The sequence below is a fragment of the Mesoplodon mirus genome (assembly GCF_964341445.2).
Source record: "Mesoplodon mirus genome assembly, chromosome: 9".
NCBI lineage: Eukaryota > Metazoa > Chordata > Mammalia > Artiodactyla > Ziphiidae > Mesoplodon > Mesoplodon mirus.
Genome location: NC_138985.1, coordinates 65,039,154 through 65,111,242, shown reverse-complemented (window position 1 = coordinate 65,111,242; position 72,089 = coordinate 65,039,154).

Below are 72,089 nucleotides of genomic sequence, written 5' to 3'. Positions count from 1 at the left end.
GCACAGCAGATCTCCTCTATCTTGGAAACAGCATAGCTCTTGACCCCACTGCATCTTTAATCCACCATGTGATTTCTCTCCTTCCCATCTCTGCCACTTTCTGGGTGAATCCTCCCCACCTCCACCTCCTTGCCCCCGGCTTTTTCTGCGTCTGGTTCCCGCCTCTCCTGCTACTGAGATTGCCCTTAAGAAAGGCTCCATGACTTTTTAACAACAAACCCAAAGGTGTTTTCTCAGTTCCTCTCCTCTCTGACAAGGGAAAGAATGTATGAAGGGGAACCAAAGACTGAGGCAATGCAAAGAATCAGAGGGGCCCTGAAGAGGACTGCATCAAGAGTGTGGGTTTATTCATGGCCCCGGGTTCCTTTCTCTTCCTCTCTTCCTTGGAGCAGTCATCAACAGTAGCCTCTGTGCATGATCCCAGGTTCTCCATCCTCAGCCCTGGCCTTTCTTTAGTCACTAGAGACCATTAGGGCTCTGGTGTTACAATTCGTAATGTAGTTCATGAATAGCCTGAACAATCTGCATGACTTTCAAATGTTCTGTCTGTCATGTCATCAAAACTTTGGGACTTAATAAAGGCACACCACCCGAGGCTTGTGAGGCTCCTCTTCCCATTAAATCCTATCAAGTGCCTGCCTCCAGAAGGTAAAGAGCTTTACTTAGGAATGGTGGAAAGAAATCAAGCCTGTCTGAATGGAGTAAACGCCCAAAGCATAGGAGCTGTTATGAGTATTAATGAGCCCACGGGTTAGCGGAGAAACGTTCCCCTCATGGCCTTGTCAACTAATCTGCCTGTTCTCTCCATTTTCTACTAAGCAGAAAAAAATTGGCTTTCAGTAATGATTGTCAATAGAATACAATAAAAGAGCAGATTCCTCTCTCTCCTCATATGCTAGAAATGAGAAACACCGTGTCCTTGCCTGACCTCTACAGGGCTACAATGTGGTCCATTTCTTTTTCTCAACCATCATTGGCCTTCCACCCCAACCTTTGCATCGGCCTAAGCCAATGAATCAACCATTTCCTAGATCAACCACTTTACTATCATGGACGTGATCTGAGCCTCAAAATGTGGTCTTTGTAAATTGTGTGGACTGAAACTTCTGTATATAAAGAAACACAGGAAGATTTTAATATTCAGTTTTGATGTTTCCACCATGGGTAAACCATTCAAACTTTGTACATCTCAGTGTAGTTATAAAATACCTCTTTTTAGTTATAAAATGCCTTAGTTTTTCTTTTGATCAATTCAGGATTCCAACTCACTTTCTCTGTCAGCTAGTGAATTCCCTAAGGTCTCAGTACTAGGAATAGGAGTGCTTCTAAACAACATCTTTCTTTTTACCTTTTGATACTAAGAAGCATGGGCTGGCCCATACTTCCCTCTTGCAATGGCCACAAGGAAGCTCAAGCTCAAATTTGCAGACTGATGCTGGTGGCAAAGTGTATGATCTACATACACTAGCAAAATGTAAGGTCTAAATTTTGTATCTAACCTTACCCTTGCTTAATTTTTTCTACCTTTATCCCAATCACCAATCTTTTTCTCACTTATCTGATTTTGTTTTATTCTTTATATCATTTGTAATGATGTAAGCTACCATAAGTCATACTAAAATAAATCCAAACTCTTTAGTATGGCAAAAACCAACCCCTCTCTCGTGTTGCCCCTGCTCACCCCTCTAAATGCATCCTCCATCACCTCTCCCCTTGTCCACACTGGCCACTGCTGTTCCTTACACTCCCCAAGCACTGTTCTATCTCAGAGCTTCTGCACTTGCTGTTCCCTCATCCTGCCATGCTCTTCTCCATCAAGGCTCACCCCTCCCTTCATTCAGGCCTCTGCTCCAGTGCCACCTCTTCAGATAGGCTGCTTCTGTTCACCATGTCTAAAGAAGCATCCCCTATTCCTTTGGCCTCCTACGCGGCTTTTCTTATTTTAGAATCTTTATCATGACCTATATAGAAAATTTTATATCAGGCAGACTGGAGGAGTGGTTATGAGCACAGACTCGGGAAGCAGATTGCGTTCATATTCCAGCTTTTCCACTTACCAGTTGTGTGACCTTGGACAAGTGATTTCACTTCTCTGTGCTTGAATCTCTTCATCTGTAAATGAAAAACATACAAAATAGTCCCTGGCACATAGTAAACGCTAAGTATCTCACTGTAAATAATTAAATTAAATACTGTTTATTGTCTAACCCCCACTTGCTCTGTCTTATGTATGACTATATTCTTAGCTTGAAGAACAGTGCCCAATATATGGTTGGTGCTTAAATGTCTGTTGAATAAATTCTCTTTTGGAGTGAAGTAAGGACATTAAAAGTTAAGTAAATACATTTTAAACCTGAGGTTAAAATGAAAGAACACTGGGCTAAGATTTAGAAGACGGAGATTTCAGTTCTTGCTTTGTCACTTAGGAGCTAGTTGATTTTAGGCAAATTAGTTAAAATTTGCCCAAGTCAACTACAAAGCAGGAATAAGACAAGTCAGCTCTGCTGCAGAGGCATAGGGAAAGTAAATTAAGTCTTTAACAAACCTGCATTTGCTCCATAAATAGAGGTTATATTGTTTCCTGAGGAGAAAGTGAAGCTGTGTTTATTAAGCACTTCTATGCTGTGGGCTCTGAATTAAGCCCTGGGAATATGGAGACTAAAGGCTTGGTTCACCTTGGGAATATGGAGACTAAAGGCTTGGTTCACCTTGGGAATATGAGGACTAAAAACTTTTTTTGTCAGCTCTAAAGGAACTGACAAAATCATAAAGAATACAGAAGAGTCAGCAATTACAATAGAGTGATGAGTGCTCTGGTTGAGGTAAGTTCTGCAAACACAGAGGAGAAGCACTTTTAGGTATGACCTTCACACCGAAACTTGGAGGGTGAAGTAGAGACATCTGGGTGGGTAGAGTTGTTCCAGACAAGAGTGTGTGTGCAGAGCTGTTTTCACAGCATATTTCAGGAACTGAAGGTAATGCAGCCTGCCAGGTGGCAGGTGCCTATGACAGGAAATGTCAAATGATGATGCAGAACAGGTAGGCAGGGGTCAGATCTCACGGGGTGATGCTAAGATTCTCCCCCTCGCCCTCCCACTCTTCCCTAAAAGTGGCCTGAGTATCCTCCGCAGGTCAGAGATCCCTCTTTGCCCCAGGGGACTTTCTGACTCTTGTTTGGCTTCAATGTTGCCTGCTGAGGTATGTGCCCTGTGCCTGGGGGAAGCCAACAGCATTTCTCAGAGAGGAGCTGGATGATAACCCAGGTCATGAGACCTGGTCAAATTTTTCCTAGGCAAGTATGCATTAAACCTTCCAATGCTTGAGGAGATGGCGGAAGAGCCGGCACGGGCAGAGGAGAAAGAAGGGCAGCGGGAGTTCGATGCAATCCCGTTCTTCTAAACACCTTGGAGCTATTTCTCCTTTTCCCCGAATTCTTTCTTTCATTGCCTTCTCCCATCATGGCAAATGAGTTACCCTGACGGCACCAATTCTCCACCTGTCTCTGGAGTCATGCCCTTTGCCATGTGAGCTGTGGCATGAAGAGGCTGGATATAATTCCCCACCCCTTGATATGGCTTGGCCACGTGCCTCTCTTTGACCATTAGAAATCATTGGATGTGCTGGCATGCAGGTTCCAAGCCTAGCCCTCAGTTCCCTTTTGGAACCTTGCCTCTGTCGTGAGGACAAGCCTGGGCTGCAAGAAGAGAAACCAAGTGGGAGATTGCCAAGTCATCCCCTCTGAGGCCATTCTAGAACAGCACCCCACCCCCCCAGCCCCAGCCAGCCCGGCAGTTGACGGCAGAAGCATGACCAAGTCCAGCTGAGGTGTGCCAAGCCCTGACCACCGGCAGAATCACTTACCCAGCCATTAGGCTTGGAAGAGATCATTAACGGTTGTTGGTTAAACTACAACATTTTAGAAGGTTTGTTTTTCAGAATGGCTAGCTAATACTCTTGCCAATATTTATTATATTTCCTTTTTGTCCCTCCTTCCTCTAAAAGGGTTGGGGAGGCATAACCCTGGTAAATAAATTAGGGATAGGGCTTGACTCACCATCTGGGGACCTCTCCTCTCTACTCTTTCATACCAAGGTGTAAAGTTTCTATTTATATGAGTACTAATGGCAACTTTTGTGCTGCAAGATGTGTTTTCCTTTCCGATAAGCGATTTTTCCCTTCACCCATAGCATGACTCCTCTTCATTCCTGAGGCTGAAGGTCAGTGCTAATTGGCATGGTTGCTCAAATCTTCTCTGGGCATCACCTCCCAGAAAATCTTTTCAAAGTGGAGGACTCAGTGGGAAATAGCAGAATTCCGATCACAGCCTGCAGATAATTTTCTCTGGCTCGCCACAGTCCTTGTTTGCTGGTGGTGATAAAATAAAGGCTGGAAGCTCAGCAAGCAAAGTGGCTCCAGACCGATGTGTGGCCAAATTGTCTTGATGAGAAGGCAGGGAGTTGTAAGGCCAGCTAGCCCTTTAATGGGCACTTTGTGCCTGTCTGGCTCCTCATCCCAAGATGGGGGAAAAATCTGTTAGTGAGATCCATGCCGTTCACTTCTCACACTAGAGCCATCTGGGAGAAGTCTTACTCATTTCTTTTCTGATGCCCTAATTGGAACTGCTGACGGACTTGTGTGTACCTGAGTGGCTTAAGATGGGGATGCTGAGAGCTCTGGTAACCAAAGCATTTTAAAGGGCAGCGGGAGATGTCATTCACGTTGTCTGCATATCCGTTTGGATGGATGTGGATGGATGCCAGGAGCAGCCAGCCTGGAAGGTCTCTGTGCAGAGATTGCTGATTTGCAGTGACCTCTGACTGCACTTCAGCTGCTAAATCCTGCAGACCCCAGTGAGCTGAGATTGAATATGTTTGAAGTCAGCTGGCAAAGAGTAGGGGCTCATTTTCTCAGCCTTCTTTCAGCATCTCAGGGTAACACAGACAAGATGCCTTCTGAAAAAGGCCTTCTGGCTATGGTTTTCAATGGCAGGAGGTGGGGCTACCTCCACATTTGACATGAAAAAACAATTCAGACGTGGTCGGTTGGTTCCAATTAATCACCCTCATGGATCTGCAGATGACTGAAGGGGTTATAGATCAACCTTTTGGTTAACGGTTTACAACCTCACAACTTGCTCATTTAGTCAGTCATTCCCTGGGAGGCCAGGCCTGTTGTTGTTTCAGGTAACTAGGTTGCAGCATCTCCAGGGGAACTTGTGAGCGTAAGTGGAGATGAGAAAGGGTCCAGGGGAAGCCAGGATTCCTTCTGCACTGTGTTCCTTTGCATTTCACGGAGTAGGCTCTTCCTGTGTAAGGCATTCAAGTCATTCATCAAATTTTTATTGGGCACCTACTATGTGCCAGGGACTGTTGTGCATGGGAATGCAGCGTGGTTCCTGCTCATGTGTTGCTCCAGAGGTACAAGGCTCTTCTCCGGAATGTGCTGTTCTGATTCTCCTGGCACCCAGCACAGCAGCCCTTCCCTCCCTGCATCCACCAGGCTCTAATGTGTCTAGAAGTACTTGGGAGGTTGAGGTGGAGGCTTTTCCTTTCCCCAGAAACGTGATGAGAGACTCTTCTTATATATCTATGAAAATGAAACTTTTGTGTTTTGTTAATTTTTACCCCATTGCATTCCAAAATTGATGTAAAGATAATAGGATTAAAGTATATGAGGGAAAATATGGGTAGGAAGAGATACACAGAATATGTGCTATAAAGCCTTATAAATTTGATTGAGGTGGGTATGGGGGGCATGAATTTGGCTCTGAGTGGAAAGAGCAAAACTTGACTGGAATGTGTGGACAGAGGAGGCAGCAGAGGCAGGTGTCCCTTACGCTCTTAGCCCCTTGCAGAGAGGTGGGCTGGGTGTACTGGGGGCTACGCTCCAGGAGCAGGACCACCCTCTCTGTTGTTCTTCCTTTTACCAGAGGGAATATGAGAGTTCTTGCCCAGCAAACGTTAGGCTCAGGTGCCAGTCATGCTGGGGTACTAGATTTTAGAGGATGCTGAGCAGTACCAGCTGCCCCATACTTGGAGATCTTGGGTCCTGTCCTTTGAAACTGAAGTTGGGGAGCAGCCTCTCCAGCTAGAGGGAAGGGGACTCACTGTCTCATCTAGTTTGTTGCCATGCAACCCAGAGAATGTCCTGGGGTCACTCTCTGAACAATCTTCTTATTTCCAAAGCTCTGTGTTTGCACTTTAGAGCTTCCTGATATCAAAACCTTCATCTCTAGGCAAAACCAAAATAATGGGACCATCAAGCAACAGGGTATGTCACAGTGGCAAACATGGGGCCAAAGGATCTTGTGCTGACCCTCATTTCACACTGCAGAAATGGCTGCCCATAAGATACCATATGAGGGGCTGCCTGTGGGTCCATCCCCTCCCGCCCTATACAGGAAGCATTCCCATAACATCTATTAGATGGAAGAATCCTGGGAACTTGCTCCTGGAGGTGCCTCATCACTGTGCCCTGAGGGCTCTTACTGCCTTTAATCTCCCTCCCTGCCTATATATGATCTTTATCCCTTCTTATCTCCTCCAGAGAAAGGAAGAATATAACTGAACATACTCCCCCTGGGTTTGTCACGTAGCTGGCTAATGTGTTGGATCAGTCACGCATTCTTTCAGTCCAATCTACTATTGAGTGCTGAGAAAATCAATTTCTTAGGTAATAAAATTAATTTCTTAGCAACTAGATGAGTCTGCGTTATCTATAACACAACTGTGCCAAGGTATTTCAAAAAATCTACAAAGTGATGATAAAGTATCTACTCATTATAGGTTAATAAGCTGACAGTATAAGACATTTATTCATTTTCATATAAATGTAGTGGCTACCCGTTATCATGATTTATTCCCCAAATTTAGTCTTGTGTGCTTAAATTGAGAAGTTACAATGTAAAAGTTTTATCTTTATAGCTGTCATTGGTGTCATATTTATATACATGCTACATTCACCAGCATTTTAACAACTGAGTAGCAATATAAACTGAATAACTTTAAAGACTATATATGTTTCCCTCTAGGACAAGAGTAGATTCATTTATATTACAGCCTCATTTCTGTACCGGCTTGGCTGCAGCAGAATGGAATCCAAATGGATTCAATCATTGCCCCCTTTTATCTACTTGAAACACAAAAAATATCATTTTAGTTTCCTTTCCTATTACTGTAAAAATACCTTTAATATTAAACGGAAAGTAGTGACTGATGAACATATATGCACAATGAATTATTAGTTTGAAGGTAACTTTTTACTTACATTTGCTAGGGTACAGTTCACATTTTCATATTTCTCTACATTTTTTGAAGAGTAAGGCCCTACATCCTATGATATAATCACTGTTAGTGAATGCTCTAAAGTCAGGTGGACTTAGATTTGAAAGAGCTGTGTGGGCCACTGAAAGCCATTTATTCTTCTAAGCCCTAGTTTTTTCATCTAATAATATTATTCTATATTACATATGTGCATTTATATAATAAAAGAGATAATATTATTTCCCTCATACGTATGTTGTCAGAATCAATGGAATAGTGTATGTAAAGCATTAGCATTTAGAGTAGCAGCCAAATTAATAAATGCTAATCTGCATTATAATTATTGCTATTATTTTAAAAGTTGAGCAAAAGGGTTCCAAATCAAGCTCTTTGTACTTTCCCTGTAAGTTCTTTGGGTCAGTTCAACAGTTAGTTTAGTCTTTTTCTAGATATCAGATCAACTGAAGGAAAGAGTTAGAGTTCCTAGCAGTTGCTCCCACATGATAATTTCACTCCACCAGCAGATGTAAACGTTAAAGAAATCAGTGGAGAGGAACCAAGATGGCGGAGTAGAAGGACGTGCTCTCACTCCCTCTTGTGAGAACACCAGAATCACAACTAGTTGCTGGACAATCATCGACAGTAAAACACTGGAACTCACCAAAAAAGATACCCCACATCCAAAGACAAAGGAGAAGCCACAATGAGACGGTAGGAGGGGTTCAATCACAGTAAAATCAAATCCCATAACTGCTGGGTGGGTGACTACACAGACTGGAGAACACTTATACCACAGAAGTCCACCCACTGGAGTGAAGGTTCTCAGCCCCACGTCAGGCTTCCCAACCTGGGGGTTCGGCAACGGGAGGAGGAATGCCTAGAGAATCAGACTTTGAAGCCTAGTGGGATTTGACTGCAGGACTTCGACAGGACTGGGGGAAACAGAGACTCCACTCTTGGAGGGCATACACAAAGTAGTATGCGCATCGGGACCCAGGGGAAGGAGCAGTGACCCCAGGGGAGACTGAACCAGACCTACCTGCTAGTGTTGGAGGGTCTCCTGCAGAGGTGGGGGGTGGCTGTGGCTCACGGTGGGGACAAGGACACTGGCAGCAGTTCTGGGAAGTACTCATTGGCGTGAGCCCTCCCAGAGTCTGTCATTAGCCTCACCAAAGAGTAAAGGTAGGCTCCAGTGTTGGGTTGCCTCAGGCCAAACAACCAACAGGGAGGGAACCCAGCCCCACCCATCAAGAGTCAAGTGGATTAAAGTTTTACTGAGCTCTGTCCACCAGAGCAACAGTCAGCTCTACCCACCACCAGTCCCTCCCATCAGGAAACTTAAACAAAAGCCTCTTAGATAGCCTCATCCTCCAGAGGGCAGACAGCAGAAGCAGGAAGAACTACAATCCTGCAGCCTGTGGAACAAAAACCACATACACAGAAAGAGAGTCAAGATGAAAAGGCAGAGGGCTATGTACCAGATGAAGGAACAAGATAAAACCCCAGAAAAACAACTAAATGAAGTGGAGATAGGCAACCTTCCAGTAAAAGAATTCAGAATAATGATAGTGAAGATGATCCAGGACCTCCGAAAAAGAATGGAGACAAAGATCGAGAAGATGCAAGAAATGTTTAACAAAGACCTAGAAGAATTAAAGAACAAACAGAGATGAACAATACAATAACTGACATGAAAACTACACTATAAGGAATCAATAGCAGAATAACAGAGGCAGAAGAACGGATAAGTGACCTGGAAGACAGAATGGTGGAATTCACTGCTGCGGAATAAAATAAAGAAAAAAGAACAAAAAGAAATGAAGACAGCCTAAGAGACCTCTGGGACAACATTAAACGCAACAACATTCATATTATAGGGGTCTGAGAAGGAGGTGAAAGAGAGAAAGGACCCGAGAAAATATCTTAAGAGATTATAGTCGAAAACTTCCCTAATATGGGAAAGAAAATAGCTACCCAAGTTCAGGAAGCACAGTGAGTCCCTTACAGGATAAACCCAAGGAGAAACATGCCAAGACACATAGTAATCAAACTGGCAAAAATTAAAGACAAAGAAAACTTATTGAAAGCAGCAAGGGAAAAATGACAAATAATATATAAGGGAACTCCCATAAGGTGAACAGCTGATTTCTCAGCAGAAACTCTACAAGCCAGAAGGGAGTGGTATGATATACTTAAAGTGATGAAAGGGAAGAAACTACAACCAAGATTACTGTACCAAGCAAGGATTTCATTCAGATTCGATGGACAAATCAAAAGCTTTACAGACAAGCAAAAGCTAAGAGAATTCAGCACCACAAAACCAGCTCTACAACAAATGATAAAGGAACTTCTCTAAGTGGGAAACACAAGAGAAGAAAAGGACCTACAAAAACAAACCAAAAACAATTAAGAAAATGGTCACAGGAACATACATATCGATAATTACCTTAAACGTGAATGGATTAAATGCTCCAACCAAAAGACACAGGCTTGCTGAATGGATACAAAAACAAGACCCATCTATATGCTGTCTACAAGAGACCCACTTCAGACCTAGGGACACATACAGACTGAAAGTGAGGGGATGGAAAAAGCTATTCCATGCAAATGGAAATCAAAAGAAAGCTGGAGTAGCAGTACTCATATCAGATAAAATAGACTTTAAAATAAGGAATGTTACAAGAGACAAGGAAGGACGCTACATAATGATCAAGGGATCAATCCAAGAAGAAGATATAACAATTATAAATATATATGCACCCAACACAGGAGCACCTCAATACATAAGGCAACTGCTAACAGCTCTAAAACAGGAAATAGACAGTAACACAATAACAGTGGGAGACTTTAACACCTCACTTACACCAATGGACAGATCATCCAAAATGAAAATAAATAAGGAAACAGAAGCTTTAAATGACACAACAGACCAAATAGGTTTAATTGATATTTATAGGACATTCCATCTAAAAACAGCAGATTACACTTTCTTCTCAAGTGCACACGGAACATTCTCCAGGACAGATCACATCTTGGGTCACAAATCAAGCCTCAGTAAATTTAAGAAAATTGAAATCATATCACGCATCTTTTCTGACCAGAACTCTATGAGATTAGAAATGAATTACAAGGAGGGGCCTCCCTGGTGGCGCAGTGGTTGAGAGTCCGCCTGCCGATGCAGGGGACACGGGTTCGTGCCCCGGTCTGGGAAGATCTCACATGCTGTGGAGTGGCTGCACCCATGAGCCATGGCCGCTGAGCCTGCGCGTCTGGAGCCTGTGCTCCGCAACGGGAGAGGCCACAACAGTGAGAGGCCCGCGTACCGCAAAAAAAAAAAAAAAAGAAATGAATTACAAGGAAAAAAATGTAAAAAACACAAACACATGGAGGCTAAACAATATGTTACTAAATAACCAAGAGATTACTGAACAAATCAAAGAGGAAATAAAAAAAAACTGCAGACAAAACTACAGACAACGATCCTAAACCTATGGGATGCAGCAAAAGCAGTCCTAAGAGGGAAGTTTATAGCTATACAAGCCTACCTCAAGAAAAGAGAAAAATCTCAAACAATCTAACATTACACTTCTAGAGAAAGAAGAACAAACAAAACCTGAAGTTAGCAGAAGGAAAGAAATCATAAAGATCAGAGCAGAAATAATTGAAATAGAAACAAAGAAAACAACAGCAAAGATCAATAAAACTAAAAGCTGGTTCTTTGAGAAGATAAACGAAATTGATAAACCATTAGCCAGACTCATCAAAAGAGGGAGAGGACTCAAATCAATAAAATTAGAAATGAAAAAGGAGAAGTTACAACAGACACTGCAGAAATACAAAGCATCCTAAGAGACTACTACAAGCAACTCTATGCCAATAAAATGGACAACCTGGAAGAAATGGACAAATCCTTAGAAAGGTATAACCTTCCAAGAATGAACCAGGAAGAAATAGAAAATATGAACAGACCAATCACAAGTAATGAAATTGAAACTGTGATTAAAAATCTTCCAACAAATAAAAGTCCAGGACCAGATGGCTTCACAAGTGAATTCTATCAAACATTTGGAGAAGAGCTAACACCCATCCTTTTCAAACTCTTCCAAAAAATGCAGAGGAAGGAACACTCCCAAACATATTCTATGAGGCCACCATCACCCTGATACCAAAACCAGACAAAGATACTACAAAAAAAGAAAATTACAGACCAGTTATCACTGATGAATATAGATGCAAAAATCCTCAACAAAATACTACCAAACAGAATCCAACAACACATTAAAAGGATCATACACCATGATTAAGTGGGATTTATCCCAGGGATGCAAAGATTCTTCAATATATGCAAATCAATCAATGTGATACACCATATTAACAAACTGAAGAAGAAAAACAATATGATCATCTCAATAGATGCAGAAAAAGCTTTTGACAAAATCCAACACCCAATTATGATAAAAACTCTCAAGAAAGTGGGCATAGAGGGAACCTACCTCAACATAATAAAGGCCATATATGACAAACCCACAGCCGACATCATTCTCAATGGTGAAAAACTGAAAGCATTTCCTTTAAGATCAGGAACAAGACAAGGATGTCCACTCTCACCACTATCGTTCAACATAGCTTTGGAAGTCCTAGGCACGGCAATCAGAGAAGAAAAAGGGATAAAAGGAATACAAATTGGAAAAGAAGAAGTAAAACTGTCACTGTTTGCACATGACATGATACTATACATAGAGACTCCTAAAAATGCCACCAGAAAACTACTAGAGCTAATCAATGAATTTGGTAAAGTTGCAGGATACAAAATTAATGCACAGAAATCTCTTGCATTCCTATACACTAATGATGAAAAATCTGAAAGAGAAATTAAGGAAATACTCCCATTTACCACTGAAACAAAAAGAATAAAATATCTAGGAATAAACCTACCTAGGGAGACAAAAGACCTGTATGCAGAAAACTATAAGACACTGATTAAAGAAATTAAAGATGATACAAACAGATGGAGAGATATACCATGTTCTTGGAAGAATCAATATTGTGAAAATGACTATACTACCCAAAGCAATCTACAGATTCAATGCAATCTCCATCAAATTACCAATGGCATTTTTTACAGAACTAGAACAAAAAATCTTAAAATTTGTATGGAGACACAAAAGACTCGGAACAGCCAAAGCAGTCTTGAGGGAAAAAAACGGAGCTGGAGGAATCAGACTCCCTGACTTCGGACTATATTACAAAGCTACAGTAATCAAGACAATATGGTACTGGCACAAAAACAGAAACACACATCAATGGAACAGGATAGAAAGCCCAGAGATAAACCCACACACCTATGGTCAACTAATCTATGACAAAGGAGGCAAGGATATACAATGGAGAAAAGACAGTCTCTTCAATAAGTGGTGCTGGGAAAACTGGACAGCTAATGTAAAAGAATGAAATTAGAATAGTCCCTAACACCATACACAAAAATAAACTCCAAATGGATTAGAGACCTAAATGTAAGACCGGACACTATAAAACTCTTAGATGAAAACATAGGAAGAACACTCTTTGACATTTTTTGATCCACCTCCTAGAGTAATGGAAATAAAAACAAAAATAAACAAATGGGACCTAATGAAACTTAAAAGCTTTTGCACAGCAAAGGAAACCATAAACAAGACAAAAAGAGAACCCTCAGAATGGGAGAAAATATTGCAAACAAATCAACGGACAAAGGATTAATCTCCAAAATATATAAGCAGCTCATGCAGCTCAATATTAAAGAAACAAACAACCCAATCCAAAAATGGGCAGAAGACCTAAATAGACATTTCTCCAAAGAAGACATACAGATGGCCAAGAAGCACATAAAAAGCTGCTCAACATCACTAATTATTAGAGAAATGCAAATCAAAACTACAATGAGGTATCACCTCACACCAGTTAGAATGGGCATCATCAGAAAATCTACAAACAACAAATGCTGGAGAGGGTGTGGAGAAAAGGGAACCCTCTTGCACTGTTGGTGGGAATGTAAATTGATACACCCACTGTGGAGAACAACAGTATGGAGGTTCCTTAAAAAACTAAAAATAGAATTACCATATGATCTAGCAATCCCACTACTGGGCACATACCCAGAGAAAACCATAATTCAAAAAGACACATGCGTCCCAGTGTTCATTGCAGCACTATTTACAATAGCCAGGTCATGGAAGCAACCTAAATGCCCATCGACAGGCGAATGGATAAAGAAGATGTGGTACATATACACAATGGAATATTACTTAGCCATAAAAAGGAACGAAATTGAGTCATTTGTTGAGACGTGGATGGATCTACTGACTGTCACACAGAGTGAAGTAAGTCAGAAAGAGAAAAACAAATATCGTATATTAACGCACGTATGTGGAACCTAGAAAAATGGTACAGATGAACTGGTTTGCAGGGCAGAAGTTGAGACACAGATGTAGAGAACAAACGTATGGACACCAAGGGGGGAAAGCTGCGGTGGGGTGGGGATGGTGGTGTGCTGAATTGGGCGATTGGGATTGACATGTATACACTGATGTGTATAAAACTGATGAGTAATAAGAACCTGCTGTATAAGAAAAAAAAAGATGAAAGAAGGATAAATTTAATCTTTGTTTGACTGGCATTTTCTCCTGCTCTCAGACACTGATGCTTTTAGTTCTCTGGCCTTTGGACTCTGACTGGGACTTAACATCATCAGCTGCCCAGTTCTCGGGCCTTCATTTTTGGACAGAAACTGTACCACCAGCTTTCCTGGGCCTCCAGCTTACAGATGGCAGACCATGGAAGTTCTCAGCCTTCATAATTAAATAAGCCAATCCCTCATAATAAATTTTGTTCTGTGTAAAAAAAAGAAAGAAATTAGCGGTGGGAAGGTCTGTCTTAACATTTTTGGTCACCATGTTTTAAAGTGAGAAGATGGAGGCAAAGGAAATTTAGACTTCTTGTCCAAGACCACAGAGTGAGAACCAGAGTAGAGACTAGAATGGAAGCCCTTTGACTCCCAAGTCAATTTTTTTCAGTATCAATTTTAAAATGGTTACTGAATTAAACTCATTTAATATGAAGCTCATCTAATATGAATATGGAGTCCTAATATCAGAACCCATTATTAGGATTCTAATAACAGGAATTGTGTTCATATATGAAGAAAATGCTCTTGAAATTGGAGATGCAGTCCTGCTACACTATGTGTGTTAATATATGTTATGTATCATCAACACCCAACAGCTGCATTTCTGTACTGTACAACATGATATAGCCTTTTTGCACTCCAATAAAATTTAAATATTCTATTTTATGATAATGTTAAGCCCCTCCTACTCTTTACTCCTGCCAAAAGGAGAGAGAGAGAGAGAGAGAGAAGAAATGGACACATTTTGGTTCTTAATTTTCAACAACTGGAATTCAGATAAAAATAGTTGCTAATTCCTAATAAATTAAACTTTGTCCTTTTATTTGAAATAGTTTTTAAACCCCCCAAGTTGACACTGAATTTCCTTTGCAGTGTTATTTATTGCCATCTGTGTAGCTAGGTTACTTGAGAGAATGTAATGGAAAACTTTGTGAAGTGTGCTGAGAGTACCAAGTGACATGTGACCAGTTTTTACAGAGGATGTGTTCTTGAGTTGTCAGTGGTTCTCAGCATTATATGTCCCCTCTTTTCTTTGAAGTTGATATACATGTACTTTAGATGTTATTTACGTTAGACTTGACTTGCTTTTCTATCTCATAGAATTGACAGGATCTTCTTAGAAAAGTGTGAGAAACAAGAAAGAATTCTGAGGAAGAAGGATCTCCTGACCCCTAAGAGTACCTATCTGCTACCTATCTGCAGATCGCAAATTAGGCCCACCACCCCGTGCAGGCAGCAAGCCTCCAGCAGCAGACACGGCACCGTTAAAACCTTCAGAGAGACCTGGGCGAACCATGTCACCTCGCTTGTCTTCTAGTTTCTGCATCTTGAAAATGCAGCCGTTAATACCTACCCTACCTCTCAGGATTGAAATGTGATCATTTCATTATATGACTGAGATCAGTGATCATGTGATCACTGAAATGTGTATATGCAACATACCTGCTGCACAGAAATAATCTATTATCACTCCAATAAAGATGTTAAAAAAAAATCAGTATGTCAGGGAATGTTGCCATCGCAGCAGAAAAAAGTGTGGTCTCAGAGACCATCAAAGTTAAAGGATGGTCTGTGCTCAAAATGTTGAGAGGAGGGGAAAGGAAAGTGTGATTACAGACTAGAATGCTGCTGGCACCATCTTCATCAGCCCAAAGACATTGCTGTCAGGCGAACACTGGAAAACCGTTGTTGAGAGAAACCACTGCATTATGTCTACAAGACTAGACTATGATGAAGAGCATGCCACATGTTTTTCCAACAAAAATGGACACTCACATGCATCCTCAGGCCTCCTCTGCATCCATTCAATCGCAAAGGAGCGATTATGCCCCAATGTCTGCCTATGACTTGAGATCTTTCGGGTCTCCATGTTAATGTGCATTATCTCAGCGTAACCCTAAGGAACACATCTTAAAGGGGCAGGGTTTCCCTCTGCAAGGACATTTGGAGTCCAGATAAACAACTGTGAACCAGAGAAAAAAGTTGGACAAATCCAAAGGAGGGGAGGAGACACTTTTCCTAAATGTTCTAAAAGTGAACACTATTTTTAAAAATAACTTTTATCAGAGTTCTCTCATCACAATACCAATGCTACCAGCAAAGATGTCATATCAACAAATCCTTACAAACAGGAAGAGAACCTGGAGTCAGGTTTATATGTTTAGACCTCAAGCAAAAACTTTAAAAAGCACCCTCCCCGGGCCTCCCTGGTGGCGCAGTGGTTGAGAGTCCGCCTGCCGATGCAGGGGATACGGGTTCGTGCCCCGGTCTGGGAGGATCCCATATGCCGCGGAGCGGCTGGGCCCGTGAGCCATGGCTGCTGAGCCTGCGCATCCGGAGCCTGTGCTCCGCAACGGGAGAGGCCACAACAGTGAGAGGCCCGCGTACCGAAAAAAAAAAAAAAAAGCACCCTCCCCTTGCACACACGGACATTTATTCAACATTTTACAAAATTATGCATACTGCACCTGGCACACTCCTCTTTCCTGGACTTCAAATCTGTCAGGGCTGCTTCAGAGGTAGTTATTTCAACACGACAGGAGCGATGAGAGGAAGAGGTGGTCAAGAGGTGCCTGCCTGTCACAGACCAGGAAGCTCGAGCTGGGTAGAATCAGGACCCTGGCAAGGAGACATGATGTTTCTCGTATGTCTGGTGTTGTTGAGCCAGATCTCCACATAACTGACAATTTACAATATAAGCCCACCCCTCATCTCTCAGAACATCGTGCATCAGTTTGGCACAAAAAGAATTGAAGTCCAACAATAAGAACTTGGTTGCTGAGCGGCAGGGTCCCTCAGAGTTTCAAAGATCTGTAGTTTGGCAAAGCTAAAACTGTCTCAATTTAACTAAAGATACTTCTCCCTTCATTTGTTAAATTGTGGTAAAATATACATAACACAAAATTTACCATCTTAACCATTTTTTAGCTGTACAGTCAGTGGCGTTAAGTACATTCATATTGTTATCCAACCATCACCACCATCCATCTCTAGAACTTTTACTACCTGAAACTGAAACTCTGTACCTATTAGACAATAACTCCCCATCTCCTTTCATTTTAAAATTCATTCATACTGTAAATGAAATTTAATGTTAGATATGGTTTTGATTCCCATTTGTTCCTTTGTCAATATAGTATTCCCCCAAATTATTTTTGATGCCCTTATGCACTGCTACACAAGATGCTGGAGAAGGCCTCTGGAAATTGTTATTTTTCATCACTGAATTGATTTTTCACCAGACACATTAAAGCTCTAGAGTAGGTGACTACTTAAATTCTGCTGTCACTCCTGAGTGACTTCTAAAAGAGACAGAGTGAGAGCAAGCACTACTAGTGACTACTTCAGATACCTCCTGACACACAGCCTCCTGGTCAGCAACAGGGTGGGGACCTCAGAGGCCTGAGCTGGGAAAGGGTACCAATAGCCAGCATCACTGCAGTTAGTCTTATTTCTCCAGCCTTTATTCTTCCAAACTCCAGCATGCAGACAGCCCTACTTTCCCTAAGAACCATTCCCTCACAACTATTCCTTACTAGAATATTTTCAGTTGTAACAGAGTTATTTTCATAAAGTCCCATACTCAGACTGACTGCGTTCTACATTCTCACTGTGCACTGAATTTGCCATGCCTTGATTCCCTTAAAAGGCTTTAAAAATATTATAACAGATTAGATGTACAATTTGGATCAGTACAACTTTAGGAACTATCTGAAAGCAAGGTTTTCTATTTTAGTTTATGTCTAGCTAATCATATCTTTACTTGTTCTTTCATTAATTCCTACAAGCATTTGTTAAACACCATCTAGGTGCCTGTTGCTGTGTCAGGCACAAAAGATCCAGAGATACTTGAATTACAGTCCAGTGGAAAGACAGACAGAAACACCTAGTCAGAGCACAGCAGAGCTTCCTAGGAGATATGTTTTGGGGAAAACAAAATGCAGTGGGAGCCAGCAGAAGTGACAAACTATCCCTGACTTCCCAGAGGAAGTGCCCCCAGAATGATCCTGAACAAGGAGGAGGGAGTTGCTTGAGAGAGAAGGGAAGGAAGGTGTTCCATGCAGAGGAGCAGCATGTTGACAGGTATGGGGTCCTCCTGGTGGTCATGTAGTGCCTGATACGTGCGTGGAGAGGAGAAGCCAGACTCAGGAAATACTGTGAGGCACGACTGGTTGACTAGATATGAGGACTGCTGGGTGGAGAAAGGGAGGAATTAAGAGCAAATGAACCTGCTCGTTTGAGAGACTAGGTAGATGGTGACTATGTTCATTATTACTTTACCACAAATAACATCTTCAGTTTTAATCGCAGTTTAGTCTATCATCCGGAAAAAAGAAATGAGCTGTGGGAGTTTTCAGGTAGACATATCGTCTGTCATTTTTAATAAATCTCAATGAAATATTGCCTTGACAGCAGCTAACAAAGATATACGACTGTAACAACCAATACCTTCACAGAACCACTAATTTATGACTTTTTCTCCAACTTTTTATTTTAAAAAAATTCAAACCTATGGCAACTGTTGAAAGACTATTACAATGAACACCTGTAACCCTTCGCCTAGATTCAATAGCCATCAATATTTTACTACATTCTCTCTGTCTCTCTCTGTCACTAACGAGCCCTTTGAAGTGAGTTGCACTTAGCATACGTCAACCCTAAATGCATCTTCTTAGAACAAGGACTTCTTCCTAGGTAACCACAGAATCATTATTGCTGCATTTTGTTTTTGTTTACTCATGATTATATTCAAGTTAAGCATTTTTGTCAAGTATACTAAATAAGTGATGTTATGTACTTCCCCATCATATCAGGAGGCCCATAATGGAGGTTTGACTTATTACTGAAGATGCCGATTTGGACCACTTGGTTAGATGATATCCTCTAACTAATATTCTCTCTATTGTAATTAACAAGTAATCTGTATGATGATAATTTGAGACCATGCAAGATACTATCCAGCGGTTTATGAAGCTGTTAATGACTTGCCTGAATCAATTATTACACTGGTAGGCATTATTTTTAAATTAGCTGTTGTTTAATAGTGTTTTCTCCATTCCAGCATTTAAGGTCAGATGTAATTTTTTGCTGTTGTTGTTTGTTGTCAAAAAATTTGAGACCAAAGGAGATCATCCAATTCTACAAAAACATTTCTCATGAAATAGAGCACACGTTAGGAAAACAGCCAAAAAAACGTTGTGCAGCTGTATTTTAGAAATCACCATGTAGTTTTTTAAAGGGATAACTCTTGCACAAGATTTAGTATTGTCCATGATGTTCAGCTTTTGTAGTTTGTGAAAGAAGCACTATGTCATTTAACATCATAAAGCAACCTCATGTCTGTCCACTGATAACTCACTGGCAATACACTACAGCTGTTGAGAGGCAGCTCAGGAAGACAGGGAAAAAACAAAACCCGAAACCTACAAGCCAACCATCTGACTTCAATTAGGAAAGAGAATAGTCCCCAAATGTACAAGGATGAGGTTTGTTATAGGTCAAAGTATTATAGTGGAACTTAAAAAGAGGTAATATAATGACCCTATATGTGAAGGTTAGCTCATACTTCAAAAGGATCTTACAGTATGGAGACACAGTCTCCACCCTTTCTTGACAAGTCATCCTGTCCTATAGCTATAGTAAATAATCATCTAGGCACAAAAATCCATGCTCTCTAACTACTGAAGGCCCATCAGATAAAAGGACAGTAACACCATTAGCTGAGAAGGCGAAGGCTACATGGGTGGAGCAAGTTCTGCGGGTGGAGAAGATCAGAATTTCAGCGTGGAGCATGACATATTTGAGATATTCATTAGACATCTGAGTGGCGATATAGAGTTGACACGTAGACATATGAGCTGATGCTCAGGGGAGCGGTCATGACTGGAGACATACATTTGAGAATCATTTGCAGTTAGATGCTACTTAAATGCAGGGAACTGGAAGAGAATCAGCAAGGGGGTGAGTATAGAGAGAGGAGAAGAGATTAAGATATCCATGGACTGAGCCCTGGGGCACTTCAGTGCTATGAGATTAATATGCAAAAGAGGATCCAGCAAAGGAGACTGAGAAGAAACAGCCAGTGGAGTTGAAGAAAAATGAAGTGTGCAGTGTCTTAGAGAACAAGTGAAGAAATCACTGCCATGAGAAGGGAGCAATTTAACTGTGACAACTGATAAGCTGATTTTGATGGGGACAAAGATTTGAATTTAGCAACATGGAGGTCATTGGTGATACTGACAAGCACAAGTTTGGTGGGGTGTCAGGGCCCAAATCCTGACTGGAGCGGGTTTAAGTGAAAAGGGGAGAAAAGATGGAAGCAGTGAGATTGAATCATCTTTCAAGAAGTTTTTCTGTCATGCGCAGGTGGGGGAAGTGGGGGGAGACAAAGAAAAGGGATAGATGGTGTCTGGAGGAGAAGTAAACTCAAGATAATTCTGTGTTTTGCTTTTAAGATGAGCGAGGTAACAGTATGGTTAACATACTGGCAGAAATGAATTGGGAGAAAAGGGAAACGATATAGGAGAAAGTAGGGAGGATTGCTGGAGCCAAGTCTTTGAGTTAGCAACAGAGAGGAAGGAGAGCAGGGGAGCAGTGTGTACGGTCTAGATCCTGGTAGGTAGGAAGCAGTTGGTATCCGAGTTTGTATCTATTGGTATCTTAATCTTCTGAATGCTTCCATTTTGTATTCCAGTGAAGTGGGAAGCAAGGTTATCAGCTAAGAGTAAAGACAGAAAAAGGTATTAGAGATTTGAGGAGCTACTAATTTGTGAACTAGTTATCCACGAGAGATGAAAATATCAGTACATTCCCCCAAATTAGAAAGAGTACAAACAATACTCTCTTGTCACAATGCAATAAAACTGGAATTTATGAATAAAAACAAAAAGTTCCTACTCTGGATATTAATAACTCTTTATCAAATAACTTGGATAAAAGAGAAAAATCAAACTGAAACTGCTAGATATCCTGAAAATAAAGATAAGAAGACTATGAAGTCTCTGCCACAATGACCAAGTGGCATTTTTTTCCAGGAATGTAAGGAGGCTTCAATCTCAGGACATCTATTGATTTATTAACCACATTAATAGATTCCAGCAGGAAAATCATATGACCAATCCCATAGATGTTGAAAAAACATCTGATTTGAAAAAATTAAATATCCATTCAAATTTTATTCTTAATAAATTCAATACAAGGGTTTCAATTTTGCTGCTGTTACATGAGATTGTCTGGAGTGGGAGGGAATGTATGTGCTGGGGTGCCAGGAGCTGGGCCCATTGCTGACTCGTACTGGCTGACTTCAGGCATACTGCCTTTGCATTTCTCATCTGCAAGTGGGGAAAAAGCATAAAGAATAGGAAAACAAATTGTCATGAGTTTCAGTTTTTGCTGTTTGATGAGAATCAAAAAGTCTTTTTTCTGCCCTGTCTTTCTTTTATTCTTGTTTCTGTTTCTCTAACCTTTGTCTCTTTGCCTTTTCAATCTGACTTTATTGTTTCCTACTCAGGGCTTTCTCTTCTCTTTTTCTTAAATCTGGAGGAGAGGAGCTTGCCACTGTTCCATCCGTGAATGATACAGTCCCAAGAGACTATTCCCTGCTAATTTGGTCACCTCTCCTGAAGCAGTTTCAGCGTTGTCTTGAGGCTTTTAATGCGAAAGGGGTTTTGTGCAAGTCCTTTCTGGCTGCCTGAAGCAGGAGATGCAGGTCTCTTGCGCACTGAAGGAAAAAGATGCATGCGTGGCAACAAAGGTCTCGTGCATCATTTCACAATTTAAGAACGGAGGCCCAAATATGCTCTGAATCACTGATGCTTCTCAGTCTTGACAGATTTTTTAAAGTCTTTAAGTTTCACCCTTAATAGAAATAAACTCTACAGCCATGAGACCCACAAGAATAATTTCAAGTCTTTGGAAAATTTTTCTGTACTATTTGATGCGGTAGAAGCAATATTATACCTACCCACTAATTCTAAAACCCAGGTTATAGGAAAGCAATCTATTTCATATTTATGCTTTCTTTTATGGGCCTGATTGAAATAAAATGCTGGCTGGAGGTACATTAGCGTTCTCTGAACAGAGTCTCAACAGAATTGGAAAGAATATAAGCTGGTTGTTCTTAGCAGAGACTTGAAGTATAACCGTTTTATTTGTTCTTCCAGAGATACTTTTTTGTGGTTTGTTTTTGGTTCTCTTCCAATTTGCATGCTTACCAAAATCCCAAGGAAAGAAAAAAAACCATTAAGATTCTTTCCTATAATCCATTTAAGTCAAAACTGAAGAACAGAGAGAAAAATTTGTAGCTTTCAAACACCATTAGTTTGCTAATGATAGCTTTCATCCTATGACAGTTCTCAGACTGATAAGATGCTCTAAACATCCACCACGAAGGAAGAGGGCCATTTATAGGCCCCCGCTCTGTCTCTGCAGCTTGCACATGTTTTCAAACATATTTTCATGCCTGCTTTCTGACAGCTCATTAAACAAAGGCCTCTCGGTGCCTATATTGCCCGTCTCCCCGCTGAGAGTGTAACATATTTACAGCCTCTGCAGATTGCTGGCTGCTGGCGCCTTCTCTTCCCTGTGGCCTGCCTGCCAACTGCTTATCAGTCTCCCCCAAAGGTGACATCCTCCTCGTTTGTTTAGGCAGTGATGGTCCCCTGTTTGACCCTTGGAGGCCAGAAGCAGCATGATTAGGAGCGGCTCCTGCACCAGCTAGATAAAGGCAATCATGCGGGCAAAGACAGCACCGGGCGGCTCAAGGGAGCCTCGCCAGGCTGAGTGCTCCCATTCAGGAACACGCTGGCAGTTCTTTAGCTCGACAGCTGGCAGTGTGCAGACCTTGTGGGATTTCTGCCTCAGAGAAAGCAAACAAGGTTTCTGGAGTGTTGAGGAGCTATCTGGGGCTGTGTATAAGGGGCGATCAGAGCGGATTGCTTCTAATTACCTGTCTCTTGACTGCCATTAAACCATCATTTCACATCCAAAGCCATAAAAGCCCCTATGAATGCAGCACCTTATACTTAATTTTTATCCTTTCCTCCTGTGTTTGCCAAAAGCATTTTGCTGGGGTCCTGGGAGGACAGATGAAGACATCTTGGATGCAGGGAGAGGCTGCAGGCTGCATCCATCTGCCATTTCAGGATCCGACAAAACTGGTAACAGGTTTCTGCCACTGCAGTGTTCTGGGGGTGATGCATCATTTCCACTGAATAGGAACAGAGAGAGCAAGGAGGGGAAGAGGGAAAGGAGGGAAGAAAAAAGAGCAAGACCTCTTTTTTCCCAACCAGGTCTCAGTCGATTCAGCCTTTAACTGTTGTGGGTTAATGGCCAGACTCCAGAGGCAGGGTCTTTGTCAAAGCCTCAAATGACCTTGGCCCCAGAAACGGCTGTGTTGTGCCTCTGGGATCTGATTGGTGCTAAAGCAGACCAAGATTATGGTGTGACTGCATTTGCCTCCTGGGCAGGTGACGGTGATGGCTACCACTTTTCAAGCACCTCCTACGAATGAGGCAGTGCATTAAGCATTTCTTATAAAAGGTCATCTCATTTAACGCAATACCACTCTGAGGTAGGGAGCATTAGACCCATGGCACCAATGATAAAGCTGATGCTTAGAGAGATGGGAAAGCTCTACCAAACTCCTAGCTAGTCAGCCACTGAATTCAGGTCTGTTGGTTCCAAAGTCCTCACTCTTAATCTCCCGGCTTCTGCCCAGTCGATGACTACACTGGAACATCACTGCAGAATTCACTGTTGCTAAGTCTGCTTTCCCTCTGGAAGTTCTCAAACCCCAGCATGCATGCCCACCAACCAGAGAGATAGTGAGTAGTGGAGACTCCCAGACGTTCTGCATTAGGAGAGGCCTCCAGGTAGGGGATGAGAAATCTTCCTTTTTTCATTTTTCAGAAGTACCTTGGGTGATTCTACACAGAGGGTGTTCAGGTCATAGTTTGAGAAACCATTTCCCAACGTGGGAGTTTCCTGGGGAGTGAGCAGTCTCATTTACCTTGGCTCCTTTTGTACTCCATCAAGAGCTCCCAGCACATAGTAAGTGCTCAATAAATGCCAAACAATCAGATGAATGGTTCTGTTCAACTTTTTTCCCTTTGTGTTTTGTTTTAGGTTATACTGAAATTTCCATATCCTTTAATCCTCTTGGAAGAAAGCAGGGAATAAATTTTATCTAAATAAAATTTGTTTCCAATATGCCCAGAGAAATGACCAGGTGAAGTCTTTCATATCTTTCATAGTCACACCACCTCCCCCTTATGTGCAGACAGCTGAGCCTCTGACCTATAGCAGTTCAGCATGGAGATGGCTCTGCTGGACCTTATTGTTTTATTAAATATTTACAATAGAACTAGTGCTGCTAGGAAAGCATCCCCATGTGCACATTTGTTGGTTGATATACATAAGCATTGTAATCTATTACATGTAAAAATTACTTGCCACACTACTTATAAATAATTTGAACTGGGTATGGTCTATAGTTTCATGCATACTACAGTTTCTGCGAATTGATCTGTGTGCACTTTAATTCTTTTGGTTTTTGTTTTTTTGGCTGAGCCATGCAGCACGCAGGATCTTAGTTCCCCGACCAGGGATCAAACCTGTGCCCCCTGCAGTGGAAGCACGGAGTCTTAACCACTGGACCACCAGGGAAGACCATGCACGTACTTTAATTCTTTTTTTTTTTTTTTTTTTTGCGGTACGCGGGCCTCTCACTGTTGTGGCCTCTCCCGTTGTGGAGCACAGGCTCAACGGCCATGGCTCATGGGCCCAGCCGCTCTGCGGCATGTGGGATCTTCCCGGACCGGGGCACGAACCCGTGTACCCTGCATCGGCAGGCGGACTCCCAACCACTGCGCCACCAGGGAAGCCCATACTTTAATTCTTTATGCATGCTATTTCTGATGAATCCTGACTTAGAAAACAGGTATCACTGTCTCCGTTTTATGGATGAGGAAAATGAGGCTCAGAGAAACTAAATAACTTTCCTAAGATGGCATAGCTAGCAAGTGGCAGAGAAAAGATTTAGCAAGCTCTATATGAATCCAAAATAAAATATTATTTCTATTTCACTATATTGTCAAAAGACCAAACCAATGATTTAAAAACTGAATAGAAAAATACTGTAAGGAAGTTAGTAATTATTAATGATGGCTGCCTTTGGGAGATGAGATTTAGTTTTTTATACTTTTTGTATTTTCTAAATGGTATAACTTTTATAATTGTGGCAAAGTTTAAGCACACACATACACACACACATACTACCCTGGAGCACACACACTCTCTGATTAAACTTAATTATTGGTAACTTATTAGGAGGTTCATTTGAATATATGAATTTTTGACAAAAAAAAAGCAGAGCAAATATTAAGGCACAGCAGGACTTGCTCCTAATTTAAAATATTCTCACCACAATTTGGTTTGGTTCTTAGCAATAGAAAACAGAATAGTATTTGCTGTAACTTAAAACCACCGTTTTCACTGGTTATGACTGCCTGATATTTAAGACTGAGCTGAGGATAAGGTTAAGTAAGGTCTTATTTTTTTCACAACTCTGCAAGTTCATAAAGGACTTTCTCTCGTCATTTCCTTATGTTTCAATAATCACTGATTCAGTGCACCCCATGCACAAGGCACGCAGAAGTGATTCCATGAACATTAATTACTAAATATGAACACAATTCCCGTGGCTTCATAAGGTAGCTTGGGTATGTTCTATTATCCTCTTTTATCAAGAAGGAAACTGAGGGGCAGAGATGAAGTGACTTGCTCAAGGGCTCTCAGTTAGTAGGCACTGGCATGGGAACTCCAATTTAACACAAACCTAGTTTCTTTTAACTGTACTACCTGCTGGTGCTTTTTAGGGTCAAATCTGTTTTGGAGCAAGACTGTAGTAAAGGTTATGTTGGATCTTTTGTTATCTTTCTAAATGTTGTATTTCAGAACATATTTTCCACTCTCACATTTACCCAGGGCCCACCACAGCATCCCATGGACCATCCAACCCCCTTACAGAACGATATCTCAGGATTCCAGACTCTTTCTTTCTTCTCTTTTTCCCTCTTCCCTGCCTCTCGGTCAAAATCTGGGGAACTTGTATCTCATTTGCTCAGGAAACAAGTGAGTTAGTCTGTGATAATGCATGATGAAGATTCCTAGGTAACATTCTTGCTTTTTTAAAGAGGAGATTTATGAATACTGTGCCTTTGCCCAAAGGAGTGCCCTAGTAGTAAGATAATTAGAAAATATAGGCAGTCAATGGGGAGAAAAATGAAAGGGAAAAAAATATCACAGAAATACACTGCAAGGAAAACAAATGAAAGCATCATTTCATTTTAGAGAAATACTCTGTTAGTAGATGCCCAAATTTTATAATACCTGGAGAGCCATTTGGCAAGAGATAACAAAATTCTTTAAAAAGTTCATAACCTTTGGCTTAGTGAATCTAGTTTTGAGAATCCATACTAAGGAATAATTCTAAATACAGAAAGAGCTTTGTGCATGAAGAAGTTCATTATTATGATATTGAAAAATGGCAAAAGGGGCATTGATTATGTAAATTATGATACAATGGAATAATCATTACAAACCATGCCTGCAAGATGTTTTGAAATAATATGCAAATTTTTCTATATTATAAGACTAAAATGAGAAGAATAGAATATAATTTAAACAGGCACTGTGATAATCATGTCCAAAATATTTGGAAGGTGATTATCTAGAAGCAATTATGTTGAGAAATTGCTACCATATTTTTCTTCTTTTTATGTTTTTTTTTCAAGTTTTCTTAAATGAAAATTTCACTTTACTAATGGAAAAAAATTAAACTTATTTGGAAAAATATTATTTTACTTAATACCGGTTTTTACATAACTCAGGTAATATACAAGGGCTATATCCAAGAGTGATTTAAGAAATGAACACACTGTGTAAGTATGCAGAAAATAGTTAATACAGCAGATCTGACTGCTATCCTTTTGAAAGGCCTGCTTACAAAGATGGCCCTTGGCTGGGGTCTGGGAACTTAGATTTCAGGAGGGCTCCTGTCTTAGTCTGTTTGGGCTTCTATTACAAAATGTCAGAGACTGGGTGGCTTATAAGCAACAAACATTCATTTCTCACAATTCATTTCTCGCTGGAATTCTAGGATCATGTAATCAGCTTCTTCCTAGATGGATGTCTTTTCCTAGGGGCAAGGAATCTTTCTTGGGCCACTTTTACAAGAGCACTGATTCCATTCATGAAGGCTCCACCCTCATGACCGAAGCACCTCCCAAAGTCCTCTCCAATACCATCATATTGAGCATTAGTTTCTTTTTTTTTTTAATATTTGTTTGTTTGTTTGTTTATTTTTGGCTGTGTTAGGTCTTCGTTTCTGTGCGAGGGCTTTCTCTAGTTGCAGCAAGCGGGGGCCACTCTTCATCGCGGTGCGTGGGCCTCTCACTATCGCGGCCTCTCTTGTTGCAGAGCAAAGGCTCCAGACGTGCAGGCTCAGTAGTTGTGGCTCACGGGCCTAGTTGCTCCGCGGCATGTGGGATCTTCCCAGACCAGGGCTCGAACCCGTGTCCCCTGCATTGGCAGGCAGATTCTCAACCACTGCGCCACCAGGGAAGCCCAAGCATTAGGTTTTAATGTATGAATTTGGGGGAGGACACAAATATTCAGTCCACAGCAGTTTCCACCATCATTAACTAAAAGTGGCTCACTACATTTAAACTATTTGTACAAACCATACAGTTTGTGCTGAACACCTGCCTTCCCCCTGGGAGTCTGGAATTTGCGTGTGTGCCAGGCAGAGGCTGCCTCTGTGACAATCCTCCAGTAAAAACCCTGGGCACTGAGTCTCTAACAGGCTTCCCTGATGGACAACATTTTACACGTGTTGTCACACCTGCTGCAGGGGAATTAAGCACATGCTGTGTGACTCCTTGGGAGAGGACCTTGGAAGCTTATGCCTGGTTTCCCTGGATGTTACCCATGTGCTTTTTCTCTTTGCTGACTGAGTCTGGTTTCCTTTTACTGTAATAAATCACAGCCCTGAGTACTACTACATGCTGAGTCCTGTGAATCCTCCAAGTGAATCTTCAAACCTAGGGGTTGGTCTCAGGACCTTTCAACATAATCATCACTATGATGTAGCTCTAAAAAAATTACTTTCTCCCCATTTTCATCCTTAAGAATTTAACTATATATAAACCATAGAATGATGCATTTCTAAAATATATTAAACCTGCATAATTTTAGTGCCAGGAAAGAGAACCTTGCAACACTTTTGCTTTACAGATGAGAAAACAAAGCTAAGAGCTAGTGAAGTGATGTGTCCAAATCAGCATCAGAGCCCAGAACTCCTAATTCTTCAGTTTTTCTAGAATATTCCACCCCCTTCACAGATTATTGTTTTCTTGTGAACTGGAGACCATGAAACATAGTAGCCAAAGAATAAACAATATAATGTGGAATAAATGAAGAGTAACTGAGGATATTGGATGTAAATCAGCTAGTGATGATAAAATGGGCTCTTTCATTATTTAAAAGCCATGTATAAATAGCTTGTGCTAGAACACGGAGCACATTCAGTGTGGTCTCAGGCTATAGATTCAGTTACTCTAAATAGGAAATATTTTTAAAAGGTGAAGCCTAGAATGAAAACTGAAACTTTCATTCTTTTGACTGGTAGTTAGTTCAAGCCATTGAAAATGAGATTTGTTGGCATTTCTCCTTGGAAATATACATGTCCAACTCAGGTTGACTTTAATAAAAATGAATATTTAGATGCTTATTTCAAGTAGGCCACACCTTCCTGCTTGCCTCCTAAGGGGAGAATGGGAAGAGTTACAGGGAGGGAGACTGTTAAAAAAACTAGGAGAGTTCAATCAAATGTCTATTTCTTATACTTCAATTTTATTCATAAGTTCAGAAACCTGCCAATATTCATGCTCATCACTTAAAACCTGATGACAGGATATTATTTTTAAAGATCTGTTTTGCACTTATCATAATCCTCTTCAATAAACGAGTAAGACCATTGACTGTCTAATTAAAAACAATTTATTCTTTTATTGGATGGTTGAAGAGGAAAATAATGAATGTCAAAGGGCATAAACTTTTTTGTTTCCAACAGGAAACTAGTACAGAATTTGCACACAGTAATTACTCAGTATATTTTCTTTAAATTGATGGCTGTGTGAATTCAGGCTTAAGGTAGCACATGAAATTTCCTCCTACAGCTTATCCCTACCTCCCACCAAAAAATCCTAATGACATGAAAAAAGTAGGAAGGAAGGAAGAAACAAAGAAAGGAAGGAAGAGAAAGAGAGAAAGAGAGGAAGAAAGAAAGAGAGAGAGAAAGAAAGAAGAAAAGAAAGAGAGAAAGAAAGAAAGAAAAAAAGAAAGAGAAAAAGAAAGAAAGGAAGGAAGAAAGAAAGGGAGGTAGGGAAAAAAAAGAAAAGGAGGATGAGCAGAAAACTGATAAGGAAATGAGCATTCAATGCCATAAGCTTTAAAAAGTGGCAGCAAATAAAAGGCAGAGTACTCAAAGCAATATACAGATTTAATGCGAACCTTATCAAAATATCTGTGACATTTTTCACAGAACTACAAGGAATAATCCTAAGATTTATATGGAACCACAAAAGACCCAGAATTGCCAAAGCAATCCTGAGGAAAATGAATAAAGCTGGAGGTATCACCTTCTCAGGCTTCAGAGCTATACTACAAATCTACAGTAATCAAAAAAGTATGAGAGGGTGAGGAGAAAAAGCAACCCTCCTACACTGTTGGTGGGAATGTAAATTGGTGCAGTCACTATGGAGAACAGCATGGAAGTTCCTTAAAAAACTAAAAATAGAGCTACCATATGATCCAACAAGCCCACTCCTGGGCATATATCCAGAAAAGATAAAAACTCTAATTAGAAAAGATACATGCACCCTAATGTTCATACCAGCACTACTCACAATAGCCAAGACATGGAAACAACCCAAGTGCCCATCAACAGACGATTGATTAAGAAGATGTGATATATATATATATATATAATATTACTCAGCCATAAAAAAGAATGAAATAATGCCATTTGCAGCAACATGGATGGACCTAGAGAATATCATACTAAGTAAAGTAAGTCGGACAAAGAAAGACGAATATTATACAATATCACTTATATGTGGAATCTAAAAAGTAATACAAATGAATCTATATACAAAACAGCCACAGACTCACATAGAAAACAAACTTATTGTTTGCTGTATAGCATAGGAAACTATATTCAATATCTTGTAATAACCTATAATGGAAAACAATCTGAAAAAATATATATATATATAACTGAATCACTTTGCTGTACACCTGAAACTAACACAATATTGTAAATCAACTATACTTAAACTTGAAAAAAAAAAGCAACGTAGAGAATGACATTATCCCTGTTGATTCATGAAAGCCATTCGAGTGAGCTGACAAACTCCTAGAACTTATAACCAATGGCCCCATATCAGCCTTGGGCTGTCATAACAAAATAGCAAAGATTGGGTGGCTTAAAATAAAGACATTTATTTTTTCACACTTCTGAAGGCTGGAAGTCCAAGATCAAGGTGCCAGCAGGGTTGGTTTCTGGAGATCTCTCTCCTTGGCTTGTAGACAACTATCTTTTCCCTAGTCCTCATATGGCCTTTCTTTTGTGTGCACATGGAGAGAGAGAAGGCTCCAGGGTCTCTTCCTCTTCTTATAAGGATATCAGTCCTATGCGATTAGGGCCCTTTTGACCTAACTTAACCTTAATTACCTTCTTAAAATCCCTGTCTGCAAATATAGTTACATTGAGGGTTAGGATTTTAACACATGATTTGTGAGGGGGCACAATTCAGGCCCTAACAGTCTCCACACTGAATGGGCTTACTCATCCCCTCCAATTCCTATATTTGTGAAGCACTGGAATCAAAGCTGTTGCTAAATTAATATCATGCCTTTGGCCCAATAACCCTGGGAGCCAAACAGTAGCATCTGGGCAACCCAGACTTCCCTGTGTCTTTTTAAGCCCTTGGTAGTTGCAGAGGTACTCTGGGCGGAAGTGGGAAATTGTATTCAGCTGGTGACACTAATAATGTAACTAACAATTGAGTAATTTTCTGGGTTTGCCTAAGCAAATAATTTAAAATCATAAATCTCTGCATAGGCCAAACCAGACTGGGGTTTAGTTACCCAATCTAAATTCTGGGCTTCTCTTTGTACAACAGCATACATATACAATTGTTCTAAAGAGGTTAAGGTGCCTTCTTAACTATATTCGGTTATCTTAGTACAGATGTAGACAGATAAAATACATAGCACTGAAATCTTGCTTTTTGTAGGAAAATAAAAATCTTCATAATTGTCTTTAAGTTCAAAGGAAAAAAGTTCCAAACTCCTTCTCCCTCTCCCAATATACATCTCTATTGATTCTAGATCTGATCTCTACATTTAATATTTCAGAGGTTCAATATATAACTTTAAAACCCAATTGATTATTAGTGCTTTTACCAATCTTAATAATAATAAATGATGGTTAAATAGACACTATTTAAATTTTTAACATGATACCTACATTCTTTTTTTTTTTTTTTTTTTTTTTTTTTGCGGTATGCGGGCCTCTCACTGCTGTGGCCTCTCCCACTGCGGAGCACAGGCTCCGGACGCGCAGGCTCACCGGCCATGTCTCACGGGTCCAGCCGCTCCGCGGCATGTGGGATCTTCCCGGACCGGGGCACGAACCCTTGTTCCCTGCATCGGCAGGCAGACTCCCAACCACTGCGCCACCAGGGAAGCCCCCTACATTCTTTTGAAAAATATTAACTACAAGAAACTTCCTATGCTGGCCAGTTTTTCTCTTCATCTGCATTCCTGAGTCTCTTCTGTTGGTAAATATTAGTAGCAGTAGTGAAGAGATACTCCAACAACAGTTCTACAGAGAAAATAGACCCCCACCATCATATCCTAAGTCCCATGGACATATCTTTCCAAGTAAGAAGAGTAAGAAGGCATTGGGGAAAATAAAGGACAAATTAGCATTGAGCTACATAGAATCATAAGTAAGTGCTTACTACTCTTCTTCCACTTTCCCATTTTTTCCCCTAATGCGTTCAACAGTGAAAAAGACTGGCTTCATAGTGGCTGGAGTAATGGGAGAGAGCTCCACACTGACCTCTAAGAACAACTGATGAAAACATGATCCTTTTTAAACTATAGGGAGATTTTAAAGCATTATAAGTCAACATTTTATTAGTGCATTTGTATATTACATTGCTTCGGTATTTGGCATTTGTTTTGTCAACGGCAATTAATATACGCTAAAAATGAACTTCTGAAATGCAGTTCTGGCTTGTGTCCATAAGAGAAGAGAGTCCTGGACAATTTTTACTTTTGTCCCCGTTCTTAATTCTTAAGACAGTTTAAGAATTCTTCTCATTGAAGAAAAATCCATACCAAAATCCACTTTTAAATAAATACGAAGAACAAGATGTCTGGGTGTAAGAGGTATCTGTCTTTGGGCAGATTTAAATAACTGTATTTGTTTAACGGGAAAAGATTAGGGTAGTTTGTTGTACTGAGTCAGGTTTCCTGGAGACACCCTCAGATTCTGAGACAGAGCTTTGTGTGGAATAAGTTCATTGGGGAGCGAACTTGAGAACATTTGTAGGGAAGTGAGGGTAGCAGGACTGGGCTGAGGAAGGAGTTGAACTGGCATGCAGTTGCAACAGAGGCTTCAGCTGATCCCACTGGGAGCTCTGGAGTTGAGATGGCCCTTCAGAGTTGCCACAAATTGAGGCAATGAGTGGGGTCTTTGTATCCTGGCATCAATCCATCTTTAGACCAAGGCTACCTCTGGGGAGAGGGCAAGGCTGCTTCCTTTGGCAGAGGGCAATTCCCAGAAAGAATTACAATGCTGTGATCCTTCAGCAGCCAACCCTGCTGGCAGCTGAGAGAATGAGTGCCTCAGTCCAAAACGGGAACTGAGCAGGTACACCGCATTTGTGTCCTTTTAAATCTTCATAAAATGTGTGCACAATCCAAAGAGGAAATCATTAGATCATCCCTTTATTCAATATTGTACTGGTTTTTGACTCTTCGTCCTCAAACTAAGATGTACAAGAAATATATTATCTTTAATGTTACCTAATTTCAATTCCAAGTCTCCATTCTGCCAGGATATATTGGAAATGTAACTTCCCATGTTCTTAGGCCTTCCTTTCCAAGACAGGGCTATTTCTAGGCTCTAGGGTCTTAAGCAGGGCCAAGGCTTAGAAGCAGGGGGCAGGGGAAATAGGGGATGGTTATTTATAACATGGTCATTCTGGTTGTCCCTAAGAAGACCACTGGCCCCTTTTGTTTGTTCCCTTCAAAGTCACACTTAGGAAACGCCTAGACCTATGGTCCTGTTTCTCTAGCCATTCCCTCTGGAAACTTGCCAACTCCCCAGAACACTGACAGGGAGAAGGGTCCCTTTCCTCATTGCCCCAGACCCACTGACCTCTTTATTCCTGTGGCCCTAGGGAATATCTTTCTGATTCAGGAGAAGTCCTTATCTACTAACTACATTGGCAAGTCATTCCACATTTTCATATAAAACCCAATCCCCTTGAATCTCCAGCAAAGAAACACCAAATGCTTTTTTTTCCAGAGGCAGGGAGGACTTAATCTTAAACCCTCCTTGAAGGAAATATTTTCAGTCTACCTTTAACAGGAATCAAAGAAAGGAAAAAAAAAGCAAAACAATTCAGATCCCATATTAAAACAGGCTGAAGATTATTTTTTTGCCAAATCACTTAGAGAGTTCTCATTTCCTACATATTCTGGCTACAAGAAAAAAGTAACATAGTTTTCAATAGTCATGACCAATTGGGTTTTATATACAAGACAATTTCAAGAACAGTTGTCCAAAATGACTCTTAAGTTGAAAGGTTACCTCTTTGAGGCTGAGTTTGAATATAAACACATTGAAACATTTTCTTTTAAATGTATCCAAATTTTAGGCCGGTATTTCCCTCCAACCTAGCCTGTGTATTGTAATGATTTCTGTTAGCAAGCATTTTGAACTTAAAACCCTTGTTCTGACACACTGGCAATGTAATCAGCTACAGGCAGCCCCAATGTTTGAACGTGTTGCTTGCCAAAAGATTGTTTGCACATCTGTTTTTATGAGAATATATGTTCTAAGTGTCACAAAACAATAGCATAAATTGTGTGTGTGTGTGTAAAGTTTTTAAGATCTTTATAGCAGGGATAGTTTCTTTCTCCCTTTCTCCCTGTTTATAGAATTTATTATTTAATATTTACATTATAAAACTAATATATGCTCACGCAGAAAAACCTAGGAAGCAAAGGGTAAAAAATTTTAATCATCTATAATTTCACCACTGCTAAAATTAGGTATATATCCTTTTTTTTTCCTGTGATTGGGAATGTGTATTATTTCTTTTTATCAAAAATTATCATATTGCCCATTGTTTTACAGAAATCTATATTTCACTTGGTAATATACTGGAAACATAAAAGGCCGATATTTTAGAAGATGGCATAGTCCCACTTCCCTTTCTGTGCCTTTATCCTAGGTTTATCCTAGGCCTTGTTCTCTTCTCCCCAGTTTTCCACTTTCAACCCTCCTACCCATACTGCCTTTCCTCTCCCGCTCCCTGGCTCCCTTCTCTGTCTCCAGATTAAAACATCTACAGTACAGCTGTTCTTATTTAGGACTTGGAGAGAAATCTGAGTGACAATATTCACATCAATAGTAAATGACAGGTAGCATCTTAACACCCATCTCTAAGTTGCTTTCTGAAGAAAGTTTATTATGTCTCCCCCCTACCCTTGCCTGCTCCACCCACCCTACCACCCAGTCCCAATCTGTCAGGTCCCAGGCCTGTTGAACTTCCATGCTCCCTCATGCAGTGGCCCTTTCTCTCTATGCCTTCTGTCACTGTCCTAGGGTGGCTGTTATGGAACTCCACCAAGATCTGCAGCGTCCTTCTCCTGTGCATTCCTGACTCCCATCTTTGCTACTTCTACCCACCTTACACATTGACAACAGATCTGCCTGAAGCACAGCTCAAACTATCCCCTTACTGTCTGCAGAATATAGTCCAAATGCTCAGGCCGCAAGGCACCCCTTCAGCCCCATCTTCTACGACACTTGACTTCACACACTCTGTGCCACTGAAACTGAACAGGGACCTTGTGGGGCCCTCCTGGGTACAAATACCTTTCTGTGTCCCCAGTTTCTTGTTTGTAGGGCTGCCCTGAGTTCCAAAGGCAAGATCCAAACAGTTACTAATTAGGGAAGTGAGGGAATGCAGAAACAGAAGAAAAGCAGTCAAGAAAAAAATAGGGCAGCAATAAAGCAGAGTCCTAGCTCCACCTCAAGGGATATACATAACATATATGTATATAGTATAACTGATTCATACCTTTGTATTCTTTGACAGGAACTAAGGCCCCTACCCGGGGGAGGTTGATAACTTCAGACTGAGCACAAGCATATAGACCCCAGACTGTTTAGAACCAGAAGGCTAATCATTGAGATTCCTGGAACACCAACCAATCAGAAGAAAGGCACACTCCCTGCAGCCCTTACCTCAGATTTGCCTTTAAAACTTTTCCCTGAAAACCACCAGGGAGTTTGGGTCTTTTGAGCATGAGCTGCCTGTACTCCTTGCTTGGCACCCTGCAAATAAATGCTGTACTTCCCTTCACCACAACCTGGTGTCCGTAAATCGACTTTGCTGCAACGTAGGCGAGCAGACCCAAGTTCGGTTTGGTAACACCACAACCAAGCCTATCTATTCTCTGTTCCCCGTGCATCCCTTAAACTTTCCCTGGTTCTTGCTTTTGCTCTTTCTCATCTTCTCAATCTGAACACCCTTTCTCCCTTGAGCCCACTTTTAGTCTTCACCTGTGTATTTGTATCTAACAAATACTTGTATGAGGTTTGCAATATGCCAGGCACTGTTCTCATCAGTTTCTCTATATTAACTAATTTAACCCTCATACCAACTCTAAGACACAATTGTCATTATTATCCCCATTTTAAAAATGGGAAAACTGAGATGCAGAGTTAATCTTTCTGCTGCCTGTTTAAATACAATCCAAATTTTGAGGCTCAGATTAAATGCCATTGTCCAGAAAGCATTCTCTATAATTCCGAAATGAAGAAAGAAACAAGAAAGATAAGGTGAAAGAAGAGGACACGGAGGAGCAGGAAGAGCAATTTTTTAAACGATAACTATATGCCAGGCTTTCTGCTTAGCATTTAACTTGAATTGAACCCTTACCACAAAGCTATAAAATTATTCTAACTTTTCAAGTGCGGAAACTGAGGCTCAGAGAGCTTAAGTGCCTTCTCCAAAGTCAAATAGCTGGTTTCTAAGTGGCAAAGCAGGGAAATATCCCTGCATTTGGGATGCCTATCCCTTCCCACTATCTGATGTATTGTATAAAGAGTGCACATATCCTATATATGATGCATTGTGTGTCTGTGTGTGTGTGTGTGTGTATTTATCTCCCTGTAGTAGACTGCACTATTGTTTGCAATTATTTGCTGCCTTCCCTGCAAGAGGATCAGACATTCCATCCTGTGGCCATATAACTTGCAGTACTTCCTTGTGGGAGAACATTCATGCCCCTTTCTCATCAGGCTCTGCCATGTGACTTGCTTTGGCCAATCAGACAAGAACACAACCTTTAATTGCCATCGTGTGCTTTTTCTTTCCTGGTTTCCTTTCTCCTTTTCCCACTGACATGTAAGTGGCATGCTCCTGACAGAGGCTGCTTCTTCAGGCTGAGTCCTAGGATGAAGTGAACACACCAGCTGATCTGCAGGTGATATGCGCATGAATAATAATAATCCTTTGTTGTTCCACTGAGATTTGGGGATCGTTTGTTACCACGGCACAATATATTGAAAGCTGACTGATAAGCTCCTCTTCTAGACAATAAGCATTTTGAGGGCAAGATGTCTGATTCATCTTTGTACCCTCTTGTACCACTCCCCATATACCCATCCATATCCAATATAAACTTTCATTTGGAAGTCTCTCAATAAGTATTTGTTGAATAAATGAATGTAAATGAACATAATAAATAACTGAAATGAAAAAATACAGGAACAAGAATATAAAACCAAATGCCTTCCTTCCCTCCCTCCCTCTCTTTTCCTTTCTTCTTTCCTTCTTTCCTTCCTTCCTTCCTTCATCTCTCTGCACCTCTCTCTCTCTCTCTCTTTCCCAATAGTGGGCAACTTGCAACTTGTGTGATAGCTAGTATTTAACAGATAGAACTGGTCTCTAGAATTAGGAGACTGGGGACTTCCCTGGTGGCGCAGTGGTTGAGAGTCCGCCTGCCGATGCAGGGGACATGGGTTCGTGACCCGATCCGGGAAGATCCCACATGTCGCGGAGCGGCTGGGTCCGTGAGCCATGGGCGCTGAGCCTGCGCATCCGGAGCCTGTGCTCCACAACGGGAGAGGCCACAACAGTGAGAGGCCCGCGTACCGCAAAAAAAACCAAAACCAAAAACAAAAACAAAAACATGCTAGAATTAGGAGACATATTCATGCAGGAAGCATCTCAGTTCTGATGCCAGATTTTCATCACGATCAATGGCTCTATGAGAGACTATCCTTGCCCAGAGCCCAGAGAGCTCAAACAGTGCCCAGACATGGACCCTGTGGCCCAACATTTGGTGATAGTTCTTGGATTCATAGCTTGATATCCAAAATTCCAGGGACACTGTGCCTCCTTTGTGGAAATTTTTAGCTTTATCAGTACTTCTTGACACTTTGCCACCAGTTATTCCATAATTCAGACAAATCTGAGATTGTTCTCCAAGAGGAGCATAGAAATTTAAATACAACCTCAAACCTACACCAGCCTATGAATCACTTCTGAAATTGTGACTTGTTTAACAAAGCAAACAAACAACGACAAATAGCTCTCTAGCTATTTGACTTTCCTAGCTGAGGGTGTAGGGAAATAAATTCAGGCTTTGGTTGTTAACTGCTCCATCCACACATTCATTTGACTTGGCTGATATGTGAAAGGAAGGAAAGCTATTCAGAATTCTTCTAACTTTCCTTCAGCATTTGGATGCTGGGCCACATCAGCAAAAAAAGTAATTTTATGAATTTGGAGACAAACAAATAAATTGTCTCAGAAGCCTTTAATTCTTAAAACTCCCATGATCTGAAGTATCAATGAAACAAAATTTTTCAACAATTTCTACCACCTAGGAGGATTTAAAAGTTTTTTGTGATGCGCTCTTTGCTCCCACTCTGACAAATATCCCATAAATTGGTCATGATTAAGACCAAATGGAAGAAGATTAGTGATCTTGATTACATTCTCTATCTTAACATAGAGTTATCCTGGCTTGCAAAGTTCACTGCAGAGACTCCACTAATGAATGAAGAAATGAAGATGGTATGCAAACTTCTCCTTGGATTTTACTAAAGCTATTGAAACTCTTTTTCCCCTTTGTACTAGAAAATAACCGATCTTTTACAAGTGCATTTATTTTTTTAGACATTTAGACCAAACTTCTCAGATGTTTTACAGGCCTTACAAATACATACAAGATTTTTGCTAAACTATTCAGGCAGCTGAGCAGCATTTGACCCACACATCATAAATTGATGCCTCTGTTCTATCACTAAGTACATTCAATAAATGTTAGCTTCTCCCCTTTGTTCTGAAAAAATTTGTAGCAGCTATAATTATTGGTTATTTACCATTATTATTATATTACTAGGCACCCAACAGGGAGCCCTTGATCATTAAGTGTGTATAATTTTTTTAACACATAAGTTTCTTTTAATGCTCTCTGTTTAATTTGCTTTTCCTGTCTTCCATGCTCCCTTTCTCTATTCAGGTTGAGCCAGGTTCAGGTTTACAGTCAGCAAGTAGTGACATATTGTGTCACAATCATAGCTGTCCCTCTTACCGACACTCAGCTGGAACCCCTGGAACTAACCTTATCAAGCACAGTATTGTTCATTCCAATGTGTTTATTAAAAATCTCTACTACATGTCTGCTCTGCTCTTAAGCATTCTGAGCACAGCCAGAATTAACCTGATGGAAATACTGGAAGAAGACCTCTTTCCACTGTCCCTTCCACCCAGAAATGCCAAGCTCCACAGGTTAGGGACAGCCTTGACCCTTGCTACAATGGCATATGGAGGCAGGGATACAACAGCAAGCTGGCACCACATCTGCCCACCAAGACTTTGGTTATAGACAGAGGCTTGTCTCCATCAAGATATTAACCTGACACTTTCATCTTCACCCAAATGATTTTGGCAGGGAAGAAGCATTGAGCCGACCCTGAATAATAAAACAGTGATAAAAATGAGAATCAATATCATTGGAGCCTCTGGATTTGATTCTCAGCAAAGAAAATGCATAGAAAGTGCCTCTGAGGAAGAGCCAACATCCTAAGCTCTACCTTTGTCCTCCTCCCACCACCCCTCGTCAATTCTTTGATGTTCACAGGGAAAATCCTTTGTAGGGGCCAGATCCTCTCCCACTGCATTCCCCCCAAACCCTTATAATAAGAGGAAGACCTTTCATTTGTGTGGTGCTCTTGGCTTACAGACTGCTTCCACAGCCTCGGCCCCAACTCTGCAGCCCACTAGAGGAAAAGAAGCCTCTATGTTCTCAGGATGCACACTCAGCTCGAGTCCCTGCCCCAGCCATCTTGCCTAAGGTTAAGAAAGTCTGCCTTCCCAACAAACCATGTGTAACTTGGAATTTCCTTAGCAGTTACTGGGGCAGTGACATACCTCTCACCCAGGTTCCTCTGACTTGACAGCTTGACTGGCAAGTGGTAGAAGAAGGGAGATTCCTAAGGGCTAAAGGAACAAGCCATGTGTGCCAGGGCAGGGGGCTCTCTGCCATAGCTTCTGTGTTTTGCACACCTGCTGGATCATGTTTCCAAAGGCAGTTGACATCTGCTGACTTAAGTCTACCTGAGCCTGGAAATAAACGGGGCTGTCGTCTTTCCACTTCTATTCATAGATTTCAACATCTGTAACCCATAAGCAACAAGGAGTAGTGGGATTTGGGCCTCATGGTCCCAACAGTCCTCCCTGCTTCCTTGTGATCTGGCCCATCATGTAGTTCCTTCTATGAATTCTCTCTTAGTGAAAAACTGAATCTCATACAAAAAACATGTTAAAAGTACAAAGCTGTAAACAAAAGAAAAAAGTATACCTCCTTTCCACTCAAACTCCCTCATGCCTCCTGTCAGAAGTTACAAATGTTAATGGTTACTTGCATATTCTTCAAGGACTACTCTATACATATATAAGGGGAAAAATATATGTGTATATAAACCTGAAGTTCTTAAAGAATGAATAATAAACCTGCATCAATATAAAAGCAGAAAAGAGATAGTGTGAGACTATTCAGCATCACTTAGAGGCCATCTATGGACCAAATTCTTCATTAGCTTAAAGACACTCATATCACTCATAGGTTAGAGCTTTTCAAATGATAAGTTAAATGTACATTATGCACTTTTTCTTTTTTTTGCTAAGGCTAACAACCAAAGTGAATAATCTTTCCTTATCAATGTAATTCCTTCCCTCAAAGGAAGCTTTATATGGTATCAGTCAACTTTTAAAACTTAACATCTCTGAGAGCATACTGGCTCCTTGTAAGTTTATTGTTGAGCCTTTGCTTAGAAAACAAATCTTTTTTTGCACGTTGAATAAGAGGGCTACTGAGAAGTGGCCCTTTAGCCTCATGCAGGTGTTCTACTTTGCTTCTAGCTAGCCAAGTCCTTCCGGAACTTCTAATGGCAGAAGTCACAGGCTTTACAAGTTGGCTTCTGTCCACTGGAAAAGACTCTTGGACCAGGCAAACACTGGACAATACTGAGTCCTGAAACTAACAGCTAATATTCACTTAGAACTTCCCTGTGCCAGGCTCTACCCTAAAATTGCACGTACATATATATATGTGTACCCTCTGACCCCTTGTGGTACTTATGCCTAGTAGTCATGCTTTACAGATGAAGAAAATAGGTCTTAGAGAGGTTAAGTAAACTGGCCCAGGAGCAAAGCTCTGCTCTAATAAATGGCAGGCAGGGACTGTTTTGATTCCACAGCCTGTGCTCTCAACCCCTTGGATCACTGAATCTATTCCCCGCTTTTCGAAAGTTCACATTACACCACTAAACACATTTTACTAAAGACTTACATTAGTATTTGTTTTCGATAACAGAAAGAAATCCGAAGAGGATTTTTGCTTTTCCAAAAACAGGTGAAAAGTGAAAACAGTGGCCAGCATTTGTTTTGCAGTGAGTGGTTACAGAGGCAGCAGGCACTCTGAGTAGTGAGAGCAGCACCATCAAGCTCCTTCCCCTGGAACCACACTCAGCATCTCAGCATCAGGCTGCCTTCACTTTGAACTGTGTCTGTGAGCATCTGTGCTTGATCTCGATTTATTTTGTGCACCTGTTAACAAGATGTGTCCTAAGGTAATTGCTGTTTTGCTTTATGCCATTTCAGCTTAGGAGAGTTTTCGTAGGAACACCCTACTTTCCGATAGCAGGGAAATCCTGTATATCATGCCTGCTTTCAAGTGAATCTTGATTACCATTCACGGCATTCACCAACTTCACCAGCAATCCCACGTGTTATTTTATGGACATCATTCCCCCTGAAAGGAAGGCTCTCCTTTCTCCTCCAGCAAGGCTGACCCGAAGCAATCCTCTGACACCTGTTCTTAGATCTTAGCAGATATCTCTGGGTATGAATTTGCACATTTGGCATGTTTGTGCTTTTTTTATTATTTATTATTATAACCCGTGATTTGTATGTGGTTGAAAGACCTTTCACCCTTGTGGACTGACTGGCTTCGATGCCAATCCGGTCTTAGTGAATTGGTGCCATCAGAGAGAGGCGTGCCCTTTAATATGAGGGTTAATCCAGAGACAGGGTGAAGAGTGAGCTCCACACCAAAACTTTCTTGCTGCTATTGCATGGATATGCACTTTGGAAATCCAGGTAAGTTATTTCATCCTGGCTTAGGAAGTGACACATTCAGAGAGAAAGGGAAATGTCTTAATTCTGGAGTGTGGGCTGAACATGGGCAGTGGATTGTGACAAATGCTGCATTTGGTCTCATTAGTATTCCCAGCATGGACTGTGCTACTGAGAATCCAGAAATTATGTTCTTATCTGGGGACTCCTGCTCCTGCACCCCAGAGGATCTTTGCCTTTTGAGGAAATATAGCTCCCATGGTCTCCAGGCATGTTCCAGAATTGCTGTGGTTGCTGAGGTGTGAGATGAGAATGCCTATTTCCCTGGAGGCCAGCCATTTCTGTGGGCCCTCAGGCGATTGCTTTTACCTCTCCTATTATTCTGTTTAATATTCACCATGCTCTCACTGGAGCAAAAGTACAACCAAGAAGGTCTCTCTAGAGAACAGACTAGGCAAGCAAGAGCTGCTGCAGCCTAAAGCACTGGAGGAATCACACACCCCATTGACAAATGCAGATCAAAAATAGCAATTTGGGGGGCTTCCCTGGTGGCGCAGTTGTTGAGAGTCCACCTGCCGACGCAGGGGACACGAGTTCGTGCCCTGGTCCGGGAAGATCCCACATGCCATGGAGAGGCTGGGCCCGTAAGCCATGGCCGCTGAGCCTGCGCGTCCGGAGCCTGTGCTCCACAACGGGAGAGACCACAGCAGTAAGAGGCCTGTGTACCGCAAAAAAAAAAAAAAAAAAAAAAAAAAAAAAAAAGCAATTTGGGGTCATAACTAATTTCTGGGTGAATGGCTTTATAAAACCAAAGGCCTTATTCAAATAAAAAACAGGTCTGAATAACTGCATTTGGCACAGGAAAGCAGGCAGAGCACCCAACGGACTAGGCCAACTGGTCTCCTGTTGCCTTCCACAGACACATCACCAACTCCCTCCTCTTCAGCTTTCCCTCGGTGGCCCCGGGAAGGTGAGCATTCCTTCCTGAGCTTGCAGCACAGATTAGTTAGAATCTCTGTTGGAGCAGCACAGGGGATTTGGCACTGCTTTCGAGAAACAGTCAAAACAAAGTTATTTATCATCCTTTAAACTCTAGAGGTCCATGTACATTTGACCCACAGAGAGAGAACAAGAAATGAAGGGACTGGGCTCTGTTTCTCCCCTAGCCAGCTACTCATTCTCTCACTCTCACCTCCGAAGGTGAATTTGTTCCTGATATGAGTTTTAGTTTAGTAGATCCATTATTTTTTTAGTCTCAGAGATTAGCATGCAGTGCAGGTGTAAGTGTAGGTGAAGGCACAAGTGTAGGAGAAAGTAGAGACGTAAGTGTACAATTTTCTCCTGATGCCATTACAAGGGTAAAAGAGGACAATCAACTCTGTTCTGTTTAATGGATAACCATTAGGTGGAGAGTGGAGCTGTCATACTCAATGCCCTCTTTGGAACCAAAGAATCTTTCTTTCCTCTGCTCTTCCCCCTAATTCTTACCCTGCATAAAACTATTGCAAGGTTAGATTTGAATGTTTCTGTTTCTTTGGTTGTGGATTCCTTACAGCCCTTGGGCTGCTAATATTTCAAGATAAAGGTCAGCTGTATCAATAGAATGTAGCATAAATGAAAATAATTTTAGCTGCACAGTGTGCTTTCCTAGCTGCTAAGAAACAAAAGTGTGTGTGGTTTTCACAAATGGGATGCTGCTTATTAGATGCAAGAAACAAGCATCTGGTCCTTCTCCAGAAGAGGCTGCCTTGAAAACTCTTGCCCAGTCATTAAACCAGAGAGGTCTGTTTCTTTACAGTGAGGTGTTCGCTCTTTCAATTCCATTTTCTGCCACATCCATCCTATTTCGTTTATGTGTGGGGGTCTCTTGTTAGGAAAAAGGGAAGTGGGTTAACGGAAGTGTCTCAGATTCTTTTCTTATATGCCTAAAGTCCCTAAGGAATAGATATCATAGTTTCTACAATAACAGCAGCACCACCTTTATGTTCTATCTGGCTCAGGTAAATATCTTTAATCACTTTCAAGTTGAAGCAAAAGGAGCTTGGCAATGGGAAACTTTGGAACACTCTGATTCCTAAAAAAGAGAACTTAGGGGCCAGTTGCAGATACGTGAATTCCTGATCCCTATGCTGCTTTCAGGATCCCCTAATCAAGACAGCCCCTACCTGTTGCAGTTCTATCCATATGACTCACGTATTCCGTGCACAAAGCAGAAGGCAGCTGCTCGACTTAAGCGGCTCCCTCCAGAGCCGAACCTTGTCTTTATGAGGCACATTGCCACTTAGCATGTTGAAGACAGATTCTAAGTAGTAAGTGAGCTGGGTCCCTGCCAAGTGATAGACAAGAACACAAGCTGACAAAGGCTTTGAGTCTTGTCTGCAGTGTCCCCTTCATCTATTCCACATGGGGGAGAAGGGAGGCCAGGTGGAGGAATGTGCCCCAGGAGCACTCCATAGTGATGGTTAGAAAAATGCCCACCCAGTCAGATCTGCAAGAGCTGTGGATTATGTCCTTTAAGGGAAAGACAAGGAGATGGTTAAGTCAGAAGGGCTTAAATGTCTGGCTCCTTCTTGGTCTCTTGACTCTGAAGTGAGTGAAGAAGACATGTGCCAAATTTGGACTCATCTTGCTGTGGGGACCAGAACTCCTGATGCACTAGAGAGCTTTTCCATTTCCAGGGCAATTACTTTGCAGATTCCACCCATTTTCCACCTAATGTCTAAAAATTCAGCTCTTCTTAAGTGCAGCTGCTCCATGAAAAAGAATCACAATTCCTGCCCCTTGGCTGTTTCAACTCAACAATGAAGAAAACAAAGAGAAATCTAAGAAGAAAGTTCTCCATTCTCTACTTTCATAACCCTCATAGCGGCAGAGCAGGAAGCGTTCGACATAAATATTCTCTTGCTGGATCCTATACAAAGGAGATTTTTCAGCACAAGATAGAGGCAAAGCATCAACAAATTGTCACTGCTCATCTGCTGGCTGCTCCTTAGTTTCTCGCTGAACCCCAAAGCTATATCCACACAGAAATCTTCTCCCCAGTGACTTTTCTGATACTGGTGTTGAGACTTAGTTCTACTTGTTTTTATCTTACAAGGAAATTATTGGTTTCAGTTTATTGGTTTATTTTAAAACTTCTCCTAAAAGCAGAACTTACTGTATTAGGTTGATAATACTACCTATCATTCTCTTTTACTAAACAATAACCCAGTTCTCTCACTGTGGTAAACCTCTCCATTTTGGACCTCAAAGTTTATCCAGTTCAGTCCAAGATGATTTTCTCCTAAGAGCTTTAAACTTCTACATGGATGCAACTAAGACTCTGTCATTTTAGAGGGTTGGGCAACCACCTTTATCAGAAATATTGAATCAATCCCCTTTGAAGACCTCACCTTTTCAAAACATGAGCTATATCCAACATTGATTTCTAGAAAACTCCCTTTGACTCATGAGCTGGGCCTAGACATTGATTTTGGAAGATGGACCGACATTTTCTCACTAACAGGGTTTTGCTTTCTTCTCGTGATGTAATGTGGCCCTTATATTCCTAATACAAATTTATGAACTTTTCACTGCTGAATTGATGCGATAAAAACAAAATAATTTTCAGACCAAAGGCCATGTATGTGTGATTTTGACAGTCCTGTGTGTCATATTGCAAGCAACAATTTTTCTTAATATCAGCCACTGAAACAAAGTTATGTGTGAGTGATGTTGTTACTATATGGAACCACTGACGGCCAGGCTAAATGCAGTATGATTTCTCTTCTGGAAATTGTTTGCTGTCTCATCCTTATATGCATCCAGGCACTAAAAATCATTTTAACTTCAGCCTCAGGTTGCCCTGTCTCTAACTATGTGTTCCAAAACTTGCAAGGGAAATCAAACCATCCCAGAGAGAAGTTGTATCTATTTTGGATCATCAGATTATATACATGATCCAGGTGTTTATTTGACTCTTTATTTTCCTCCTCTTAATTAAAACTCTTTGAAGTTAATTTATTGGCGTTTTTAACCTATTGCACTATTTGCCTAAAGATGCAATTTAAAAAATTCCTACCAGGAGTAACCACAGCAATAACCAGGTGGCTTTCAGCAATGCTTGTTTATTTTGAATGCAACATCGAGGCCTTTTCTCATTTTTAATTTCACAAGGGGAAATCTAGCATTTATACTTTTTGTTTGGGGCTTAATCACCGGAACAAACTCAAGAAAAGAAAACAGAGCCCAGAAGAATGAGGAATAATTTACAATTAAACCCATGAAGATAAAAGGGAGAGAGCAAAGAGGGAATTAATGATTTAGCAAGAGTTCAGTCCGACCTGCTCCACAGTTTTGTTGAAGTCCTGACAAAACCAAATATCGCTTTGACCCACTTCAAGCTGCCCTAGAACTGGCACCTGGTCTCAATCTGGCCATGCTTGTGGGTCTCAATCTTTTCTTTCTCTACCTCTGAGAAGTAGAGAAGAGAACTTTTAGGAATCTGAACTTATTTTTCCCTGTCTGGCTTTTTAAAAAACTGCTCCCTGCATTCTCTTTGTACATAATGATTTCTTTAAAAAATTTAGCCAATTTCTTATACATGATATTCAAAGGCATTTGCTCTCGTTTTCTTTAATTGATCTTGCACATTCATTTGTTTCATTCATTCTTTCAATGGGCCGTTATTAAGGTCCAAACAAGCTAGGGATTTGGGGAAAAGGGAGGCCGGCCAAAGTGAATTAGCAACGTTCTTGACTACTCCAGGAAGCTAAAAATCTCTCCCCTGTAAGCTTATTAAAAAAAAAATTTGAGAGGACTTGGCCTTGGAATTTATTTGGCACAATGGAATCATTTTCAAGAAGCCGGGAGTAGGCCAATGGGGAGTGATCAGTAGGGAAGCAGGAAGAAGAGGGCACAGTCATCAAGGGGAGGGGAGCTTCCAGTTTTACAGAAGCTTAGGGCTCAAAGAGCAGAGCTGGAGAAGCTGGCTGGGGGGTGGTCACACAGCAAACGCCACTCTGGAGCGGCTGGAGTGGGGACCTGTAATGGAGAATCTCTCGTACAAATGCCTTACGAATTTCATTTAGGATCACAGACTTAGTAAGCTGAAAGTGATGGTGGAAATCTAGGCCGGTCCATACACGTTACAGATAAGGGACCTGAGGTCCCGATGGGTTACATTACAGTCTGGGGTCACATAACCGGTTAGAGACAGCCTGGACTAGAACTCTAGAGTCAGCTTTTTTATTGCTTAAAAGCAATCGTATTCAGTAAGCAGGAGGTGATAGCACAAGAGGACACGATTGGACGACAAACAAAGCCATACAGCATGTGTGCTCCAGAGTCAGGCTTGTGTCCTCAGAAGAGCAGAAGAACCACAACTAGGACATGTACTGTCAGAAGGAGTCAAGGGTGGGCCTCAAGGGGCTCCAGACTAGAAGAGAAGAGCTCATAGGACAAAGAACTTCTCCTGACCATCGTACCCTGAAGTGGTCTGTCATCCTACACACAGAGCCCTTGGCAGCCTTCCTTTTGACTTATTCTTATCTAGAAATAGACAACCAAAGAATACAAGCTATGAAGGAAAGTCTATAATACACCAGAGAATATATGAGGTAAGCCAATAAGAAAACATGACCCTGGAGGATACAGAGAAAAGAGACACTGCTACCTCTGAGGCCTGGAAAATGTGAGCAAACACTTAACTTCTAGTAACTTATAATCATAGTCACTGTAACATGGTAACACACGTTCAAATGTAGTCTCCATTTGGGCATGGCTGATAGAAAGAATTTTGTTATCCAAAGATTAGATGGTGAAGGAAAAGAAATTCCAGGTAAATCAGATCTACCTAAAATGAGAATCAAAATTTTAACTTTTGATTGTGACCCTGTCTTCAAAATAAAACTAAATACTATAAAATGTAAGTTTATTGTATTTATAAAATTTGACCTCACAATTTCAACTACTAATTTTTAGAACAAATAATTAATCAATGGTGACCTTATCTATTTATTTTTGAGGGAGAGGTATAATTTTTCCATATAGCTCCTTGAGTTATATTCTACTTTCTCAGCATGATCATTAAGAAGGTCATTTTTGCAGAAACATTCGGGAGGTCAATTCTCTCAAAGGTTTCTATTAACCCTTTGACATCCAGACAATTCTCTTTTGGAGTTACTATTCTGTTCTCTTTTACCATTGTTAAATTAAAAGAAAAACTAACAGATACTCTTTTGTCAAAGGCCTTCCAAAGTTTCAGTTTTTTGTCACCACTTAAAAATCCTCTGTCTTTGCTTGAGTCAAAGCTTTGTTTTGCAATTTATTTGCCTTGTAGTTACATCACCTGCACTGTACTTCACTTCAGACGGCAGTCCTAGCCTGATGTCAGTTAGTGAGCTTATTTCAAGTGTACAGAGGTTCCTTCTCCTCATCCTTATCCCGTTGGATTTTGGAACAGCTTAGGCTAGTTTATGTTCTGAAACTAAAATGCTAGTTGAAAGCCTAATCATGCTCATACACACAAAAAATCCCCATACACATATACCTTCCACAGGCTGACTTATCTCTTTCATCTGACTGAATCTGGGAGGAAATGTGTTGCCACTACCATGTCACCAATTATGAAATCATGACCCCTGTGACTTCTGGAATAACAATTTCAAGGTTAATTATAAAACCCATAATGTGATGCTATAATTTATAGTGAATCCTTTGGTAAGGACCACTGTCAGCTCACCTGGAGGACATAAGCCCATAGAGGGCTGAGAAGTGGCTGGTAGAATTATGGGATCCAAAAATTATACCCCCTTTGCCACTACAACAAATCCAGCACTACAAATTCTGCACAGGGTGTGACTACAGAAGGATGTGGTTGGATATCAGTGACGGTGGAAGAGTCTGCGTCCACCTGTGATGGCTACTTTTATGTGTCAAACTGACTGGGCCAAGGGATGTCATATATTTGGTCAAACATTACTCTGGGTGTGCCTGTGAGGATATTTCTGGATGAGATTGGCATTTGAATTGGTAGACTGAATAGAGCAGACTACCCTTCCTAATGTGGGTGGGCCTCAACCACTCAGTAGAAGACCTGAATAAAAAAGGCTGAATAACAGGGAACGCCTCCTGCCTGACTGCCTTGAGCTGGGGACATCACCATTTTTTTTCCTGCCTTCAGTCTCAAACTGAAACATCGGCTCTTCTAAGGTCTCAAGCCTACCAGCCTTCAGACTGGATATTTACACCATCAACTCTCCTGGTTCTCAGGCCTTCAGACCCAGACTGGAACTACACTATTAGCTCTCCTGAATCTCCAGCTTGCTGAGTGTTCTTAAGACTTGTCCTCCTTCATATATAAGTAAGGGAGTAGCCTCTGCATCAGATGTTCAAATCTCAGTTCTGCCGCATGCTAGCTATGACTCATCTACCTTCCCTGTACCTCAGTTTCCTCACTTGATAAATGGGACTAATAATAAAACCTATCCCATAAGGTTTTTGTAAGGATCTAATAAGTGAAAACATGTAAGAGTATGTGGAATATAGTTAAGTGTTCTATAAATATTAGCTATAGACTTTGATCGCAGAAACACATACAAATGATGACTCTTGTATTTATGACCCTGAATTTGGTGTATCACAGAGCCCAGTATGCTTAGTGATGGGGTTTTAAGATCTGGCTCATGCTCTCTTTGTATCTCATCCCTGGCTTTTGTGACCTTTTGCTTGTTTTTCCCTCTCTTAACTACCCTGAATCACAACCATTCCTGCAAATATTTATATCCCTGGGCTGACACTGTCACCCTGACCAACAGAATCCATCTCAGAGGTCCCAGAACTCAGAATCTGAAAAAATGTTAGGACTAGAAAGTAACTTTGAGAGCATCTACTGCAAACAGATTTAAAATTTTTTCTTTTATGGAGATAAAAGTTATATGTGCCTTTAGTAGTAAAATTCAGAAAACAGAGAAAAGATCATCTTTGCTTAGTTTGCATGGTAGATAAAGTCACTTCGTTCTTTGGACTCCCACAGCAATTTTTAATAACCTTCTTTTATAAGTCAGTGGTTTGTGTTTTTCACTTGTCTTCCCCTGAGACTGAGGCCTTCAAAGCAAATCAGTGTATGCCCTGTGTCTGCCACTTTCATTCATGAATGGATGTATGACTAAATTACTGACTAATTATATAATAGAATAAGTGGGTGAGTGAAGGAAGAAGACTAATAAGCATTTTTCACCAGTTTTATCCTATAGGTGCCAAATCACTGGAGACTGGAATGAAAGTCTTAACTATAATTCAGGCTGTATTATATGTGTACACATTTTTATGGCTTACACTGAAAATTAAGCGCTTGATAATGACCTATTTCATTTTTATGAATGTGTAAATTAAGATAATAAAATCTGAAATTAAATTCACAGACCAGCCTCAATTCAGCCATATCCAGTTTTCCTTGCTATGTCCTTTCTAGGGCATTCAGCTCAGAATTTTAGCTCAGTATATTTGTAAATTTTCTGGATTATCTCTTTCCCCGTATTAACTTTTTCACTGATTCCAATAGCTTCTTTTAGAGATGACTAAGTGATCTAAGGTTAGATGTGGTAAATAAAAAAACAGATTCACAAAGGCATGTCTCTTTCTGTGACCTTCTCAGGAATTTAATGAAAATTAGCTCAAATATAAAGAGCTAATAAAGCACATTTTAAAATGACATGGAGCCTGGACCTGATCAAGTTCCTAGATCTATTAATAATTTGTAGGAAATAAAGCCTGGAGAAATATGGTGGCGTAGTCAGCAAAATCACAACTGTAGCAAAAACTCTACAAGGCAAAGACTGGTTCCTGAAAAAATAAACAAGGAGAGAGTAAGGTACGGAGAGAGGAGAGGGAGATGGAGGGGTAACCTATAAATTAAAAGAGACTTAAGATGTGCGCCAACAAAACCCAGGTGTGGACCTTATTTGGATCTTGATTCAAGCAAACAAATGGTGAAAATAAAGTGACATTTATGGGATAATTGAATAAGGTACATTTTAAAAATCATCATCAGTTTTTAAAAGGTGAGAAAATGGTATTGTGATTATATATTTTTAAAGTATTCTTATCTTTTACAAGTAAATATTAAATTATAAGTAAAATAATTTAATTTTTCCTCTTTCAGATAATATAGGAGGGACTTCTACTTTCAGCCAAGATGGAGTAACAGGGGGCCAGACTTACCCCCTGCCTAAAACTCCCTCTCCTCCAAAAAAGACAAAATGTATGAAACAATGGTTATTATGGCAGTGGACATCAGGCAACAAAGGACAGTATTCCCTGAGAGATAGGGGATAAAAGAGGTGAGTCCTATTATCGCCACTGCTTTCTGCATTGAGAAAGCTTCTAGATAATGGTCCAGGAAAGATGTAACCCAAGAAGAGTCCAAGGGACTCCCTGAGTTGAGCTGAGAGTCCAAGGAGAGTATTGTTGGCAGGACAGAGTACTGCAAATGAGAGATATGCACAAAGAATCCTAGAGATATACAGCCAAGTCCCTGTTGAGTATTCCATTAGAGTACAGGTCAGTGCATACACGTGAGCAAAGTATCTGACGGTGGGGAAAGAACTATCCAAAAGACTAAGAGGGAATAGTGCCCCGGTCTCACACAAGGCTGAGGTAGTGCCTGCTTCTTTAGGTTCAATGAGAAATCGTTCTACTATTAGCTCTTCTCTGAAAAGAATTTTACAACCTAGCAAAATAAGAACTAATTATGCACTCCTGTGCCTTTCAAAGTCCTCAAATGTTAAATGTCTTACATCTTCCTTCTAATGGATTCCTTGTTTTGCTTATTTTGTTCAGCATAAATCAGAGCTAACACAATCCCATTTTTAATAGCTCTCTTTCTTTTTTTTTAATTTTTTTTAAATGGTTAATTGCAATTCTTCCCATCCCAAAGAACTTTCAGATCCCCATCCTGTTGTATCTGGATCATTTCCCGAACCTCCTTACTGTCTTCCCTTTTACTTTCAATCTCCCAAATCCAGTACTCCAGATACAGGTATGTTCTTAAAATGTAAATCTTGGCCTCAATGGCCCTGTGTCCCCAGGTTAGAGTCTGAACTCCTTGACAAGCTTATAAGATCCTTCATGATCTGACCTGCTGGTTCCCAGGCTCATCATCTTCTTCTTCCTCATGCTTCTTTCTGTGATCCAGCCACACTGCCCTGCTTGCCCTCCCCCAACATGTAAGTCAAGTGTTCGCTCTTTCTTCTGGCGTCTGATATCCACTGTTCCCTCTTCTTGGAATATTTTCTCTACCCTACCCATCCCCATCTCACCTGCTTCTGGTTAACTAGACATATTATTTTTAAATAGATAACAATTCTTCCATGAACTTTTTCTGACTCTTCCCACCACCCATCCCTGGGTCAGGTGCCCTCCTAATACTCCCATAGATCATTTTGCTACCACTGCTACAGCATTTATTATGACCTACGACAGTTTCCTGCTTATTTTCTCATTAGGTTCTTATCTCTTTAAGGTCAGAGACCATGTGTTGCTCACTGAGATCCTCCCAACATCCAGAACATTCTGAGAGAAAGGATGCTCAACAAATATTTATTAAGTGGATTATAGTTCCATTTATTAAATGCTTACAGTGTTCCAGGCACTGTGCTAGGGACTTTATAGGCATTATCTTTTTCTTAGCACATCCATCCAAGAGGTACTATTCTATATCCACTTTCCAGAGGAGAAAACTGATGTACAGAAAGTGATACAACTCATCTGACATCACAGATGTCAGATATATTCTAGAGTCAGAATTCAAATCCAAGTCAAGGGGTCTCTAGAGTCTATGCTTCTAACCACAATCATTTACAAAGGAATGAATGAATGATTTCAACAGCTACTTACTGAGTACCTCCCATATGACCCGGCCTGTTCTTGGTGCTGAGGATACTACAGTGAATAAAATAGATCAAAATCCATGACTTCGAGCTTACCTACAAGGGGAGAAGACAGTCAATAAGCAAAATACATAAATAATTTGATGTACTGTAGGGGGAAGAAAGGCAAGAAAGAGACATTGGGAGTCACCCAATTTTAAATAGGGTGGTCAGGGGAGGCATCACTGAGAAAATGACATATGAGCAATGACACAAATGTGAGTAAATGGACAAAAGCTCGTCTAACATTTCACAATGGTTTTCAAGCAAAGACTTTCAGATAAATAACAAATGTGTGGTGTTTTTAGACTAAAAAAATAATTTGTCTTATATTTGTATTTGTTAAATTTGGCAACCCTGCACTCATGGGCAAACCCTATCTCTATGTCAGACCAGGAGGAACTGCTCTTAATTACCAATTGTGGGTCTATGGGATCTGTGATTTTCTGACAATTCTGAAAGATGAGATTGCAGGGCATTGGTGTATTAGCATGCAGCTTTAGCAGATTTCTCCTTGGCAGGGCACTCAGCTCCGTATCAACGTCTCCTATAAGCAGGAAATATCATCTTGTAGATCTTGACAGATGGGTCTTGCCCATGAGGGAGGACATTTAGGATGGTTCATACCAACTGGCATATCAACAGACTTTGAAAGAGAGCTATTGGGGGCTTCCCTGGTGGCGCAGTGGTTCGGAGTCTGCCTGCCAATGCAGGGGACACGGGTTCGAGCCCTGGTCTGGGAAGATCCCACATGCCGCGGAGCAACTAAGCCCGTGTGCCACAACTACTGAGCCTGTGCGTCTGGAGCCTGTGCTCTGCAACAGGAGAGGCCGTGACAGTGAGAGGCCCGTGCACCGCGATGAAGAGTGTCCCCCTCTCGCCGCAACTGGAGAAAGCCCTCGCACAGAAATTTATAAAAAATAAAAAAAATATAAAAAATTAAAAAAAATTAAAAAAAAAGAAAGAGAGCTATTAAAAATGGGATTGTGTTAGCTCTGATTTATGCTGAACAAAATAAGCAAAACAAGGAATCCATTAGAAGGAAGATGTAAGACATTTAACATTTGAGGACTTTGAAAGGCACAAGAGTGCATAATTAGTTCTTATTTTGCTAGGTTGTAAAATTCTTTTCAGAGAAGAGCTAATAGTAGAATGATTTCTCATTGAACCTAAAATATTATCTACACTTGTGCAGAGCCAGATGTGTGTACAAGAGGGTTTCCTCTTCTATGCTCTAAACTATACAACCACATGGCAAACTCTAAATCGAGATCAGTTGTAACAGGTACACCCCCAATCATATGCGTTTCAATTCTTCCCTCAACTCCAATCTCCATAGGCTCTTACCTGACTCATCCTTCATGTGACGAGCATAAATGTCACTTCCTTAGCAAGTATTCCTGCACCTCCAGGACTCCATTAAATCTGTTATCTGTCCCCTCTCGTAACACTTAACACACTGGTAATTAATTGTACAGTCTCCAACTTCCCCAGTAGACTGGTGTCATATATTCATCTTATCCATTACCATCTCTCTAGCACCCAGCTTGGTTTGGGTAAATGGATGGTGCTCAATGAATTGAACTGACTACAAAGCTTTCAAGGCACGGGCAGCCTCACCACGCTGAACTGACAACAGAGTCTGGTCTAACTTTCAATGAAATCAGACTCATAGCAGAGTCAAGAAGAATGGTTAATTGCAATTCTTTAAATAATGAGTCTGTATAACGCTGTTTTTTTAAGGGAAAAAATTATAAACATGATTCACTGAAAAAAGTGAAGCCTAGAGACTCAGTAGTTTATCTTCTAAGATCAAAGGAATAAAGGGAGCTAATGTATACATGGTAGCCTAGACTCTTCTTTCTTAAATAGTAAGCTGAGTACACATTACAGGATGACAAAGAAATTATGATCAACAGATGTACAAGTTGATCCCACATCCAAGAGCATCCACTTGTTTTGGTAACTTACTCACCTGACAATAGGATTTGATTTTTCCTATCTCTTCCATATCTAGTGTTCTAGGTCTCCAGGATGCAATCCAGACTAAAGTGGTATTATGTCCACAGAAATAATAATATGTGTACAGCTAACCCAGGGTTTCTCAACCTCAGCACTGTTGATATTTGTACAGGATAATTCTTTTTCTTTTTAGAGGGAGGACTGTCCTGTGCGTTGTAGGATGTTTAGTAGCACATCTGGACTCTATCCACAAGATGCCAGTAGCACCCCTTCCCCAAGATGTGACAACTTAAAATGTTTTTAGATATTGTCAGATATCTCCTGGAAGCAAAACTGACCCCAGCTGAGAATCACTAAGCTAATCTTTACTGAGTGCTTAAAACATTCCACCATTCTACTAAGTACTCACAGGAGCTATCTTATTTAATCTTTCCAAAAATTACTATGAGATAGGAATAATTAGTATACCCATTATATAGATGGGGAAATGTTTAAACATTGCTTAAGGTCACGCAGCTGGTAAGTAGTGAAACTCAGGATCACTGTCACTACTCTACTTCAAGTGGTTTGTGGGTGGAAAGGAGCAAACTGGGATTTGGTGAGAGAGAGCAAAGTTCATACTAGGTGTTAGCTACTGTGAAGGATTTCTAACTGTTTTCCAGCAAAGGCCAGCTAGGGACAGCTAGGGACAGTTAGGACTTCCTCATAGGACTTCATGAAGGACGTAACCCTGGGGCAATCAGAACTAGTCAATCTTCATTTTCTGTTTGTGAGCCTGCCAGCTGTCTGCAGGCCACATGTTTAAGTAAACAAGAAAGAGGAACAGGAAGATGAAAGCTAAAATTAAATGACTGTTGTTATTTGTTCTCAAACATTTAGAAATAGTGAACCCACACAAGGTTAGTCTATCGCCTGTGTGTCAGATTTCAACAAAGGGTGCCAGACAAAATTTGAGGCCAAATTTCTGATCCCAGAGCTCCCTAGCCCACCCCTGCCCTCCATGTCTGGAAGAGCCAGAGGAAGAACTCAGACAGGCAAGGCGGAGCAAGAAGTCTCTGTGTGTGTGGTAAAGTTGCTTTATGAGCAGTCCCCATCCTGCACCAGGAAAAGCAAAGCAATCCCAATGACACTGGAGGAGACTCTCGAGAAGATTCCCTGTCAGTGGGGTGGGGGAAGTCCTCCAGACTTGGCTGATGGTAGATACCTCAACTACCAGGACAGTTAGTTTCTCAGCAGGATGATTAGTTAAAAGCCCTCCTTGTAGGATGCAGCCCTGGCTGGCGAGGCTGCTCCAGAGGAGAAGATGAGAGGTTTTCTGCAGAATATCCACAGGCCAAATTCCTGGCTCTAGACCTCCCACCCTAAACCAGGGCTCCAAATCTTTGAGCACTACTAGGTCTAACTCAGGGGAACTCTACCACAAATACACCAGGAAGCATGTACAGCAATGTACATGTACAGGTACACTTCTGACACTAGCAAAACCTGGATACAAACCCAGATGTTTATGGATGGGAGAGGCAATGGCCAGCTTGTAGACAGTCCCACAAGAGAACACTATATAGCATTCAGAATGAATGAAGCAGCCTTTCACTTCCAGATGAGATGGAATACAGGAACCAGGTTTACCCTCCTGCCTGAAACAAACAACGCGCACACACACACACACACACACTCCACCAACATCACCACCACCACCATCACCACCACCACGACCAACAACAACAAAACAGACACACTATATCAAATCAGCGGTTTTCAAGACACTGGAAATCAGGCAATGAAGGGCAATGATGTCTGAGAGACAAAAAACAAGTGAGATGAGCCCTACAATTACCTGGAGCTTACTGATTTAAAAGAATTTCTAGGCCAAGCACAGGAAAGGCATACCCAGATAAGGGCCAGCAGACTCCCCGATATTTGCCCATAAAAATACAAATTGTGTCCTATAGAGATGCCCTTGATATTGCCTGTAAACACTGACCATTTTAACATTTATTTGTAAATTCATTTCAGCATCTTTATCTGCCTATATATATGTGTTCTTTTAATTCTCCTTTGAACAGATTTTAACATCTTATGGGCCTCCTCATTAACTAATGAGTTAAATAAATCTTTGACCCATGCTCATTTTATGTTTATGTGAGAGTCATGATTTTGTCTTTTTAAAAAACCCATATTCTTTAGCATGTGAACTCAGGAATAGCCAAGGAGACCAGCTATCCACACTGGAAGGGGCACTTATTGAATGCCTACTATATCCTAGGCACTTTCACATATGTTATGCAACAATCCTGGAAGGTATGTAATATTATTGCCATTTTTCAGATGGCAGAAACTGAATTCAGATAGGTTAAGTAGTTTTCCCAAGGTCACAAAGCAAGTAAGATTTGAGGTTAGGATTCACACTCTGGTGTGAATTTCTAAAGCCCGTATTCTCACTGCCTCAGTTTGTTTTCAAAAGGGGAGTGTATGAGCCACAGAAATATGAGTGCACTTTAGGATTAAGACATTGATTTTTTAGGATGCATGAAAGAAACATAATTACAATTTCTATATTTTATCTAAAAAACAAATTAAATCTTGCTAATACTTAATAAATAGATTGACACTTGCACCAGTTCACATATTACATGGGGATCTCGAGGTCTCCTGAGGGAAGAAGTGGGGGGGATTCCCTGACATGGAGAAGTTAGCAGTGGTATTCTCAGGTACATATTTACCCCCAGATACTGCAATGCCCAGTGGTTTAACATTTATTCATATACGTAGAGTGACACAATAAAATCTAGTTTCAACTAAATTAACATTCATAAAACAAATAGCTTAAAGGAATTTAGGAAAAAAGTATCAGATCTAAGAAAATACTATAATACGATTGCAAGAGAACAAGAAGAAAATAGTAGAACTCTCTAACATTCCTTAAATATTATTATGATAGTAATATAGATTAAAAATAATAAATAATACATATAAATATACTGATGTGCATGTTCAGCCTTTCTTATTCTTCTGATAGAAGTTGCTTTCAAAAGTTTGGAGCACTCCCTGACCCATGATACATCTCATAATAGTGAGAACAGAAAAACAGATCAATGGAACAGAATAGAGCTCAGAAATAGACCCACATAGAGTCAATTGATATTTGACAAAGGAGCAAAGGCAATAAAATGGAGAAAAAGAGAGTCTTCAACAAGTGGTGCCGGAACAACTAGACATTCACATGCAAAAAAAATGAATCTAGACACAGACATTATACCCCTCACAAAAATTAACTCAAAATGGATTATAGACCTAAATGTAAAATGCAAAACTATAGAGCTCTTAGAAGATAACAAAGGAGAAAATTTGAGTATTGCAAAGACTTTTCAGGTACAATACCAAAGTCATGAAAGAAAGAACTGATAAGCTGGACTTCACTAAAATTAAAAATTTCTGCCTTGCAAAGGCACTGTCAGAAGAATAAGAAGGCCAGCCATAAACTGGGAAAAAATATTTGCAAAAGACATATCTGTGATCCAAAATATACAAAGAACTCTTAAATTCAACAATAAGAAAACAAACAACTCAACTGAAAAATGAGCAAAACACCTGAACAGACATTTCACCAAAGAAGATATACAGATGGCAAATCAGCATATGAAAAGAGGCTAAAAAGTATACGTCATTAGGGAGATGTTAATTAAAGCAGCAGTTAGATACCACTACACACCTATTAGAATGGCTAAACTCCAGAACAATGACACCACCAAATGCTGGCAAGAATGTGGAACAACAGAACTCTCATTCATTGCTGGTGGGAATGCAATGGTACAGCCACTTGGGAAGACAGTTTAGCAGTTCCTTATAAAACAAAACATACTGTTACCATATGACCCAGCAATGGGCTCCCTGGTAGTTCCTTGAATGAAGTGAAAACTTACGTCTACACAAAAACCTGCACACAGATGTTTATAGCAGCTTTAATCATAATTGCCAAAAGTTGGAAGCAACCAAGATGACCTTCAGTAGGGTAAATGAATAAATAAACTGCAGTACAGCCAGACAATGGAATATTATTCAATGATAAAAATAAATGAGCTATCAAGTCATGAAAAGAGTGGAGGAAGCTTAAATGCACGTTGCTAAGTGAAAGACGCCACCAAAAGGCTACATACTGTATAATTTCAACTATATGACATTCTGGAAAAGGCAAAACTGTGGAGACAGTTAAAGGATCAGAGGTTGCCAGGAGCTAGAGGGAAGGGAGGATGAATAGGTGGAGCACAGAGGATTTTTAGCGTAGTGAAACTATTCTGTAAGACACTGTAATGGTAGATACATGTCATTGTATTACATTTGTCAAAACCTGTAGAATGTACACCATCAACTGAACTATGAACTTTAGTGATTATGATGTGTCAATGTACGTTCGTCTAGTGTAACAAATGTACCACTTTGATGTGGGATGTTGATAGTGAGGGAGGTTGTGCATATGTGGGAACAGAGAGTATATGAAATCTCTGTACTGTCTGCTCGATTTTACTGCTAACCTTAAAACTTCTCTAAAAAACATCAGAATAAATACACACACACACACACACACACACACACAAGTTGACACACCAATAAGAAATTTTAAGCACAAAATGTTTTGGAAACAAGTGCCCGTTTTGTTATAATTAAGGTATTGGAATCCAAATGATTATGAAAGTATGATGTCAATTAAAAATTAAAATCTGATTTTTAAGAAAAAGTCCTGGACATTTTTATTCAAGGAGTTATTAGATATAGAGAAACAAGAGACTGGACAATGCAATAATGCAGCAGTTTGCAGAATGCCATTCTTGATCAAAGTAGGTTTTGGGGTTTTTTTTTGTAAATTAATTAATTTTTATTGGAGTATAGTTGATTTGAAAGTAGTTTTTTTTTAAAGCTTCTAAGGCATTTTTTTTAATTTAAAAAAATTTTTTAATTTATTTTTATTTATTTATTTTTGCCTGTGTTGGCTGTTCATTGCTGTGCAGGGCCTTTCTCTAGTTGTGGTGAGCGGGGGCTACTCTTCGTTGCAGGGTGCAGGCTTCTCATTGCGGTGGCTTCTCTTGTTGCAGAGCACGGGCTCTAGGCATGCAGGCTTCAGTAGTTTTGGCATACGGGCTCAGTAGTTGTGGCTTGTGGGCTCTAGAGAGCAGCCTCAGTAGTTGTGGCGCACAGGCTTAATTGTTCCATGGCAGGTGGGATTTTCCCAGACCAGGGTCGAACCCTTGTCCCCTGCATTGGCAGGCAGATTCTTAACCACTGCGCAACCAGGAAGCCCAAAAGTAGTTTTTAATTGCCATAATAAAAATTATTCTGACATGAAAACGTATATATATATTATAACGAGAAAGAGTAAAATACTTAGAATTAAAATAAATGAAGGCACTATATACCAATATTTGTGGGAATCAGGTAAAGTGATACTTAAAGGAAAAATTTATAAATTTGAATATATGTATCATAAACCAAAAAGAAATAAAAATTAACTAATTATTCAACTAAAGAAAGCTAGAGAACAAGCAACTGAGTAAACATAAAGAAGCAAATAAAGATAATGGTGGAAATCAATGAAATGAGAGAACTTAAAAAATTTAAATGATTAAAATAAAAGTTGACTCTGAAAACACTAATATGCTTACAAAAGCTTACAGTAAAATTGATCATGAGAAAGAGGAAAAACACAGATGAACAAAATATGAAATGAAAAAGAGACAACCTCAAATAAAGCAGAAATGTTTAGTCTTACAAGAGGATTATTATGAATAACTATACACCAATTAATTTTACAACCTAGATGCAAATGCAAATTTTCAAGAAATATATAACATGCTAAAATTGACCCTGAAGAAACAGAAAAGTTGAACAAACTGATATCATTTACAAAGATTGAAACAGTAATTATCCCTCTATGCCTTACAACTTTCACACAAAGTATTTTTATTGGTGAGGTTTATCAAATTTTTAAGGAACAGATAAGACAAAAGACATTTTGGAGAAAAGAAAAAGAGTAAAGGTGTCCAATAAATTTTTTCAAGGTTAGTATAAACTTTTTACCAAAAATAGATATGGACAGCACAAGAAGTGGAAAGGGTTTCTTAAATAAGATACAAAAAGACATGCTATAAAGGGAAATTATTTATTCCTTTTTAACCCTTTGATAGCGGTTAGTATACGCCAGGCACTGTTCTATGTGCTTCACAGTCATCCTTTTATTTAATTGGCAAAGCAACCCTATAAACTAGGTACTATTGTTACTCCCATTTAATAGGTAAAGAGACTAAAACAATATTCCCAATATTATACAGCTAGTAATTGATATTTTGATAACCTAAAAATGAAGATTTCTACTTTAAGGAAGAGCATCATAGATAAAATTAACAAATTGTTTGAAGAAATTAACAATATGTAAAACTAAGAAATGATTAGTATCTAGAATAAAGAACTTCTAAAAATCAGTAAGAAAACCCCCCAAGTTTTATAGTTACCATGGTTACAAAACAAATTACTCCCAAATTTTCAAACAGTACATTTGTTTTGTTCATGGATTTGCAGTCTGGGGAGGGCTCAGTGGGGACAGCCCATCTGCTCTACTCACTTTTGGCTGCAGTGTGGGGAGAGCAAACTACAGCCTAGAAGGCCAAATCCTGACAGTTTTTGTGTGGTCCATGAACTAAGAATGGTTTAAATATTTACTATTTGGCTCTTTAAGAAAATGTTTCCTAGGGACCTCCCTGGTGGTCCAGTGGTAAAGAATCCACCTTGAAATGCAGGGGATGAGGGTTCGATCCCTGATCAGGGGACTAAGATCCCACATGCCGTGGGGCAACTAAGCCCGTGTGCCAAAATTACTGAGCTCGTGCTCCTCAACTAGAGCCTGCGTGCCGCAAACTACAGAGCCCACGTGCTCCGGAATCTGCACGTCACAACTAGAGAAGAGAAAACCCGCACACCACAATGAAAGATCCCACATGCCTCAACAAAGATCCCCCATGCCACAACTAAGATCCGACACAGCCAAAAATAAATTAAATAAATAAATCTTTAAAAGGAAAAGAAAATGCTTTCTGAACCCTGTCCTAAAGGCTCAGTAACTCATGTGTGTCACCACTGGCAGGCAGGTGAACGCTTAGCTAGAGATGTAAGTAGGTACATCTAACACTGTTTTGTCATGTGGTCTAGGCTTCCTCCAATATGGTGGCTGGATTTCAAGGGCAAGAAGAGACAGAGAAAGAGAAAGAGAGGAGGGGAGGAGAAAGAGAGAGAGAGAGAGAAGCTGCATTACTTTTTATGACCCAGCTTCAAAAGTCATGCAGTGATTTCCACCACATTCTATTCACTGAGGTAGTTACAAAGTTCTACCTAGATTCATGGAAGGGGAAGTAGACTCTGTATCTTGATGGAAAATGACAAAGTTCTGGAAGTGAATGTGGAATGGAAAATGTTACTAAGGCCATTTTTAGAAAATATAATCTGTTATAAGAGGAAGCCCAAAAGAAATGTGCAAAGAATGTGAGTAGGTATAGCAGGTAAGCCTGGATGACTAATAAACATATAAAGAAATACTCAATAACCAGAGGAAGGCAAATTAGAATGATGATATCTCATTACTGTCTACAAGATTGGCAAAATTTAAAACAAAGATCATGTTGGATAATATTAAGCACCATCAGGGTTGCAGAGGCAACAGTAAACTTCATGCCTTTCTAGTAAATTGTGCAATTTAGTGGAAAGCAATGTGGAATAATTTAGTTAAATTTTGTGTATATGCTTATAATCCAGCATTTCCACACTTGGTATATATAATAGAAATACTCTCATACGCATAGCCAAGGAGGATGTCTGTTATAACATTGTTTGTACTAGCAAAAAATGGGAACAGTTAAATTCCCATCGATAGGGGAATGAATAAACAAAATGCAATATATGCAAATCATAAAATTCTATGCCATGTGGAGATGCAGAATTTGGCTTTTTATAAGGATGTTGAAACAACTGGTTGATTCAGTTAAACAAACAAAATTACAAAATCTCTTGTCTTGTTTGAATAGAAAAAGAAACAAGTTAATTATTTGAAGTTTCAAACAGGGGTGAGGAATTATCTATTATTGAATGTATTTGATGACTATCTAATCATTTATTGTCCAGAATGAACACTTCTTGTTGAATAAATAAGCCCATGTTTAAAGACAGGCTCTGTGTTTTCTTGAGAATCAGGCCTATTTCCTAGAATTCCTCATGTTCTCTTCTCTTCTCTTCCCTGTGTCCCGCTCCTGTGAACAAGGGGGCCTGGACTGTTTCCATGGCTCCTTGGGGAAAAGCAGAAGAGGTGGATCTTTTCCTGCTGTTTGTGGGCGTTTGTGTGAAGGTCAGAGTTTTACGATGTCGCCCTCTCTGGTTTCATCCCAACACACCTAGTTTTGAGGGCCAGAGGTTATGATCTTGAGCATGTAACTAAGCCTTTCTGTTAAAAAAGCGATAATAACATCTACCTGGTGGCCCCATGGGCAAAGTTGTTTATCTTCTCAGAGCTTCAGTTTCCTTCCTTATAAAATGAGGGTAATAAGAATGCGCACCCTACTGGGTCTTAGGCCAAGCACTGTACCAAGTGCTTTACATACATTATCTCACTTAATTCTCACAACAAATCCCATGACACAAGCATAGTCATCATTCCCATTTTACAGATAAGGAGACTGAGACACAGAAACGGTTAGTAAGCTGCCCGAGGTCATACACTGAGTAAGTGGTAGAGGGAAGGTTTAAACCCAGGTCCACCTGATGCTCAAGTCTGTGCTCTTAACCCACATACTGGACTTTCCCTTCTTCACACACATGCCAATGGCAATCCAGTTTTCATATCATATGTAGATGGCCTGAGGCTAGTGTCCAATAAGGCTCAAGGCTGCTACACACACACTTTCAGAGGACAGTGGCCTAAACAAACGTTTTCCTACCTCAGCTGCTATCACTCATGCAATATGGGTTATTATGAGGGTCAAACCTCAGGTCCTTAGCCACAGCCAATTGAACTGGATACTATGGGGGTGGCCAGAAGGCAGCCAGCCATACATGGCCTGGGAACATTCTCTTTCAATAGAAGCTTCAGTTCCACTTGGCCGGCATCAGACTAACCCTAATGAACCACAGCTTGTATGCACAGTCCCTCTCTTTGGGGGGCATCAAGGCAGAGCAAAAAAGAGAGGCTCTCCCACATCTCTCCTAAGGAAACTTAGTAACTCTCCTCCCTGCTTGTGAATCCCACCTCAGAGCCGAAGAAACTGGACCCAAGGCAACCAGGCCCCAGAGTGAGAGTCTACTGCATGTTCCCAGGTTTGCTTCTAATTAATCACTTTCCTCCATGGGAAATTCTCTGGGCCTATCCCATTCATGTGGCCTTGTGGAATTAGTCTTGCTGGACCAGCCCAATTAGCATGACGTTGTAGAAAATTGCCAAAAGCCACAGCCCTGGGCTGGAAGCAGGTGGTGGAGGGGCACAGCTTCTCTTTGAGACCTCACCACCTCCCGTCATCCCTCTTAAATCCCCTTCCCCACTTTTAGCACTACCCCCTACTGTAGATCCCCCCAAAGCTTCTGCCCTCCTTGGCTACATGCCTGTGACTTTCTGAGTGACTCCTTCCCCACTTCAAAACATATCAATCTATTGTCCTATTCCCAGCTAATCTGATAAAGAAATTTATTCTGCTGTGATAACGATTTAATATGTAACGTCAAACAACCTACCAAAGTCTTTCATTTTTATGATGTATTCTTTTCCTTTTATGGTCCCTGAGTGCTTAGCAATACCCATATGTAAAAAGAAATCATATCTTCAGCTGTTCTCATGTCCTAAAAGAGATCTCCCTATAACCCTGATGGAAGCTTCCCAGTACTGCACATGGGAACAGAAATTTATGTCCTGTCTTTAGTTGGCATGTACTTGGGATCTCATGCCCTTGAGTAAGCGAAAAGTTCCCCTGAAGAGCATCTACAAATGGTTTACTGCATGTTTAAGTGGGACTCATAGACTAATTGTTTAGAGTTGGGTTTTTTTCTTTGCAGGAAATTCATGGCCCTATGTGCTTATTCTTCTCTTTGTGTAAACTCTGCACCCTTGTTAAAATCTTTAAATATATATATTATGAACAAGACTTTCCAGAATGATATCCCTGGGACCAGAGACATAATTTAACTTTAGGTTGCATCCACACAGACAAAGGGAAATGAAGAGCTGAAGTAACTATTGAGATGATTCAGGTAAAATGGCCCTTTTCTGCCACTAAGGGGATGGCATTGTTCCTTGGGTCAGAATTTTACAGATTGGCTGTTAATCTCGTTTTTCTACTCTCTACTTTGTCCATGTAAATTATTTTTCAACTTGAATGGATTTTGTTTTTCTCATGGAGGTGGGGGCACTGGGGAAGAATGGAGAGGGTGAGCTGGGGAAAACAACTGCATTTCATTCATCAAACTGGGACCACATCCAGTTTGAGGCCCAAGTAGGCTGCATTTCTATGTTTTAAACCATTCCAAATCCTCACCTTGGTCTGGTAATTTGATAAACCAAGACAAATAAGCCAATTGGCCCTGTGGTACTTCAATCACAATGACTCCAGAACAAACACTTCCTCTCTCAGTAATAGCTGCACACCAGATCCCAGAGACATCCATTTCCATGCCCTGGCTTTGGCCCAGATGACTGAATTCCTCTCCCATCTGCAGCATAAATGTGCCCTCTATCACCAGCCATTTCAAAGTAGAAACGTTGCCTTAAGTTTGGCCTGGGCGAGAGCCTGTCTCATTCAGGGATGATAGCTCCTTTCACAAGCTTTATTATCGGCATAACCACTCTTTCAAATGGATCCCTGGAGGTCTTTGCCTTCCCCAGCTGCTGTGCATTTTCTCTGATGGGTTTTAAAAATAAACAACAAAGTTCCTGCAGTCAAGGAATACTTAAGGTTGGCAGCACTGTCAAGATGAGTCAAGTATCACAGGGACATAAAGTAGAATGGTGGTTGCCAGGGGCTGGAGGCACTGGGGAGCTATTGTTTAATGGGCACAGAATTTAGTTCAGGAAGATGAAAAAGTTCTGGAGACGGGTGGTGGTGGCAGTTGCACAATATACTTAATGCCACTAAACTATGCACTAAAATGTGGTTAAAATGGTAACTTCTATGCTGTGTATACTTTATCACAACTTAAAAAAAATTTTTAAGAAGAGCCAGGTCCACTTCCAGCATTGATTAACATTTCATGAGACAGTTTCTATCGTCATGGAAATGTTTCTTGAGCCCCCTCTTTTTTGATACTGACTTTTCTGTCCCACTCAACTTCGTAGTTGCCACCTTTGAATTTTCTGTTCAAAGGGCAGATCAAAGACACAGAGTGGCAGGATATATGCCATGTGGAGTCAAACTGAAAACAAGAATGGCTTTCCCAATTGACTGTCTACTTCAGTAGGACAAGGGTTATGCCTGTGGGTTCAGTCATAACTCAGGGCACTGGAAATTTGTAGCTTCTAGCTTTTTTGAAATGTGCACGGAGAGCTGGGAATGCCTCATGGGTTTGATGTGAGTCTTAGCTAGACCTTCAGATCTTCTTCCCATAGCCCCTGTGGGTATGTCTTACTTTGTGCATTTTCTCAGAACATCTAATTATTGTACCTAACACAGTGACCTGGTTCCAACTGTTCTACACTTGGAGAGTCAAAAACGGTTCACTGAAGAAATGTATTTCTTTCCAGGTAATTTACACTATTTTGTTAATTTTGGGGGAGTGTGGTTTTGCTGGTTTGTTTCCTTTTTTGTTGTTTGTTATTTACACATCAAAACTATTCATCAGGATATTTTAACAAAGAGATGGAATTGACAATAGAGTGAAACAAGGGTCTCTACAAAGATTTCTGTAAAAACCTTAGAATGTTCTTTAAAGCAAATTCCTGACTGGAAAAAAAAAAAAAAAGAAGAAAGCAATTACATTTCTTGCAAGCCCTAAGGAATTATGCTAAAGTGCAGTACATTGCTCCAAATGGAAAACAAAGGGAAAATCTAGCGGAGACACTAAACCCTCAGCAGAATAACGATCAGTGTTAATGCTTTCTCACACCTTCTGCTCTGCCATTATTTCCACAGTTAAGTAGTTACCCAACAGCAGCACTGACACCAGTACCTGTGCTCTTGCATCAAAATCTCACTTAATGAGACCAACTTGTGCGTAGCAACTGCTGTTTTGAATCATTTCTGCAGACAAGATGAAGTCATTATGTATAGGCATTGCATCCTTTTCAAATTATTAATTTGAAAAGCTAAAAATGGCCCCAGCGAACTCAACGCACAAGCATTCAGAAAGATGCAACGGCTACTGGAGTTTTTACCAAGCCTTCCAAAGATAACACTTAAGTCTGTCTCTGAAATTCAGATTCAGAATCTGCAGGAGAAATAAAACTTTATATAACCGACTGTGCTCTCAGTAAATGGATGTTGAGCATGAGCACAAACAGTAGGTATGTTAGTATTTCAAACCTTTACCTTGTAAATGATCCCCTCAATCACTGAGCCAGTTTCAAGGTTTCTCCACTATGTTTTACTTTTATCCTATTAACTTTTAGGATATTACCTTTAACCTATTAATATGCCTGGCAGGTGTTCCCAACACATTTATATTGTATTCTGCGCATCATAAATATACAGCCATTTACAATTTTCCCTGATTTGAATCTCAGAATTCTGACTTTAAGTCTCTGTTTCTCCATATCTGAATCCACAACATCCTTCCTCCTCCATACGCACCCTCCACTCTCAAAATAAAAGTAACTAAGAGATGAAGAGATCTTGCAATGAAGAGGTGAGATGAGTTGCTATTATAGCATATTACCTGGAACTTTAAATGAAAGAGACTCCTTTAATAACTAAGTTCATCTTCCTATAGAAGCTGACAGTCTTGATGAGAAAAAATGTCATCTTGTTCATGAATGGTTTAATATCTTACCTGCATCTGAAATCTCTATGTGCTCAAAGGAAATAGATGGATTCTCTTTAAAGAAAAAAAAATGAGATGACAGTTTAGATGGTGTCATTGACTGACCTCCAGGAAAGATCAAGAATTGATTACCAAACACCATTTGATATGTACATAATGCATTGCCTGGAAAGAAAGAAAATCAAATAAAATATCCCAATAATGTCTTGGACTGGCCAAGAATGAAGCAAGAAAGAGAGCAGAGAAAAATACAGCTGACCTCACCTATGGGCCTGTGTAGTCTTTTCCAATTTCATTAAACTGCTGAGGAAGATAAGGAATATCAAAAGCTCCTTAAATATATATATATATATATTTTTTTTTAATTTCACACCTAATAAGAGCAGCTGTGGTTATAAGAGGCCAATTCAACACAATGAGAATGGCACTTCCTTTTAAAATCATTTTTGTCTAATTCCTATACATTGCATTCATATCTTTAGTTTTATTAACCCCTTTTCTCTACCTTGTGTCTTGCCTCTTTTAATATCAGATTCTCAATTCTGTCTTCAGTTTCCTAAAAATCCACTTAGGCCCTTGCCATTTTCTTTCTAGTAGCCTTTTTTTATCTGGAATTTCATAAAAGAGAGTGTTCCAAGGGCCCATCAGGTATAGCTGGCTGTTTGCTGAGCTATTTCAAATGGAAAATTGATCCAAACGCACCAAGATATTTTTTCAGCTTTTTAAATTTTTTTTCTAGGAAAAAGGAAACAAAAGGGAGAAATAAAAATGTGTGTGTGTGTGTGTGTGTGCGTGCATGTGCATGAGTATGTGAGTGTGAGTACTGAGGAAGGAAATGTGGACTGAAAATCATTTTTCTATGTTCAGGATAAATGTTCATCACATATTGACAATTAGCTCTATCACCCCCAAATTATTTCTAAAACCATACAATAGCAAGTGTACGTAAAACATTCTACAAGTCATTGCATCTGAATCAGACTTGACTTTGGTCACCAAAGTCTTAAAAGATGAAATGGAAAAGGTTAATGTTTCTAAGGAAAAAAAAATTAAATAAAGAAGTGCTTAAGTTAGAAGTCAGTAGGCAGCACGAAGCACTTCATTAGCCATCAGAAGCTTAAAAGCAGTCAGTCCATCTCCCTGTTGTAGCTAGCCTGTAACTTTGAGTCAGCCTTCCAGGCTTCAGCCTCAAACTCCTAATCTATAAACTGTTGTTTCCAAAGTGCTGGTCTGAATTTTAACTTCCTCAAGTCTTCTCTGTCCTGAGCAATGTAATTATGGTTTGACACCCTCCTCCTCACCCCCTTTGTTCTTGAAGTTCATATGGGATAATTTAGATCTTAATGATTTGCATTGTTGTTTGGGGATAGAAAGCTCTAGATTCAGTGATCCTTCCCATTCTGTTAGGGTGTGACAATTCACAATACAAAAGAACAGAATAAGAGGGTATTTTCACACAGAGCATCATGTAAAACATCCAGAGTCCAGAAACAATCCAGAATGTTCTGGTGCCCCTATCTCCTACCATATAACAGTAAAGTTCTGCATAACCACAGCCCCTGCTAATTTTATTTCAAATCCATCTTAATTTTCTTCTTCTTTTATTGTCCCTGAAGGAGAGTAAGAATTTGGAAATACAACAAATCAAGAAATAAAATAAAGTGGGAAAAGTGGGATTGGAGATCATTTTTAATTTCCTCATTTACTTTTCTGTGTTTTCCAAGTTCTCTCTAACTAACATGCATTATTTTGAAACCAGAATAAGAAAGAGAAACCAGAGAAAGAATTAGATATTAATCAATATTCAAGAGTCAGACTTCATCTTAATCTGGGCATATGGTTGGGTTTCAGAAATCCAGGAAGATGTTAAAAATCAAGAATTTCTTTCTAAAAATGATAGCTCAGGAAATGAGACTATCCGATTTTATACGGAAAATATTATACTTGTTAAGTTTGGTGTTTTTGATTTTTTTTGTCTTTGGGTGTTTATCTATATGGCTATATTTATTTGTCAATTTCTTCCTCCACTAGAATAGTCCATCCATGAGGGCAAGGACAATGTCTGTTGTGCTCTCCATTATGTCTCAGAAGCTTAAAAAGTAGGTGCTCAATAAATGCTTAAGGAATGATTGAGTGATTGAATGTTTACTCACCTAGTGTTGGGACTTGAAGAGGTAAACAGCAAGATAAAAGGGCAAGACAGGTCACCTAAATATAGATCCTATTACCTTAGATGTGTCATTATTTATCAGTACTGCTCTTTGGACCAAAAATGAACAAAACAAAATGAAAACACCTTTTGCCAATATATCAAATATAGAAAAGTTAATGGGGCACAGATGAACCGTAGCCAAGTTCATGGGAGATTGAAATGTAAGCCAGAACGTAAAGTTCTTCCTTTAAAGAATCATGTGGAACTATAATGCTAAACATGCATGGCTCATAGGTTGTAGGCCAAAAGTACCTTTACTTTTGTTTTTTGTTATCATTTTAAGTGTGAATTCCATGAGTCTGTCTCGCTCTTCTCTTGCCCCTGGATGAAGACTCAGGTCAAATAATGGGTCAGTCATTCCTAAGTAATAAATAAAGGTCCTACAGTTCAAGTGGAAAAACAGTCTCAGTTTAGTAATGAAGGCATCCAGTGCGACATAATAATCGATACTCTGTGACTTCTCCCCTCCCCCAGCTTCAGCCCACTTTCAGGCATGAAGCCTGAAGTCAAAGGCAGGCTGGGTCCATTTTTCTCAGTTTCCTCTCCTTGAGTTGCTCTTCTCTTAGTCACAGATTTGACCCTTCAAGGTCAGAGCAGGGAGAGGGAGGAGAGGTAAGGGAGGCAGGCACACTCTTCCTGGAATGGTACTGCAGCGTTGTCTGCGTCTGTTTGTGGTTTTTATTGATGGGGTAGCAGCACTCTGCCATCAGGAGCAGCAGAAGAGGGGAGAATAGGGATATTTCATCTTCATCTCCTTAACAGAAGATATATACACATGTGTCTCTCTTCTGCCCATTGCCTGAGAGTCCTTCCTCAGTGCCTAGGTATCTGTTACAGGTTGAATTGTGTCCCCCCAAGAGAAAAATTGAAGTCCTAAACCTCAGAATGTGACCTTATTTGGAGATGGGGTTATTGCAGATGTAATTAGGTAAGTTACGATGAGGCTCTACTGGAGTTTGGTGGACCCTTAATCTAATCTAACTAGTATCCTTGTAAGAAGAGGGAAATATGGACACAAAGACACATGGGGAGAATGACCGTGTGCAGATGGGGGCAGAGATTAGAGTTATGTTGCCTGCAGCTACCAGAAGCTGGAAGAGGCAAAGAAGAATACTTCCCTAGAGGCCTTAGAGGGAGGGTGATCCTGCCAGCACCTTTGTTTTGGACTTTTGGCATTCAGAACTGTGAGAGAATAGCTTTCTGTTGTTTTAGGCCATCCAGTTTGTGGTACTGTGTTATGGCAGCCCTAGCAAAATGATACAGCACCCAGCAATCTCTTTCCAGTTTCTTTCCCTTCACACCTCAAGGCAGCCATTTTGGACTGTATATAAGATAATCCTCTGCTGGCTCTTGCTTGTATATGGGCCACATCTGGCCTGGGAAACATTCGTGCATCCTTTTCCCCCAAGAATTCTGGGAGGTCTGTTACTTTCCAAGCCATACTACTTAATTCTACTGCCATACCCCTCTTCAGCCAAGCTCAACACACTTTAGATTTCTCAGGTGTGATTCAGAAGCCAGCAACTGAGCACCCCGCTTAGACTGCATAGGACATATCTCATGTCCTTTGGGCATTCTCATTAAGACGCCTCTTCTTCACTTGGGCTCCAAAAACTCCTGAATTTATATATGAAGCTACTAGAAGAGACAAATGAGAGCCTTTGAATCTCAATTATAATTTTATGTGATGGAGATCTGATTGCCTCAGTTCTGTGTCAGGAGCCTGAGCCCTCCAGTCAACTTTGGCCTGGGGGGGGTAGGGTGGTATACTACAAATATGGCTTCCAAAATCAATCACTGTGGGTGGGGAAGGCTTAGAGAATGGGGCTATGGGCTGGGCAGACACACCAGAAGGGGTCAACAGTACACCCTTGAGTGGAGCAGAAACAGGGTTTCCTGTTCACCACACACTTCTGGATAGTTGCAGCTTTTCTGGCTCTCCAATTACCAATTTTTTATTCCATGCAGACCCCCTCCTTCTGTTGATGTATTCTTCTTAACTGGGCTAATGCCACTGATTTGCTATATACTCTCTCTATATATAGATCTCTAGGTAGGTATCCCATC